The 72,089-nt window shown below is 43.5% G+C and overlaps 3 protein-coding genes across 12 annotated transcripts in view; all 3 read left to right on the forward strand.

The window, feature by feature from the left end:
- The first annotated feature begins 16,958 nt into the window (after positions 1-16,958).
- LOC110536563 (gamma-aminobutyric acid receptor subunit rho-3) lies at positions 16,959-29,072 on the forward strand. The gene is made up of 10 exons (XM_036936612.2): positions 16,959-17,865; positions 18,503-18,615; positions 20,788-20,855; positions 20,954-21,177; positions 21,271-21,353; positions 21,535-21,672; positions 26,967-27,119; positions 27,534-27,595; positions 27,787-27,918; positions 28,237-29,072. The coding sequence occupies exons 1-10, from the start codon at positions 17,717-17,719 to the stop codon at positions 28,540-28,542; spliced, it is 1,428 nt and encodes a 475-aa protein (XP_036792507.2). The 5' UTR covers positions 16,959-17,716; the 3' UTR covers positions 28,543-29,072.
- Positions 29,073-37,672: 8,600 nt separating this feature from the next.
- LOC110535391 (la-related protein 4B) lies at positions 37,673-64,368 on the forward strand. Of its 3 annotated transcripts, none has more exons than XM_021620370.3 (16): positions 37,673-41,898; positions 44,593-44,719; positions 44,862-44,990; positions 45,085-45,133; positions 45,641-45,777; positions 45,915-46,018; positions 57,447-57,557; positions 57,792-57,845; positions 58,040-58,243; positions 58,321-58,400; positions 58,546-58,773; positions 62,241-62,286; positions 62,418-62,546; positions 62,623-62,720; positions 62,896-62,995; positions 63,088-64,368. In XM_021620370.3, exons 1-16 carry the CDS (start codon positions 37,816-37,818, stop codon positions 63,238-63,240), a joined length of 5,832 nt encoding a protein of 1,943 aa, XP_021476045.3. In that variant the 5' UTR covers positions 37,673-37,815; the 3' UTR covers positions 63,241-64,368. The 3 variants fall into 3 exon arrangements, with proteins under 3 accessions (XP_021476045.3, XP_021476046.3, XP_090045226.1); XM_021620371.3 differs by having other exon boundaries at positions 58,324-58,400; XM_090189100.1 differs by lacking the exon at positions 37,673-41,898 and adding an exon at positions 43,131-43,199.
- A 394-nt stretch (positions 64,369-64,762) lies between these two features.
- Positions 64,763-72,089, forward strand: part of LOC110536564 (disco-interacting protein 2 homolog C) — a 35,956-nt gene continuing 28,629 nt past the window's right edge. For 2 of the 8 annotated variants that reach the window (XM_090189572.1, XM_090189573.1), the window contains exons 1-3: positions 64,771-64,915; positions 70,924-70,995; positions 71,589-71,690. In XM_090189572.1, the coding sequence (XP_090045698.1) occupies positions 71,591-71,690 (100 nt within the window). In that variant the 5' untranslated portion in view covers positions 64,771-64,915; positions 70,924-70,995; positions 71,589-71,590. Of the gene's footprint in view, positions 65,509-70,923; positions 70,996-71,588; positions 71,691-72,089 lie in introns of all 8 variants that reach the window. The other 6 variants (XM_036935054.2, XM_036935056.2, XM_036935055.2 and 3 more) reach the window with 4 other exon arrangements.

The following is a 72,089-nucleotide window of genomic DNA, read 5'->3' on the forward strand; positions in this document are numbered from 1 at the left end:
CTACCAAGGACTGTGGGCGCTCCTTCTCCGTGGCCAACGCGAGTAAGACATTTAAACGTGTTAATCCTTGCAAGGCTGCCGGCCCAGACGGCATCCCTAGCCGCATCCTCAGAGCATGCGCAGACCAGCTGACTGGTGTGTTTAAGGACATATTCAATCTCTCCCTATCCCAGTCTGCTGTCCCCACATGATTCAAGATGGCCACCATTGTTCCTGTTCACAAGAATGCAAAGGTAAGTAAACTAAATGACTATCGCCCAGTAGCACTCGCTTCTGTCATCATGAAGTGCTTTGAGAGACTTGTCAAGGATCATATCACCTCCACCTTACCTGTCACCCTAGGCCAACTCCAATTTGCTTACCACCCCAATAGGTCCACAGACGATGCAATCGCCATCACCATCACACTGCACACTGCCCTATCCCATCTGGACAAGAAGAATTCCTATGTAAGAATGCTGTTCATTGACTATAGCTCAGCATTCAACACCATAGTACCCTCCAAGCTCATTAAGCTCGGGGCCCTGGGTCTGAACCCCGCCCTGTGCAACTGGGTCCTGGACATCCTGACGGGCCGCCCCAGGTGGTGAAGGTAGGAAACAACACCTCCACTTTGTTGACCCTCAACACTAGGGCCCCGCAAGGGTGCGTGCTCAGCCCCCTCCTGTATTCCCTGTTCACCCATGACTGTCTGGCCATGCATGTCTCCAACTCAATCATCAAGTTTGCAGATGACACAACAGTAGTAGGCTTTGATTACCAACAACGACAAGACAGCCTACAGGGAGGAGGTGAGGGCTCTGGGAGTGTGGTGTCAGGAAAATATCATCTCAGTCAACGTCAACAAATCAAAGGAGATGATCGTGGACTTAAGGAAACAGCAGAGGGAGCACTCCCCGATCCACATTGACGGGACACCAGTGGAGAAGGTTGAAAGTTTTAAGCTCCTCGGCGTACATATCACCAACAAACTGAAATGGTCCACCCACACAGACAGTGTGGTGAAGAAGGTCCAACCTCAGGAGGTGGAAGAAATGTGGCTTTTGCAGATGCACAATTGAGAGCATCCTGTCGGGCTGTATCACCGCCTGGTACTGCAATTGCACCGCACACAACCGCAGGGCTATCTAGAGGGTGGTGCGGTCTGCACAACGCATCACTGGGGGCATACTACCTGCCCTCCAGGACACCTACAGCACCCAATGTCACAGGAAGGCCAAAAAGATCTTCAAGGACATCAACCACCTGAGCCACGGCCTGTTCACCCCACTATCATCCAGAAGGCGAGGTCAGTACAGGTGCATCAAAGCTGGGACCGAGAGACTGAAAAACTGCTTCTATCTCAAAGCCATCAGACTGTTAAATAGCAATCAATAGAACAGAGAGGCTGCAGCCTACATACACAGACTTGAAATCATCGAGACTTTAATAAATGAAACACTTGTCACTTTAATAATTACTCATCTCATAATTATATACTGTATTCTATCCTATCTACTGTATCTTTAGTCTATGCCGCTCTGACATTGCTCCTCCATATATTTATATATTCTTAATTGCATTCCTTTACTTAGATTTGTGTGTATTAGGTATTTGTTGTGAAATTATTAGATATTACTTGTTAGCTATTGCTGCACTGTCAGAACTAGGGATGGCAGGTAGCCTAGTGGTTAGAGCGTTGGACTAGTAACCGAAAGGTTGCATCCCTGAGCTGACAAGGTAAAAATCTGTCGTTCTGCCCCTGAACAAGGCCGTCATTGAAAATAAGAATTTGTTCTTAACTGACTTGCCTAGTTAAATAAAGGTAAAATAAATAAACTAGAAGCACAAGCATTTCACTACACCCGCAATAACATCTGCTAAACATGCGTATGTAACAAATAACATTTGATTTGATCATTAGTAGCCTACCAAACTTGCTAACTGCCTGGTACTCAGCACTCTGTTGTCCCTTTAATCATTCTGACATCAATGCAAATGTAATTGAAAATCTAATCTAACACACAGGTGCGACAGCGTTGGGCCAGTAACCGAAAGGTTGCTGGATTGAATCTCTGAGCTGACAAGGTAAAAATCTGTAACGAATCTCCTCTTCATCTGATGAGGAATAGGAAGGATCAGACCAAAACGCAGCGTGGTAAGTGTCCATGTTGATTTTAATAAATAAACGGAACACTGCAATAACCAAAAAAACAACAAAGCGAGAGCGTGAACGAAACGAAACAGTTCTGTAAGATGAAAACACACAAAACAACTACTCACAAACACAGGTGGGAACAGGCTACCTAAGTATGGTTCTCAATCAGAGACAACGATTGACAGCTGCCTCTGATTGGGAACCATACCAGGCCAAACACAGAAGTAAAAAACCTAGAACAAAACATAGAATGCCCACCTCAACTCACGCCCTGACCAAATCAAAATAGAAACATAAAAAAGGAACTAAGCTCAGGACGTGACAAAAATCTGTTGTTCTGTCCCAGAGCAAGGTAGTTCACCCACTGTTCCCTGGGTGCCGAAGATGTGGATGTTGATTAAGGCAGTCCCCCGCACCTCTCTGATTCAGAGGGGTTGGGTTAAACGCCGAAGACACGTTTCAGTTGAAGGCATTCAGTTGTACAACTGACCCTTCAAGGTGAGTAGGCCTAACATGTGAGCTGATGTTATCGTAACATTTCTATAGGCTATGCAATTGCGAGAGAAAACAGAATGATAGCCTCTATTAAAAAGAGGAGGATCCAATCAGCTTTCTATAGGCTAGGCCTACTAAATGTATCTATCAACTTTCCTAATATTAAGTACATTGCTTTACAACAGGAGTATAGCCTACCTGGCTGACATGAAAATGAACCACGAGAAAAGCATTCTCTGCTATTCCCCCCATCCCCTGTTTCGAGACAGGTCCATGATAATGGTCCATTCTACAAAAAACAAATGACACATATATTTGGGTCACAATATTAGCCTATCACTTGTGAATGATATATTATCACTTGTGAATGATGCCCAGCATAAGGCAAGAAACATTTCTGTGTATCAGTTGTCAGGAAGTCGCTTGATGATTCTAAAGAAACGTTAGCCCCCCATTTTTTAAAATTACACCTTGTTAGTTGCCAAGCCCATGACTGGTGAACCACTGATGCATTCACAGCTCTTTTTTGTCTGTTGGCAAGGTGACACGCACACAGTGCTTTTAACATGTTTTCAACTTACATATTTAACACAAGTGATTACATTGGGCATGTTAATTTATACAGAAATTATTATTCAATTTATTGTCGTCACCTGGGATTTGAACTCACAACCTTTTGGTTCACTGCATTCAGATATTCATTCTACATTACCATGTCTGTGGTAGTTATCAGTTACTTTGACTATTCTCTCATCATTGATTTGATAGTTGTCTAATGTTGGTGGGGTATATTTAACCTTTTTTAATGATACTCCTGAATCACTACGATCAATAAAGTTTTTCTTGTGTGTACTTTTACCAGAGCTGATAGTTACTTCAAAGTGCATTGACCCTATTGCTTACACCTATCAAGTTGTTTTAGATCTACACAAGTGCCTAGGGAGGAGGGGGTTAGGGTTTCTTCTGGACAGAGCCTAACTACACTGGTCAAATAAGAACAGGCACTAGAGATATCCCTTATTTGGACAGTGGTTAGGGTGTTCGTCATTGGTGGTGGTCTGGGTTTGAGACGTGCTAGTGGAGTCACCATGCTCTCACATTCCTACTCTCCCCTATCGGGTCTCAATCCCAGACCACCAGCACCAATGACTAACTCCCATATCGCTGTCCAATAAGGGATATCTCTAGGGCATGTGCTTATTGGACCAGTATAGTATAGGGTGAATGCAATTTGAACTAAATCTCAGCTCTGTTAAAGGTAGACTCTCATGGTGATTCAGGAGTATCATTAAAACAGGTTAATATGCCCCACCAACATTAGTCAACTATACAGAATGCCCTTAAATTGCTGAAATAGGTGAAGAATATCAATGAGAGAATAGTCAAATGAACTTATACCTGACATGGTGGCGAAACAGGAAGATTGCAGTACCGTGAACCAAGAGGTTGGACTTCAAAAATCCCAGATTAGGACATGTTGAATAAGAATTACTGCAACGTTCTCATTTAACGTGTGTATGTAACGGTTCTCTTGTTGTGAAGTAGAAGCGGACCAAAAAGCAGCGTGGTGGTTGTTCATTGTATTTTAATGAAGACACGATACATGAACAAACTAACGAAAACAAGAAACGTGAGAACTCAAAACAGCCCTATCTGGTGCAAACACAAAGACAGGAACAAACACACAGTGAAACCCAGGCTACCTAAGTATGATTCTCAATCAGAGACAACTAATGACACCTGCCTCTGATTGAGAACCATACTAGGCCGAAAACATAGAACTGCCCCAAAACATAGAAAAACAAACATAGACTGCCCACCCAACTCACGCCCTGACCATACTAAATAAATACAAAACAAAGGAAATCGAGGTCAGAACGTGACAGTGTAGAACATTAATAGTTTATATTCTGAGAACATGTCAACCATGTTCTGTGTGTTGTTGGTGGGACGTTGATGGAATATTCTCCTAAACCATAGAAAACTGGACACGAATGTTCCTGCACCATTCTCATTTAAAGTGTCTAGAACATTAATATTTTATGTTCTCAGAACATGGTAACCACATTCTGGGTATGTTTTATTTCACAGTTCGAGAATGGTCTCTTGGTGATGGGTTCTGACTTCTAAACTTGAAATATGAAATATCCTTGTTCATGGTACGGAGGGAGAGAGTTGAATGCGAGGGGAATGCGTTCTGTCAGAACACATTATTGTTAGACATCAGGTATCCTATGGAAATGAGAAGGGCCACAGTCTGGTTGCTACACGAGAAGTTAAGGATTATCTATATTGGAGGAATGTATATGGTGGAGTCAATCAAGGTTGCATATAAGCCATGGGATCGGAACGTTATTTAGTTACTTAATAAGACTCTTGGGTGGGGAATAGGCAGGGTATATGCTAATTAAATACTGTAGTATTTACTATAGTTAACAAAAATGACTTTTGTGCTTTTGCGGACATTACTGCAGTATTTACTACAGAGTTCTGTTATAGATAATACTATAGTATTTACTATATCATTCTACAGTATACTACAACATTCTATAGTAAGTACTGCACATGATCGAGGGATACTTCCTTGTGCAGTATAGTATTCTACAGTATACTACTGTTTAATATTAAATTCTATAGTATTATAGTATTCTATAGAAAAGTGTTGTATTTTTTCATGTGAGTGTAATATTTTTTTTTATTGGTATTATATTTTTTATTTTATTTTATTAGTTTTATTGGTATTTGTTCATGGCAATCCTTGATACTGTACATTACTCTGCCTTTACTCCTGACTCCTTTACTCCTGAGATTAGTCAAAAACTCAGTTATCCAGTCTGTATCATATACGGCCGTGATTGGGAGTCCTATAGGGCAGCGCACAATTGGCCCAGCGTCATCCTGGTTTCCGGGTTTGGCCTGGGTAGGCCGTCATTGTAAATAAGAATTTGTTATTAACTGACTTGCCTAGTTAAATAAAAGTTAAATAAAATATTTTTTTAAATACTGTAAGTTAAACTCTGACAGTCAACAGCAAAACTGTCTTGATTTGGGTACATGGCTCTTTAGACAAAGGCTTGGCATAGTACATGTAGATAGACACACCATGCTCCAGTCTGGTGTACGTTTGGTCAGTCAGGAGAAACCACTGCCACCTCACACAGGCCCAGCCACACTCTGATCTGAAGAAAGACTACTGCACCTTATTCCTCCCTCTTACTCATAGCACAGCATCACCTATTCCAGGAAACTCAGAGATTTATTTGTACTGTATATTAAATAACTGTGTCACGTTCCTTGGGTATGAAGAGAATGTGACCACTAAGTAGCTGTGCCAAGTTCCTTGGGTATGAAGAGAATGTGACCATTCAGGCTGTGCACTCATAAAATAATAACTTGTTCCTTTACCATGCTTCTTTTCTGAACATCAAACATTTTCACAATGATCATAATAATGCAGTCTCCACCACACTGTAAAAAAAATGATGTTGATTCAATGTACAATTATAAGGCAACCAGCTGCAATAGGATTGTGAGTTGGCTCAACAGAATTTTTACACAAACTTTTTGTTGTGAGTTTGCTCAACCACATTTCTGTTTGAGCACAATCCCATTGCAGCTGGTTGCCTAAGTTGAATTAACATACTTTTTTTCCAGTACAAAGTCTGTGCATAAATGGTTTTGCTTTGACAAATAAAACACTTATTCCTGAAGATCACATTAAGTTCTCTGTGCTGTGGGTGAGCTGCCTAAAGTAAACTATGATACGATGCAGTAATAATGACCAATTTAAAAAAACAGACAGACTGATGGTTATTGTTACTCACCTCCCCCGTCTGTGAGACAGACGCTTGACAGTAGAATCACCATGACTAGACCTTTTGACTTCATGGTGACCTGACTCCAGCACGGTGTCTCTGTGTTTTAAATTGTTGTAAATCCAAAACGCAACTCAGATGTTAACATCTCACCTGTCACTCCCTTATCAAGTCAGATTGTATCAGTAGTATCAGTAGTACCTGTTCAGGTTGGGCGTGGAAATTAGTCATGTTCTGAAAGTGATAGTTTAAAGAGTGAGTACACACGTACACACACACACACACAGTACCAGTCAAAAGTTTGGACACACCTACACATTCAGGTGTTTTTCTTTATTTTCACTATTGTCTACATCGTAGAATAATTGTGAAGACATCCAAACTATGAAATAACACATATGGAATCATGTAGTAACCAAAAAAAGTGTTAACTCTGTTTACCCTATTTGTTAAAAGACCAAGTCCATATTATGGCAAGAACAGCTCAAATAGGCAAAGAGAAACAACAGTCCACCATTACTTTAAGACATGAATGTCAGTCAATGTGGGAAATTTCAAGAACTTAAACATTCTCTTCAGGTGCATTCGCAAAAGCCATCGAGCGCTATGATGAAACTGGCTCTCATGAGGACCGCCACAGGAAAGGAAGACCCAGAGTTACCTCTGCTACAGAGGATAAGCTCATTAGAGTTACCAGCCTCAGAAATAATGCAGCCCAAATAAATGCTTCACAGAGTTCAAGTAAAAGACACATCTCAACATCAACTGTTCAGAAGAGACTGCGTGAATCAGGCCTTCATGGTTGAATTGCTGCAAAGAAACCACTACTAAAGGACAGCAATAAGATGAAGAGACTTACTTTGGCAAAGAAACACAAGCAATGGACATTAGAACGGTGGAAATCAGTCCTTTGGTCTGATGAGTCCAAATTTTAATCTCTTTGTGAGAGGCAAAGTAGGTGAACGGATGATCTCCGCATGTGTGGTTCCCACCGTGAAGCATGGAGGAGGAGGTGTGATATGGGGGTGCTTTGCTGGTGACACTTTCAGTGATTTATGTAGAATTCAAGGCACACTTAACCAGCATGGCTACCACAGCATTCTGCAGCGATACGCCATCCCATTTAGTTTTGTGCTTAGTGGGACTGTCATTTGTTTTAAACAGGACAATGACCCAACACACCTCCAGGCTGTGTAAGGGATATTTGACCAAGAAAGAGAGTGCTACATCAGATGACCTGGCCTCCACAATCCCCCGACTTCAACCCAATTGAGATGGTTTGGGATGACTTTGACCGCAGAGTGAAGGAAAAGCAGCCAACAAGTGCTCAGCATGTGTGAGAACTAATTTAAGACATTTGGAAAAGCATTTCAGGTGAAGCTGGTTGAGAGAATGCCAAGAGTGTGCAAAGCTCTCATTGAGGCAAAGGGTGGCTACTTTGAAGAATCTAAAATATATTTTGATTTGTTTAACACTTTTTTGGTTACTACTTGATTCCATATTTGTTATTTAATAGTTTTGATGTCTTCACTGTTATTCTGCAATTTAGAAAGTAGTACAAATAAAGAAAAAACATTGAATAATTAGGTGTGTCCAAACTTTTGAACGGTACTGTATATCCCTCATTGGCCTATCCCTCTGTTCTTTCACATGTCTACTATTCACAAAGAACCTGTCAGAATCCCTCAACCTTGATCCACCCTCCTCTACTGTCTTTAGTACCTGAGCATATGACATCTTCTGCACTACTCTAACCCTGGCCACCTCAACCTGCCTCTCTGACCCTGGCCACCTCAACCTGCCCTCTCGTACTGGACACCTCCGATCCCCAGCAACATGGGCAACCCTACAGTTGGCACACATACATTTTTGTTCCATGTCCTCCTGCACACTTTCCACATCTTGGATTCTCCCTCCCACACGCAGTTGCAACATGCCCATAAACGTGACACCTATAACACCTCAGTGGATTCAGCACAAGAGCTCTAACAGCATAACTCATATATACAAACATTAGTTTGTCAGGTAAAGACTCTACATCAAAGCTCAAAAGAACAGACTGTGTCACCTCTGTTCCACCATGCTCCCCACCAGGTCTGCTTCACACCAACTGCTTCACACAAACTGTGGGCGTCACAAACACCAGGAATCTTCTACTTAAATTGCTCCACCTCCACACTTAACGCTACCCCAGAAATGACTCACTTCAATGGTGCCATAAACCTAAGAGCAAAGCAAGATACAGGTCTTTCCCCAAGTTACGTCACACGGAGTGGAGTGCCTGCTCCCTCTGATCTGAGGAAACACAAACAAACATTACAAGTCCACTTCAAGTTGCCTTCACCAGCTCAACAGCACCCACCATCTTTTCCACCCAACCTGAAACCACTCATGGATCAGCCAAAAGGCCTGGTTCCATCCTCTCAAAAATCTCGATCCCATTGAACCAAATGTATTTTTACCATAACCATATCCATCAATGTAAGGCTCGGGCTCCGGGCTCCTCACAACAACTTCTACCCCTTCCATTTCACTTCCATAACTCGAACTGGCGTCCGGCTCACTCTGTTAGAACTTGATAGCAATCTTCCTCGACATACGCTCTCCTTTGTTATTGCTAGCTTCACAAGATTCAAACTCATTTTCTGCCTCACTCAGTCTTTTCAACCTCCTCTCTTTCCCTCTAATTCTCCTCCCTTAACCAATTATCTGACTCCTTCTGAAAATAGTCCTCACCTGGCAGCTTCAGTAGCTTCTTATGGCTGGGGGGCAGTATTGAGTAGCTTGGATGAATAAGGTGCCCAGAGTAAACTGCCTGCTACTCAGGCCCAGAGGCTAAGATATGCATATACTTAGTAAATTTGGATAGACAACACTCTGAAGTTTCTAAAACTGTTTGAATGATGTCTGTGACTATAACATAACTCATATGGCAGGCAAAAACCAGAGAAAAAATCCAATCAGGAAGTGGGAAATCTGAGGTTTGTAGTTTTTCACCTCTTTGCCTATCCAAGATACAGTGTAAATTTGGTCCGATTGTACTTCCTAAGCCTTCCACTCGATGTCAACAGTCTTCAGGAACTTGTTTGAGGCTTCTACTGTGAAGGAGGAGAGAATGAGAGCTGTTTCAACCAGAGGTCTGACTCTGAGGTCTGCCAGTGAGAGGTAGCTGCATTCCATTGCATTTCTAAATCAAATCAAATCAAAATCAAATTTATTTATACAGCCCTTCGTACATCAGCTGATATTTCAAAGTGCTGTACAGAAACCCAGCCTAAAACCACAAACAGCAAGCAATGCAGGTGTAGAAGCACGTGTCAGGTAGTTCTGAGGCATGGTCCTAGAGCTCAGGTCCTCCGAGAGAGAGAAAGAAAGAGAGAAAGAGAGAATTAGAGAGAGCATACCTAAATTCACACAGGACACCGGATAGGACAGGAGAAGTACTCCAGATATAACAAACTGATCCTAGCCCCCCGACACAAACTACTGCAGCATAAATACTGGAGGCTGAGACAGGAGGGGTCAGGAGACACTGTGGCTCCATCCGAGGACACCCCCGGACAGGGCCAAACAGGAAGGATATAACCCCACCCACTTTGCCAAAGCACAGCCCCCACACCACTAAAGACAAAGGAATTCTCCAGTTGGAACATTATTGAAGATTTATGTTAAAAACATCCTAAAGATTGATTCTATACATCGTTTGACATGTTTCTACAAACTGTAATGGAACTTTTTGACTTTTCGTCTGGACCTAGTGCTCGCTCCTCATGAATTTGGATTTGTGAACCAAACGTGCGAACAAAAAGGAGCTATTTGGACATAAATGATGGACTTTATCGAACAAAACAAACATTTATTGTGGAACTGGGATTCCTGGGAGTGCATTCTGATGAAGATCATCAAAGGTAAGTGAATATTTATAAGGCTATTTCTGACTTCTGTTACCTTCACAACATGGCGGGTATCTGTATGGCTTGTTTTTGTGTCTGAGCGCTGTACTCAGATTATTGCATGGTGTGGTTTATTCGTAAAGTTTTTTTGAAATCTGACACAGCGGTTGCATTAACTTCATATGGCTGCAGGGGCAGTATTGAGTAGCTTGGATGAAAAGGTGCCCATTGTAAATGGCCAGCTCCTCAGTCTCAGTTGCTAATATATGCATATTATTATTAGTATTGGATAGAAAACACTAAAGTTTCCAAAACTGTCAACATTTTGCCTTTAAGTATAACAGAACTGATATTGCAGGCAAAACCCTGAGGAAAATCAAAACAGGAAGTGGCTTCTATTTTGAAAACTCCATGCTTCATAGCCTCCATTTGCTGGATTTAAAGGGATATGAACCAGATTCCTTTTCCTATCGCTTTCTCAAGGTGTCAACAGTCTTCAGACATAGTTTCAGGCTTTTATTTTGAGAAATGAGCCAGAACAATAACATCGCGTCAAGTGGTCACATGAGTTTTGCTCATGAGTTTGGATAGGTGTTGCTTTTCCCTCTCCTACTGTGAAAGACATTTGCGGTTGATATATTATCGATTATATATTTTAAAAACAACCTCAGGATTGATTATAAAAAACGTTTGACATGTTTCTGTGGACATTATGGAAACTATTTGGAATTTGTCTGCATTGTCGTGACCGCTCTTTCCTGTGGATTTCTGAACATAACGCGACAAACAAACGGAGGTATTTTGGATATAAAAATAATCTTTATGGAACAAAAGGAACATTTGTTGTGTAACTGGGAGTCTCGTGAGTGAAAACATCCGAAGATCAAAGGTAAACGATTAATTTGATTGCTTTTCTGATTTTCGTGACCAAGCTTCCTGATGCTAAGTGTACTTAACGTTTTGTCGTGCGATCGATAAACTTACACAAACGCTTGGATTGCTTTCGCTGTAAAGCATAATTTAAAAACCTGACACGACAGGTGGATTAACAAAAGGCTAAGATGTGTTTTCCTATATTGCACTTGTGATTTCATGAATATAAATATTTGTAGTAATATTTATTGAATGTAGCGCTATGCTATTCAGCGGTTGTTGATGACACTTATCCCGATAGTGGGATTGCAGCCTTAAATAGTACCCTCAAAACACCATTCTCAATGTCAACAGTGAAGAGGTGACTCCAGGATGCTGGCTTTCTAGGCAGAGTTGCAAAGAAAAAGCCATATCTCAGACTGGCCAATAAAAATAAAAGATTAAGATGGGCAAAGAACAGAGACACTAGACAGAGGAACTCTGCTTAGAAGGCCAGCATCCCGGAGTCACTGTTGACATTGAGATTGGTGTTTTGCAGGTACTATTTATTGAAGCTGCCAGTTGAGGACTTGTGAGGCGTCTGTTTCTCAAACTAGACACTCTAATGTACTTGTCCTCTTGCTCAGTTGTGCACCGGGGCCTCCCACTCCTCTTTCTATTCTGGTTAGGGCCAGTTTGCGCTGTTCTGTGAAGGGAGTAGTACACAGCATTGTACCAGATCTTCAGTTTCTTGGCAATTTCTCGCATGGAATAACCTTAATTTCTCAGAACAAGAATAGACTGTCGAGCTTCAGGCGAAAGTTCTTTGCTTCTGGCCATTTTGAGCCTGTAATCATACTGACAAATGCTGATGCTCCAGATACTCAACTAGTCTAAAGAAGGACAGTTTTATTTTTTCTTTAACTTCTCTGGGATATGTGGGACGGTAGACAGCGTCCTACCTCGCCAACAGCCAGTGAAATTGCATGGCGCCAAATTCAAAACAACAGAAATCTCATAATTAAAATTCCTCAAACATACAAGTATTATACACCATTTTAAAGATAAACTTCTCGTTAATGTGTCTGATTTCAAAAAGGCTTTACAGTGAAAGCACACCTTGTGATTATGTTAGGTCAGCGCCTAGCCAAAGAAAAACATACAGCCATTTTCCAAAGAAGGAGAGGTGTCACAAAAGTCAGAAATAGCGTTAAAATTAATCACAAACCTTTGATGATCTTCACCGGATGCCACTCCCAGGACTCCATGTTAAACAATAAATGTTTGTTTTGTTCGATAAAGTCCATCATTTATGTTCAAATGCCTCCTTTTTGTTTGCGCATTTAGTTCACAAATCCAAATTCACAAGGTGCAGGCACTTAGTTCAGACAAAAAGTCAAAACAGTTCCATTACAGTTCGTAGAAACATGTCAAACGATGTATATAATCAATCTTTAGGATGTTTTTATCGTAAATCTTCAAAAATGTTCCAACCGGACAATTCCTTTGTCTTTAGAAATGAAAAGGAACGGAGCTCGCTCTCACGGCCGGGCGCGTGACCTAGCTCATGGCATTCTGCCAGACCCCTGGTTCAAACAGCTCTTATTCGCTCCCCCTTCATAGTAGAAGCCTGAAACAAGGTTCTAAAGACGGTTGACATCTAGTGGAAGCCTTAGGAAGTGCATTATGACCCCATAGACACTCTATATTGGATAGGCAATCAATTGAAAAACTACAAACTTCAGATTCCCCACTTCCTGGTTGGATTTTTTCTCAGGTTTTTGCCTGCTATATGAGTTCTGTTATACTCACAGACATCATTCAACATTTTTAGAAACTTCAGAGTGTTTTCTATCCAAATCCAATAATCATATGCATATTCTAGCTTTTGGGCCTGAATAGCAGGCAGTTTACTCTGGGCATCTTATTCATCCAAGCTACTCAATACTGCCCCCCAGTCCCAAAGAAGTTATTCAGCACAACAGTTTTCAGCTGTGCAAACATAATTGCAAAAGGATTTTCTAATGATCAATTAGCCTTTTAAAATGATAAACTTGTATTAGCTAACACAATGTGCCATTGGAACACAGGAGTGATGATTGCTGGTAGTGGGCCTCTGTACGCCTATGTAGATATTCCATTTTAAAAAATCTGCCGTTTCCAGCTACAATAGTAGTTTACAACATTAATAATGTCTACATTGTATTTCTGATCAATTTTATGTTATTTTAACGGACAAAAAAGTTATTTTCTTTCAAAAACAAGTCCATTTCTAAGTGACCTCAACCTTTTGAACAGTAGTGTAGGTGACAGCCACACGGTGGTACCACAGATAGAACAATGAGACAGATATTTCACTGGGTGTATGCTAAGCAAAAATATAAACGCAATATGTAAAGTGTTGATCCCACGTTTCATGAGCTGAAATAAAAGATCCCAGAATTTTTGATACACACAAAACCGGATTATTTGGGCACAAATTTGTTTACATCCCTGTTAGTGAGCATTTCTCCTTCGCCAAGATAATCAATCTACCTGATAAGTGTGGCATATAATTTATCCAATCAGATCAAAACATACACACACATACACAGAGAGCGGAATACATCAGAAAAGAGGGCAGAGAAATCACAGGACAGGATGGAGCAACACATGGAATCAGAACCAGGTTAGACATCGAACACATCTCCAGGATAATCACACACACTTGTTGAGTCATTATCCTCTGGTGCAGTGTTTCTCTTCTCTGTTCTAGCCTCCCACACGGGCACATGATTCAACTAATCAAGTGCTTGATGATTAATTGATTAACCAAATCAGGTGTGCTAGTGAAGGGCTAGAACAGAATTATGATCTGGTGTATACCCATGCAGAAATAACAATGTTTCTGTAACGATCGTCTGTTGAAGAAGTTGTGGACCAAAGCGCAGCGTAGTACAAGTGTTCATACTTTTAGTTGAACTGAACACTAAATGACAAAATTAACAAAGAGAATGCATGAAAACCAAAACAGTCCTGTCAGGTGCAGAAACACAAAACAGAAAATAACTACCCACAAAACCCCTGTGGGGAAAAGCTACCTAAGTATGGTTCTGTTGGTAAAATTATGATTAAATGACTGAACAAATCATTTTAAATGTAACTGTAACTAAGTAAACTTATACTCTGTTTTATTTGATCTGATTAACAATATGAGTTCATACGATGGGATTGTGTGACACAGACAAGGAGTAATTAAAGTTAATGAACACCATTCCAACTAGGAAGAAAGAAGTGGACTGTGTAAACAGATAAGGTCGTTAACCTATGGTTGAACCGACGAAACTTAGCTCTGGGGTTTTTAGATAAGACAGTGAGTGCATTCCTAGGTTTTCTGTTAATTAGAACTGTCAGCTAAGTGGTGATTGATAATATTGAGGGGTCAAAAGTTACCTGGGAGTGTGTTAGTAAGTTAGAATGAACTTTTCACCTCACTTTGTCCCTGTCGAGAGGAGGAGTTTCTGTTAAGCAATGAAATGACGTCATGTTTTGTATATAAACTGTTGCTCGTGGTGAAGTGGCAGCGCGCTCCGAGAATAAATTCTGTTACCTATTATTGAAAAGACTGATCTCCGTCTATTTTATGCAAACAAGAATCTTACAAATTCTCATAAAATAGATTAAGGGTTTCAATTAATGAAAACACATTGGCATCATTAAATTACAGTAACATGTTCCCAATCAGAGACAACGATAGAAAGCTGTCCCTGATTGAGAACCATATCCGGCCAAAACAAAGAAATACAAAACATAGAAAAAGAACATAGAATGCCCACCCCACTCACACCCTGACCAGACCAAAATAGAGCCATAAAAAGCTCTAAAGTCAGGGCGTGACAGTTTCCCAGTTTATAAAAGCAGAAACACTTAACATGATCACACTTAATGATACCAACAAGTATTCCGCTGTTCTTTACTTCTTTATAACTTTTATTTTAATTCCACCGTTATTTTAGCAAAGAGTCCCACTGAGACCAAGGTAGAGACCAAGGGAACCCTGCATGAGACCAAGGTAGAGACCAAGGTATGAGACCAAGGTAGAGACCAAGGGAACCCTGCATGAGACCAAGGTAGAGACCAAGGTATGAGACCAAGGTATGACCAAGGTAGAGACCAAGGTAGAGACCAAGGTAGAGACCAAGGGAACCCTGCATGACCAACCACAATTACTTCTACATATTAAATACTTCAATCAAAGTATAAAATGTTGATCAGAGTTATCTGGCTAACTTATGGATTCTGGTGTGTAAAAAACACCCTGGTGTTGGTTTGTGTTCTGGTTAGGATTTTTAGGGTTAGTGTTAGGAAGGAATGGACTAAATGACTTAATATTATTATTAAGTCTATAAAGTGTGTGTGTGTGTGTTCAGTGCTTTATTGTGTATAGCTCTGTAGTGACTAAGTCACTTCCTATAAAAAAGAGAGAAGGAGAGAATGAAAAGCAGACTTGCGTGAGATAGTTACTACCCTGGTCCATTTTAAGAGACCATTAGGGAGGAAGAGGGGAGAGAGGAGGCCAAAGAGAGAACTGCTCCCAACTTCTTTTGAGTGAGGAGATTGACTGGACTGAACCAACTGGTTACTTGGAGAACAAACACACAGAAAAATCACTGTGCTTTGAGGGAGAGTCAGGGGGGTAATTAGTTCGGGGGTGGGTATGACCAGTGGTGGAAAAAGTACACAATTGTCATACTTGAATAAAAGTAAAGATACATTCATAGAAAACGACTCAAGTAAAAGTCAAAGTCACCCAGTAAAGTTCTACTTGAGTATAAGTCTAAAAGTATTTGGTTTCAAATATACTTAAGTATCAAAAGTAAATGTAATTGCTAAAACATACGTTTCAAAAGTTAAAGTTAAAGTATAAATAATTTCAAATTCCTTGTATTAAGCAAACAAGATGATACCATTTTCTTGTTTTTTACATTTACGGAATACCAGGGGCACGCTCCCACACTCATAATTTACAAACAAAGCATGTGTTTAGTGAGTCCGCCAGATCAGAGGCAGTAGGGATGACCAGGGATGTTCTCTGTCTAGTGAGTTCTCCAGATCAGAGGCAGTGGGGGTGACCAGGGATGTTCTCTGTCTAGTGAGTTCTCCAGATCAGAGGCAGTGGGGGTGACCAGGGATGTTCTCTGTCTAGTGAGTCCTCCAGATCAGAGGCAGTGGGGGTGACCAGGGATGTTCTCTTGATAAGCATGTGAATCAGACCATTTTCCTGTCCTGCTAAGCATTCAAAATGTAACAAGTACTTTTGGGTGTCAGGGAAAATGTATGGAGTAAAAAGAACATTGTTTTCTTTAGGAATGTAGTGAAGTAAAAGTAAAAGATGTCAAAAATATAAGTAGTAAAGTAAAGTACAGATACCCCCAAAAAGTAGTACTTTTTAAGTATTTTTACTTAAGTACTTTATACCACTGGGTATGACAACACACAAACACACACACACACACACACACACACACACACACACACACACACACAAGAGAGAACTCAAATACTGATAGATATGTGGACGTTCAAAGACACACACTAATGCGCACACGCCTGGACGTAGATGTTAATCCTGTGTAATTACAGTATATGCCATATTTGTATTAATTCGCAAGTGGAGTACAGCCTGATTACTGAAGGGAGTGTGTGTGTGTATATGTGTATGTGTGTGTATGTGCTTGTGCATGTGTGTGTGTGTGTGTGTGTGTGCCCTCCCTCAGTTAGTAGGTTAGTGAGAGATTGCCAGGGCTGCAGATAAGAGGATTTGAGTGGAATTTGTGTCATTCTATCGGCGGAGGAATAGATTTATATTGATTTTAATCAGAGAGAGACAGATTCACTGAACCACAGATAATATAGATGGGGAGAGATAGAGAGAGGCAGAGAAGGTGTCAGAGGTAAACACAGAAAGAGAGAGCAAGCAACTGATGAGAGTAGAGAGAATATTGGAGAATATAGAGGTTCTCCAAAACAAAAACACATGACACGCTGGCCGGGTGTTTCTCCACTTGGCGAGAGAGTGAAAGATCAACGGAACATCAGGACACTTTTATGAGGAGGAAGAGCTAACAACACACTCATCACATCACATCTTGGAGTATTTGAAGAAATGCAGCTGTGTGGTGAGTGATCATCGACCACAACCATCAACACTGCAACCACAACCACAACCATCAACACTGCAACCACAACCACAACCATCAACACTGCAACCACAACCACAACCATCAACAGTGCAACAAGGACCACAACCATCAACAGTGCAACAAGGGCCACAACCATCAACCCCAACCCCTGACTGTGATCGGAGCGATCATAGTTCTATTGGAGTCCCTGCTTTAAGTGACTGTCATTTATTTTTATAATATGCTTTTATTGGTCAATGTTTCCCTGGAAAAACAGTGACACATGTTATTGCTCTGTGGACTATACTGGCTACATAAAGATGAACTGAACTCCTGACCTTTAACTCCAACCCTGACCACATCATGAACGCTGTCCTTCTGGCCGTGAAGTGGCTGTGCTTGATCTGGGCCGTGACGTGGCCTGTAACCATGGTGACAGGGATCCGTAACCCAGGACGACGGAGGCACAAAGACGTTTACGTGGGGGAGCACAGCAAAAACAAACACAGAGGGTAGGAGGACACATACTATAGGCACACATGCATCAGGGTTGGGGTCAATTCCTTTTGAATTCCAGTCGATTCAGAAAGTACACTGAAATTCAAATTCTCTCCAATGTTTGGAATTGTAATTTGGTTTACTTTCTGAATTGACTGGAATTGACCCCAACCCTGGCATGCACACACATAACTCCGTAAGCCTGTAAACCACATACCTCCATAACCCTATACATCCTGTAATTCAGTGGTTCTCAAACCTCTCCTGGGGACACACAACAGTTCCATGTATTTGATCTATTCAGTGCTACAACAAAATTGTGAAATGTCTGGCAGTCCCAAGGAGAGGTTTGAGAACCATTGCTGTTATTTTTTCCTTGCTCTTACTCCCCGACCTGGGGTCCACCTTGGCTTCCAGCTATATCAGTCTTCATCAAGTTACGGAGTGCCGGCCCGGAAGAAGTCTGGAGTGATTCCAGGGAGTAGCTAATTACCAAATTTGGCAGTGTGTGTATGTGGGAGGGCTGTTGTGAAAACCGCAGGCTGTGTTTCTTCAATCAAACCTTACAATTAGTCTTATTAAAGAAACATATTGCTCAACTATTGCAGGGTGTTGGGGTGTGTGGGTTTATAATGTGTGTTGTCTTTCCAGGCGTATAGACCATAAACTGATGCGGCAGGACAGCACCAAGTCTCTACTCATTAAGACTGAACAGCTGCTGAGGATCGAGGAGCACGACTTCGCCATGAGACCTGGCTTTGGAGGTGAGAAACACGCATGTCCACCATACACAGGAAACACTAAAACTAATCCAATCAGTCACTCTCTGTCCCCCTTTAATGATGCATACGATGGCCGTGCTATGAGAGGACCTGCAGGCCACTGGGTTTCCCTGGACATATCGCTCCCAAACCAACACTGACCCACATTACACTGTGTGTGTGTGTGTGTGTGTGTGTGTGTGTGTGTGTGTGTGTGTGTGTGTGTGTGTGTGTGTTGGGGGGGATTCATAAACAGTAATCTGGATTATAATCCAGGACTGTTGAAACAGATAGAGGGGTGGGAAATAGGGTTGGAAACAGCCCAGTTCAACCAAGGGTGGACAACAGGCCTTCATACTACCCAAACAGGTCACTGACAGTGAGAGAGAGACTGGTTTGACTGGTTAATAAGGCTTTAAATGTAATATAGAGATGTTTATTCTGTTGGTTTATGAGTCACTCTGTGCAACTGGAGGAAGCAGAGGCTTAATTACAAGATGTGGTGTGTGTGTGTGGTTTGTTTAATTGTGAGGGAGGTTAATTTAAAACTATGTTTATTGGGCTGAAAGGCTGCTAACATTCAGAGAACATCAACATACTTCACAACCATAAAAAAATTATCAATTAAAACACACACATAAAATAATCGCACCACCGTTGATGGCTGCTGTTTTACAGGCTCCTAACCAACTGTGCGATTATGTTTATTTTTTTGCATTGTTTGTAACTCATTTTAAACATAATGTTGCAGCTACCGTCTCTTATGACTGAAAATAGTTTCTGGTCACCACAACAGCGATTACTGACCTCAAACTGGACTAAGATTTTTTATTTAATGAGTCTAATGTGAAGGATATACTGGTTTATCAAGACAAGGCCCAAATTCCCGTCATCAGCGTGAAGAAAAGACGGAGAAAAAGGGGGTGGAGTGCCTTGTAAGAATTCGCCGATGAGTAGGTAAACCACCACTACCCTCCGTATTATTGGCCTGAAGTGCAATCATTGGAAAACAAACTGGACGATCTACGATTAAGACTATCATACCAACAGGACATTAACATCTGTAATATTTTATGTTTCACGAGACGTGGCCGAACGATGACACGGATAATATAGAGCTGGCTGGCTTCTCTGTGCATCGGCAGGACAGAGCTGCTGCGTCTGGTAAGAAGAAGGACGAGGGTGTGTCTATTTGTCAATAACTGCTGGTGCGCAATGTCTAATATTAAAGAGGTATTGTTCACCTGAGATAGAATACCTCATGATAAGCTGTAGACTACACACATCAAGAGAGTTCTCATCTACATTTTTCATAGCCGTCTATTTACCACCACAAACCGATGCTGGCACTAAGACTGCACTCAACCAGCTGTATAAGACAATAAGCAAACAAGGAAATGCTCATCCAGAAGCGGCACTCCTAGTGGCCGGGGACTTTAATTCAGGCAAACTTATATCTATTTTACCTAATTTCTACCAGCATGTCACGTGCAACCAGAGGAAAAAAATACAAGATCCCCTTTACACCACACACAGATACGCATACAATGCTCTCCCTCGCCCTCCATTTGGCAAATCTGACTATAACTCTATCCTCCTGATTCCTGCATACAAGCAAAAACTAATGCAGTAAGTACCAGTGACTCGCGCAATAAGGAAGTGTTCAGATGACGCGAATGCTACACTACAGGACTGTTTTGCTAGAACAGACTGGAATATGTTCCGGGATCCATCCAATGGATTTGAGGGGTTTACCACCTGTCACCGGCTTCATCAATAAGTGCATCAATGACGTCGTCACCACATTGACCCTATGTACATTTCCCAACCAAAAGTCGAGCTAAAGGCTAGAGCTGCCGCTTTCAAAGAGCGGGACACTAATCGGGACGCTTATAAGAAATCCCACTATGCCCTCAGGCAAACCATCAAACAGGTAAAGCGTCAATACGCTTTGATGCTTGTCAGATGTGACAGGGCTTGAAAAATATTACGGACTACAAAGGGAAACCCAGCCGTGAGCTCCCCAGGCGAGCTAAATGCATTTTATGCTCGCTACGAGGCAAGAAACACTGAAGCATGCATGAGGGTGTTGGTGTTTGTTTCTCTGTTTTTGGTGTTTTGGGTGAGGAGCTCTGCCAGTCCTGACGAGATGTGTGTGTGTGTGTCTGTTCTCAGGTGCAGCCATCCCTGTAGGCATTGATGTTCAGGTGGAGAGCATCGACAGCATTTCAGAGGTCAACATGGTATGAGCCTGTGTACCCTTTGTGTATAATCTATACACGTGTGTGTATAATCCACACACGTGTGAGTGTGTTTAATTATGAGTGTTTGTTCTGCTCAGGACTTCACCATGACTCTGTACCTGCGCCACTACTGGAAGGATGAGCGGCTGGCGTTTCCATCTCGTAGCAACGTGAGCAGGACATTTGATGGGCGTCTGGTGAAGAAGATGTGGGTTCCTGACGTGTTCTTCGTCCACTCCAAGAGGTCCTTCATCCATGACACCACCATGGAGAACATCATGATCAGGGTCTATCCTGACGGAAGCATACTCTACAGCGTCAGGTAGAGCATCAGTATGTGTGTGTGTGTGTGTTACTATATGTAGGTTTACTGTATCTTATCTATTGGCATATGATTATTATGTGGGTGTTATAGGATCACAGTGACTGCTCTCTGCTCCATGGACTTCAGCAGCTTCCCTCTGGACACACAGAACTGTTCACTGGAACTAGAGAGCTGTGAGTCACACTGACTTACACACATCACACAGCAGCACACATGCACACACACATATTTCCCTAAAAATAAACCTGCACCCACACTAACAATCTGATTGCTGATTGATTGGTTAGACAAATACACACCAAACTCTCTCTCTCCCCCGCCTCCCTCTCTCCCTCTCTCCATCCCCCTTTCTAGATGCGTATAATGAGAATGATCTGATGTTGTATTGGAAGAATGGCAACGACTCTCTGAGGACAGATGAGATGGTTCTCTCTCAGTTCTTCATCAAGAAGTTCCACCCTTCCAGTGGGCTCGCCTTCTACAGCAGCACAGGTCTGTCTGGACATTTGTGTATGTGTGCTGTGTTCCATGTGTCTCATCTCTCAAACCATTTAGACCAGGGGTACTCAACTACTATTTGAGAAGGTCCGGTCACACAAATTTCCTAGGTGGCAAAGGGTCCGGATAGATATTTATCGGCATAGTAACAAACCCCCACCCAGTTTTAAAGCAAATTTCTTGCAATACTACACATTTTGCCATGTCTTATGTGTTTTCATACCAAATCAAATGTATTTATACAGCCCTTCGTACATCAGCTGATATCTCAAAGTGCTGTACAGAAACCCAGCCTAAAACCCCTAGGAAAAACTCCCTAGAAAGGCCAAAACCTAGGAAGAAACCCAGACAGGAAGATCACATCAGTGACTCAACCCACTCAAGTGACGCACCCCTCCTAGGGACGGCATGAAAGAGCACAAGTAAGCCAGTGACTCAGCCCCTGTAATACGGTTAGAGGCAGGGAATCCCAGTGGAAAGAGGGGAACCGGCCAGGCAGAGACATCAAGGGCGGTTCGTTGCTCCAGAGCCTTTCCGTTCACCTTCACACTCCTGGGCCAGACTACACTCAATCATATGACCCACTGAATAGATGAGTCTTCAGTAAAGAGTTAAAGGTTGAGACCGAGTCTGCGTCTCTCACATGGGTAGGCAGACCATTCCATAAAAATGGAGCTCTATAGGAGAAAGCCATGCCTCCATCTGTTTGCTTAGAAATTCTAGGGACAATTAGGAGGCCTGCGTCTTGTGACCGTAGCGTACGTGTAGGTACAGTGGGGCAAAAAAGTATTTAGTCAGCCACCAATTGTGCAAGTTCTCCCACTTAAAAAGATGAGAGAGGCCTGTAATTTTCATCATAGGTACACTTCAACTATGACAGACAAAAGAAACAAAAATCCAGAAAATCACATTGTAGGATTTTTAATGAATTTATTTGCAAATTATGGTGGAAAATAAGTATTTGGTCAATAACAAAAGTTTATCTCAGTACTTTGTTAAAATACCCTTTGTTGGCAATGACAGAGGTCAAACGTTTTCTGTAAGTCTTCACAAGGTTTTCACACACTGTTGCTGGTATTTTGGCCCATTCCTCCATGCAGATCTCCTCTAGAGCAGTGATGTTTTGGGACTGTTGCTGGGCAACACGGACTTTCAACTCCCTCCAAAGATTTTCTATGGGGTTGAGATCTGGAGACTGGCTAGGCCACTCCAGGACCTTGAAATGCTTCTTACGAAGCCACCCCTTCGTTGCCCGGCCGTGTGTTTGGGATCATTGTCATGCTGAAAGACCCAGCCACGTTTCATCTTCAATGCCCTTGCTGATGGAAGGAGGTTTTCACTCAAAATCTTACGATACATGGCCCCATTCATTCTTTCCTTTACACTGATCAGTCGTCCTGGTCCCTTTGCAGAAAAACAGCTCCAAAACATGATGTTTCCACCCCTATGCTTCACAGTAGGTATGGTGTTCTTTGGATGCAACTCAGCATTCTTTGTCCTCCAAACACGACGAGTTGAGTTTTTACCAAAAAGTTATATTTTGGTTTCATCTGACTATACGACATTCTCCCAACCTTCTTCTGGATCATCCAAATGCTCTCTAGCAAACTTCAGACGGGCCTGGACATGTACTGGCTTAAGCAGGGGGACACATCTGGCACTGCAGGATTTGAGTCCCTGGCAGCGTAGTGTGTTACTGATGGTAGGCTTAGTTACTTTGGTCCTAGCTCTCTGCAGGTCATTCACTAGGTCCCCCCGTGTGGTTCTGGGATTTTTGCTCACCGTTCTTGTGATCATTTTGACCCCACGGGGTGAGATCTTGCGTGCAGCCCCAGATCGAGGGAGATTATCATTGGTCTTGTATGTCTTCCATTTCCTAATGATTGCTCCCACAGTTGATTTCTTCAAACCAAGCTGCTTACCTATTGCAGATTCAGTCCTCCCAGCCTTGTGCAGGTCTACAATTTTGTTTCTGGTGTCCTTTGACAGCTCTTTGGTCTTGGCCATTTCCGTTCCAATTTTCTGTAAGCTTGCTTCAGAGCTTGGGTATTTTCTGTATACCAAGGAGCTAGTTTCTTATGAGAAATATTTTTAGTTTTTAGGGGTGCAACTGCATCTAGGGTATTGCGCAAGGTTAAATTGAGTTCCTCAGTTAGGTGGTTAACTGATTTTTGTCCTCTGACGTCCTTGGGTAGGCAGAGGGAGTCTGGAAGGGCATCAAGGAATCTTTGTGTTGTCTGTGAATTTATAGCACGACCTTTGATGCTCCTTGGTTGGGGTCTGAGCAGATTATTTGTTGCAATTGCAAACGTAATAAAATGGTGGTCCGATAGTCCAGGATTATGAGGAAAAACATTAAGATCCACAACATTTATTCCATGGGACAAAACTAGGTCCAGAGTATGACTGTGACAGTGAGTAGGTCCAGAGACATGTCGGACAAAACCCACTGAGTCGATGAAAGCCATATGATACCTGAGTGACTCAACAAAATCAATAGGGGCCACCTGGGGGTCAGGGCCCCTGGGCACGTAATCTGGCCATGAAAAATACAAGATTTAGATTGGTACATTAGGCTAACCAGCTATCTAGCTAACATGGGTTAGTTGATCAACTGGACATTTCTGACAGGTTATAAATAGCTCTCTGACGTCTACCAGTGAATTACATAACAAGAGGAAACTGCTGATGCACAACCAAATTTCGAAATTGCACCTTGGGCATTACAGTGCCCTCAGAAAGTGTTCACACCCCTTGGCTTTTTCCAAATTTTGTTGTGTTACAGCCTGAGTTTAAAATTGATTACATTGAGATTTTATGTCACTGGCCTACACACAATACACCATAATGTATAATGGAATGATGTTTACAAATTAATAAAAAACGAAAAGCTGAAATATATTGAGTCAATAAGTATTCAACCCCTTTGTTTAGGTAAGACTAAATAAGTTTAGGAGTAAAATGTGCTTAACAAGTCACATAATAAGTTGCATGGACATATTGTATTAGTAGTTTAACTTGATTTTTGAACGACTGCCTTGTAAATCTGCCCTCAAACTGGACAGTATTTATCTCAATCTCTTCATTCAAAGACTCAATCATGGACCCTCGTACTGACAGTTGTGGCTACTTTGCGTGATGTATTGTTGTGGCTGCTTTGCGTGATGTATTGTTGTGGCTACTTTGCGTGATGTATTGTTGTGGCTGCTTTGCGTGATGTATTGTTGTGGCTGCTTTGCGTGATGTATTGTTGTGGCTGCTTTGCATGATGTATTGTTGTGGCTGCTTTGTGTGATGTATTGTTGTGGCTGCTTTGTGTGATGTATTGTTGTGGCTACTTTGCGTGATGTATTGTTGTGGCTGCTTTGCGTGATGTATTGTTGTGGCTGCTTTGTGTGATGTATTGTTGTGGCTGCTTTGCGTGATGTATTGTTGTGGCTACTTTGCGTGATGTATTGTTGTGGCTACTTTGCGTGATGTATTGTTGTGGCTACTTTGCGTGATGTATTGTTGTGGCTGCTTTGCGTGATGTATTGTTGTCTCTACATACTTGCCCTTTGTGCTGTTGTGCCCAATAATGTTTGTGCTGCTACCATGTTGTGTTGCTACCATGTTGTTGTCATGCTGTGTTGCTACCATGCTGTGCTGTCATGTATTGCTGCCTTGCTGTGTTCTTGTCTAGGTCTCTCTTTATGTAATGTTGTGTTGTCTCTCATTGTGATGTTTTGTCCTATATTTAAATGTTCTTAAAAAAAAAAATGTATCCCTGCCCCCGTCCCCGCAGGAGGTCTTTTGCCTTTTGGTAGGCTGTCATTGTAAATAATAATTTGTTCTTAACTGATTTCCTAGTTTAAATAAAGGTTAAATAAAATAAAAAAATTAAAAATATATCTGTACCCCACACATAAAATTATCTGTAAGGTCGCTCAGTCGAGCAGGCAATTTCAAACACAGATTCAACCACAAAGACCAAGTTTTCCAATGCCTTGTGAAGAAGGGCACCTATTGGTAGATGGATAAAAAAAAAAGCATACACTGAATATCCCTTTGAGTATGGTGAAGTTATTCATTTCACTTTGGATGGTGTATCAAGCCTACAAAGATACAGGCGTCCTTCTTGACTTAGTTGTCGGAGATAAAGGAAACTGCTCAGGGATTTATTTCACCATGAGGCCAATGGTGACTTTAAAACAGTTACAGAGTTTAATGGCTGTGAGTTTAATGGCTGTGAAAACTGAGGATGGATCAACAACATTGTAGTTACTACACAATACTAACCCAAATGACCGAGTGAAAAGAAGGAAGCCTGTACAGAATAAATAATATTCCAAAACCTGCATCCTGTTTAGAAATAAGGCAGTAAAGTAAAATTGCAAAAATGTGGAAAGAATTTAACTTCATGTCATGAATACAAAGCGTTATGTTTGGGGCAAATTTAACAGAACACATCCCTGAGTACCACTCTTCATATTTTCAAGCATGGTGGTGGCTTCATCATGTTATGGGTATGCTTGTCATCGGCAAGGACTAGGGATTTTTTGGTGGATAAAAATAAATGGAATAGAGCTGAGCACAGGCAGAATCCTAGAGGAAAACATGGTTCAATCTGCTTTCCAACAGACACTGGGAGATGAATTCACCTTTCAGTAGGACAACAACCTAAAACAGTAGTGCAAATATACACTGGAGTTCCTTACCAAGATGACATTGAATGTTTCTGAGTGTCCTAGTTAGAGTTTTGACTTAAATTGGCTTGAAAATGGCAAGACTAAAAAATGGCTGTCTAACAATGATAACAATCAATTCGACGTAGCTTGAAGAATTTTTAAAAGTATAATGAGCAAATATTGTACAATCCCGGTGTGTAAAGCTCTTAGAGACTTACCCAGAAAGACTTAAAGCTGTAATCGCTGCCAAAGGTGATTCTAACATGTATTGACTCAGGAGTGTGAATACTGATCTAAATTAGATATGTCTGTATTTCATTTTCAATCAATTTGCAAACATTTCTAAAAACAGGCTTTTGCTTTGTCATTATGGGGTTTTGTGTGTAGATCGGTGAGAAAACAATATATTTATTCAATTTTGAGTTCAGGCTGTAACACATCAAAATGTGGAATAAGGGTATGTATGTAAGGGGTTTAGTCTCTTTGTCTCAATCTCTCACGCTGTCCCTTTCTTTCTCTCTTTTTCTCTCCCCCTCTCTCACCCCATCACCTATCTTCTCTCTCTCTCTCTCTCTCTCTCTCTCTCTCTCTCTCTCTCTCTCGCTCTCTCTCTCTATCTAGGTTGGTATAACAGGTTGTATATAAACTTCATCCTGAGGAGACATATCTTCTTCTTCATGCTACAGACATATTTCCCCACCATGCTGATGGTTCTGCTGTCCTGGGTCTCCTTCTGGATTGACAGGAGGGCTGTGCCTGCACGTGTCTCCCTAGGTAAACACAAACACACACACCAGGAAACACACCACTGAAAACACCTGGCTACACACCCAAGTTCACATGATTATACTTCTACATAAAATACCTACCATAGGTTATACGCACACTCCTCCCCCTTCAGAGCTCTACAGCCCTAACACGCCTGCCGTCCTCTCCGTTTAGAGCTCTACAGCCCTAACTCGCCTGCCGTCCTCTCCGTTTAGAGCTCTACAGCCCTAACACGCCTGCCGTCCTCTCCGTTTAGAGCTCTACAGCCCTAACATGCCTGCCGTCCTCTCCGTTTAGAGCTCTACAGCCCTAACATGCCTGCCGTCCTCTCCGTTTAGAGCTCTACAGACCTAACACGCCTGCCGTCCTCTCCGTTTAGAGCTCTACAGACCTAACACTCCTGCCGTCCTCTCCCTTCAGGTATCACTACAGTACTGACCATGTCAACCATCATCACTGGTGTGTCCTCCTCCATGCCACAGGTAAGTGACCGAGTGTGTGTGTGTGTGTGTGTGGGTGGGTGAGGAACTAGCGAGTTTTAATTCTTACTCTGTGTGTGTGTGTGTGTGTGTGTGTGTGTGTGTGTGTGTGTGTGTGTGTGTGTGTGTGTGTGTGTGTGTGTGTGTGTGTGTGTGTGTGTGTGTGTGTGTGTGTGTGTGTGTGTGTTTTCCAGGTGTCCTATGTGAAGGCAGTGGACATCTACCTGTGGACCAGCTTCCTGTTTGTGTTCCTGTCAGTGATAGAATATGCTGCTGTCAACTACTGCTCTACGCTGGAGGAGATGAGACGACTGAAGAGAGGAAAGGTCAGAGGTCATCCATATTATACCTGGAGCAGAGAGAGCCTGTCCCTGACAGGATATTTGTGGAGTATTCTCTCTGCACAACACTGCTCTCTACTGGTTAGATAGAGAAAGGACGCCAAGAAATCATCACTCCCAGAAATCATCACAAGTTTCTCTCTAACTTTGTCCCCAGGTTGGAGACGATATTAGTTTATCTCCTAGTCTCCATAGTCTATGTGTATACATCTATAGATACACAGTATATCTATATGGAGATGTATCTGTATGTGTATATGGAGATGTATATCTGTATGTGTGTCTGTCTGTCCCCCCATTCAGCTCCCAACCTCGTACAACACCAGCAAAGCCATGGCCTTTGACGGCTGTTTCCATGACAGTGACATTGAGCTGACCCCGTTCCCCCGTCTGCCAACCTCCATGACCTCCAGCCATCACAGAACTCCACTCCAGAACCCTGAGGACCCACCCATCGAGGGGACACGTCTCCGCCGGCAACGGTCGGTGCAGGAGAACGTGGATCTGCTACTTAGCAACAGCTACTTGATCGACTCGTACTCCCGCATGGCCTTCCCTCTGTCCTACCTCCTATTCAATACCATCTACTGGAGTATGTACTCCTCCTGAGGGACCCTACTGAGTATAGTGCTGGGACCCTACTGACTATAACTCCTTCCGAGGGACGGTCCTACTGAGTACTGGGACCCTACTGAGTATGTACTCCTCCTGAGGGACCCTGCTAAGTATAGGGACCTTACGGAGTATTGACCACCTGAGGGAGGGACCTTACATGGACTTCTCCTGTCGGAATCTACTGAGGATACTATTGGCACCCTATGGAGTATGGACTCCTACTCTGGGGAAGTGTATAATACTGGAACCCTACCAAATTCTAAAGGGCACTTTTCTGTGTGTAATCCAATAATAATGTATGTAGCCCTTAATCTGCCCAGACTAAAACAATAAATGGTGGTCACTGCCAATTAAGGAATATTAACAGAGGGGAACCTTTACTATAGCTAATTGTTGAGTGATTTATGATTTTCTTCTTATGTCCTTTATCCACATATCCAGTCATATAAACTTAACATGTGTAAATATTTGTATGAACATAACAAGATTCAACAACTGAGACATAAACTGAACAAGTTCCACAGACATGTGACTAACATAAATTTAATAATGTGTCCCTGAACAAAGGGGGGGAGGGGTCAAAATTAAAAGTAACAGTCAGTATCTGGTGTGACCACCAGCTGCATTAAGTACTGCAGTGCATCTCCTCCTCATGGACTGCACCAGATTTGCCAGTTCTTGCTGTGAGATGTTACCCCACTCTTCCACCAAGGCACCTGCAAGTTCCCAGACATTTCTGGAGGGAATAGCCCTAGACCTCACCCTCCGATCCAACTGGCCCCAGACGTGCTCAATGCGATTGAGATCCGGGCTCTTCGCTGGCCATGGCAGAACACTGACATTCCTGTCTTGCAGGAAATCACGCACAGAACGATCAGTATGGCTGGTGGCGTTGTCATGCTGGAGGGTCATGTCAGAATGAGCCTGCAGAAAGGGTACCACATGAGGGAGGAGGATATCTTCCCTGTAACTCACAGCGTTGAGATTGCCTGCAATGACAACAAGCTCAGTCCGATGATGCTGTGACACACCGCCCCAGACCATGACGGACCCTTCATCTCCAAATCGATCCCGCTCCAGAGTACAGGCCTCGGTGTAATGCTTATTCCTTCGAAGATAAACGTGAATCCGATCATCACTCCTGGTGAGACAAAACTGCGACTCGTCAGTGAAGAGCACTATTTGCCAGTCCTGTCTGTTCCAGCAACAGTGGGTTTGTGCCTATAGGCAAAGTTGTTGCCGGTGATGTCTGGTGAGGACCTGCCTACAACAGGCCTGCAAGCCCTCAGTCCAGCCTCTCTCAGCCTATTGCAGACAGTCTGAGCACTGATAGAGGGATTGTGCGTTCCTGGTGTAACTCGGGCAGTTGTTGTTGCCATCCTGTACCTGTCCCGCAGGTGTGATGTTCGGATGTACCGATCCTGTGCAGGTATTGTTACACGTGATCTGCCGCTGCGAGGACGATCAGCTGTCCGTCCTGTCTCCCTTTTGCACTGTTGTCTTAGGTGTCTCACAGTACGGACATTGCAATTTATTGCCCTGGCCACATCTGCAGTCCTCATGCCTCCTTTCAGCATGCCTAAGGGACGTTCACGCAGATGAGCAGGGACCCTGGCCATCTTTCTTTTGATGTTTTTCAGAGTCAGTAGAAAGGCCTCTTTAGTGACCTAAGTTTTCATAACTGTGACCTTCATAACTGTGACCAGCCTAGCGTCTGTAAGCTGTTAGTGTCTTAATGACCGTTTCACAGGTGCATGTTTATTAATTGTTTATGGTTCATTGAATATGCATGGGAAACATTGTTTAAATCTTTTACAATGAAGATCTGTGTAGTTATTTGGATTTTTATGAATTATCTTTGAAAGACAGGGTCCTGAAAAAGGGACGTTTCCTTTTTTGCTGAGTTTATCATATCCAAGGAGCCTGAAAGCTAACATTTTCATTCATCATTCAAATCAGTTGCCATGTAGTTGAGACATTTTTTGAATAATAATTGGATTTAAACATAAACATTTTTAAATGTCTATAATTTTTTGTTAATTACAAATTAGCTATATATATATATACACACACACTACCAGTCAAAAGAACAACTACTCATTCAAGGTTTTTTTTTTTTTTTTTACTATTTCCTACATTGTATAATGATAGTGAATACATCAAAACTATGAAATAGCACATATGGAATCATGTAGAAACCAAAAAAGTTATATATAAAGTAAATAAAAACTAAATATATTTTATATTTGAGATTCTACAAATAGCCACCCTTTGACTTGATGACAGCTTAGCAACCTCTTGGCATTCTCTCAACCAGCTTCACCTGGAATGCTTTTCCAACAGTCTTGAGGGAGTTCCCACATATGCTGAGCACTTGTTGGCTGCTTTTCCTTCACTCTGCGGTCCAGCTCATCCCAAACCATCTCAATTGGGTTGAGGTCGGGGGACTGTGGAGGCCAGGTCATCTGATGCAGCACTCCATCACTCTTCTTCTTGGTTAAATAGCCCTTACACAGCCTGGAAGTGTGTTGGGTCATTGTCCTGTTGAAAAATAAATCATAGTCCCACTAAGCACATCGCTGCAGAATGCTGTGGTAGCCATGCTGGTTAAGTGTGCCTTGAATTCTAAATAAATCAAAAACAGTGTTACCAGCAAAGCACCCCCACACCATAACACCTCCTCCTCCATGCTTTACGGTGGGAAATACACATATGCTGAGATCATCCGTTCACCCACACCGCATCTCACAAAGAAATGACAGTTGAAACAAACAAAAAAACTATTTGGACTCCAGATAAAAGGACAAATTTCCATCCACCGGTCTAATGTCCATTGCTCGTGTTTCTTGGCCCGAGCAAGTCTCTTCTTCTTATTTGTGTATTTTAGTAGTGGTTTCTGTGAAGCAATTCAACCATGAAGGCCTGATTCATACAGTCTCCTCTGAAAAGTTGATGTTGACATGTGTGTGTTGAATTCTGTAAATAATTTATTTTGGCTGCAATTTCTGAGGCTGATACCTATAATGAACTTTTCCTCTGCAGCAGAGATAACTCTGGGTCTTCCCTTCCTGTGGTGGTCCTCATGAGAACCAGTTTCATCATAGCACTTGATGGTTTTTGCAACTACACTTGAAGAAACTGTAAAAGTTCTTGACATTTTCTGTATTGACTGACCATGTCTTAAAGTAATGATGGACTGTCGTTTCTCTTTGCTTATTTGAGCTGTTCTTGACATAATATGGACTTGCTATATTACCAAATAGGGCCATCTTCTGTATACCCCCCTACCTTGTCACAACACAACTGATTGGGGCGGCAAGGTAGCCTAGTGGTTAGAGCATTGGACTAGTAACCGGAAGGTTGCAAGTCTTGTTAGTCGTATTGCTAACGTTAGCTAGTTAACTATGTCTAGCTTGATGGATGCTTATCTTCCTAGCTAGCTGACTTTTCCAGATTTAGCAACGGCCACTGGCACTTGGAACGGACTTCAGTCAGCTAAATTTGGCTAGCTAACGCGTTAGCTGTTTTACTTTGAATGAAGGCGAATCAGGTAATTGAGTCAGGTGGCTGGCAAGTGGCAACTCACCAATTTACAGCTGGCCAGTTCTCGACATGCACATTTTCAAAGTTATTAAGTTGACTAGCTAGCTAACTTAAGTTATGTATGCTCGCTAAAAAAACATCCCAAAATGACTAACTTTATTAGTTAAGCTAAGCTCGTCTAAAATTGACATGAATGCTCTCACAAAGCCAGCTGACTGATCTTTTAAACTCTTGTCTGCCAATGTGGTGCAACAACCCACATTCTGGACAGAGGTGATAGTCAGCTGTCATGGTCTCTCTGGTAAGTTGCTGTCAGATGTCCAGAGTCTGAAGCAGTAGATTGTGTCTGCGTCCTGCACCAGTTAAGCATGCACATTCTATTCTCTATCTAAATATGTCTTGCTATATATACACATACATTACATAACCAAAAGTATGTGGACATGTGCTCGTCGAAAAACATGTAATTCCAAAATCATGGGTATTAATATGGAGTTGGTCCCCCCACTTTGCTGCTATAACAGCCTACACTTTCTGGAAAGGCTTTCCACTAGATGTTGGAACATTGCTGCTGGGACTTGCTTCCATTCAGCCACAAGAGCATTAGTGATGTTGGTCGATTAGGCCTGGCTCGTAGTCTGCGTTCCAATTCATCCCAAAGGTGTTCGATGGTGTTGAGGTCAGGGCTCTGTGCAGGCCCATCAAGTTCTTCCACACCGACCTCAACAAACCATTCCTGTATGGATCTCGCTTTGTGCACGGGGGCATTGTCATGCTGAAACAGGAAAGGGCCTTCCCCAAACTGTTACCACAGAGTTGGAAACACAGAATCATCTAGAATGTCATTGTGTGCTGTAGCATTATGATTTCCATTCACTTGAACTAAGGGGCCTAGCCTGAACCATGAAAAACAGCCCCAGACCATTATTCCTCCTCCACCAAACTTTACATTGGCACTATGTATTGGGCCAGGAAGTCTTCTCCTGGGACCTGCCAAACCCAAATTTGTCCGTCGGACTGCCAGATGGTGAAGTGTGATTCATCACTCCAGAGAACGCGTTTCCACTGCTCCAGAGTGGAAACGCCTCCAACCAACGCTTGACATTGCGTATGGTGACCTTAGTCTTGTGTGCGGCTGCTCGACTATGGAAACTCATTTCATGAAGCTCCTGACAAACAATTCTTGCTGACAAACATTGCTTCCAGAGGCCGTTTGGAACTCTGTAGTGAGTGTTGCAACCAACAACATAATTTTTACATGCTACGCGCTTCAGCACTCGGCGGTCCCGTTTTGTGAACTTGTGTGGCCTATCGCTTTGCAGCTAAGCTCTTGTTGCTCCTAGATGTTTCCACTTCATAATAACTGAACTTACATTTGACCGGGGCAGCTTTAGCAGAGCAGACATTTTTTAGAAAGGGGGCATTCTATGACGGTGCCCCGTTGATAGTCACTGAGTTCTTCAGTAAGGCCATTCTACTGCCAATGTTTTCTCTATGGAGATTGAATGGCTGTGTGCTCCATGTTATACACCTGTCAGCAATGGGTGTGACTCAAATAGCCAAATCCACTTCTGTGTGTATGTACATATACACACACACACACACACATACATACATACATACATACATACATACATACATACATACATACATACATACATACATACATACATACATACATACACAGCTGAAGTCGGAAGTTGACCTACACTAGTTTTTCAAACCCTCCACTTCTTGTTAACAAACTATAGTTTTGTTTACAGACAGATTATTTCACTTATAATTCACTGTATCACAATTCCAGTGGGTCAGAAGTTTACATACACTAAGTTGACTGTGCCTTTAAACAGCTTGCAATATTCCAGAAAATAATGTCATGGCTTTAGAAGCTTCTGTACCTTCTGTACCTGTGGATGTATATCAAGGCCTACCTTTCAAACGCAGTGCCTTTTTGCTTGACATCATGGGAAAATCTAAAGAAATCAACCAAGACCTCAGAAAAAGAATGGTAGACCTCCACAAGTCTGGTTCATCCTTGGGAGCAATTTCCAAACACCTGAAGTTACCACGTTCACCTGTAAAAACAATAGTATGCAAGTACAGTGCCCTGCGAAAGTATTCGGCCCCCTTGAACTTTGCGACCTTTTGCCACATTTCAGGCTTCAAACATAAAGATATAAAACTGTATTTTTTGTGAAGAATCAACAACAAGTGGGACACAATCATGAAGTGGAACGACATTTATTGGATATTTCAAACTTTTTTAACAAATCAAAAACTGAAAAATTGGGCGTGCAAAATTATTCAGCCCCTTTACTTTCAGTGCAGCAAACTCTCTCCAGAAGTTCAGTGAGGATCTCTGAATGATCCAATGTTGACCTAAATGACTGATGATGAATACAATCCACCTGTGTGTAATCAAGTCTCCGTATAAATGCACCTGCACTGTGATAGTCTCAGAGGTCTGTTAAAAGCGCAGAGAGCATCATGAAGAACAGGGAACACACCAGGCAGGTCCGAGATACTGTTGTGAAGAAGTTTAAAGCCGGATTTGGATACAAAAAGATTTCCCAAGCTTTAAACATCCCAAGGAGCACTGTGCAAGCGATAATATTGAAATGGAAGGAGTATCAGACCACTGCAAATCTACCAAGACCTGGCCGTCCCTCTAAACTTTCAGCTCACACAAGGAGAAGACTGATCAGAGATGCAGCCAAGAGGCCCATGATCACTCTGGATGAACTGCAGAGATCTACAGCTGAGGTGGGAGACTCTGTCCATAGGACAACAATCAGTCGTATATTGCACAAATCTGGCCTTTATGGAAGACTGGCAAGAAGAAAGCCATTTCTTAAAGATATCCATAAAAAGTGTCGTTTAAAGTTTGCCACAAGCCACCTGGGAGACACACCAAACATGTGGAAGAAGGTGCTCTGGTCAGATGAAACCAAAATGGAACTTTTTGGCAACAATGCAAAACGTTATGTTTGGCGTAAAGGCAACACAGCTCATCACCCTGAACACACCATCCCCACTGTCAAACATGGTGGTGGCAGCATCATGGTTTGGGCCTGCTTTTCTTCAGCAGGGACAGGGAAGATGGTTAAAATTGATGGGAAGATGGATGGAGCCAAATACAGGACCATTCTGGAAGAACCTGATGGAGTCTGCAAAAGACCTGAGACTGGAACGGAGATTTGTCTTCCAACAAGACAATGATCCAAAACATAAAGCAAAATCTACAATGGAATGGTTCAAAAATGAACATATCCAGGTGTTAGAATGGCCAAGTCAAAGTCCAGACCTGAATCCAATCGAGAATCTGTGGAAAGAACTGAAAACTGCTGTTCACAAATGCTCTCCATCCAACCTCACTGAGCTCGAGCTGTTTTGCAAGGAGGAATGGGAAAAAATGTCAGTCTCTCGATGTGCAAAACTGATAGAGACATACCCCAAGCAACTTACAGCTGTAATCGCAGCAAAAGGTGGCGCTACAAAGTATTAACTTAAGGGGGCTGAATAATTTTGCACGCCCAATTTTTCAGTTTTTGATTTGTTAAAAAAGTTTGAAATATCCAATAAATGTCGTTCCACTTCATGATTGTGTCCCACTTGTTGTTGATTCTTCACAAAAAAATACAGTTTTATATCTTTATGTTTGAAGCCTGAAATGTGGCAAAAGGTCGCAAAGTTCAAGGGGGCCGAATACTTTCGCAAGGCACTGTATAAACACCATGGGACCACGCAGCCGTCATACCACTCAGGAAGGAGATGTCTCCTAGAGATGAACGCACTTTGGTGCGAAAAGTGCAAATCAATCCCAGAACAACAGCAAAGGATCTTGTGTAGATGCTGGAAGAAACAGGTACAAAAGTATCTATATCCACAGTAAAACGAGTCCTGTATCGACATAACCTGAAAGGCCGCTCAGCAGGGAAGAAGCCACTCCTCCAAAACCGCAATAAAAAAGCCAGAATACGGTTTGCAACTGCACATGGGGACAAAGATCGTACTTTTTGTAGAAATATACTCTGGTCTGATGAAACAAAAATAGAACTGTTTGGCCATAATGACCATTGTTATGTTTGGATGAAAAAGGGGGAGGTTTGCAAGCCGAAGTATACCATCCCAACCGTGAAGCATGTGGTTGGCAGCATCATGTTGTGGGGGTGCTTTGCTGCAGGAGGGACTGGTGCACTTCACAAAATAGATGGCATTATGAGGGAGGAAAATTATGTGGATATATTGAAGCAACCTCTCAAGACATCAGTCAGGAAGTTAAAGCTTGGTCGCAAATGGGTCTTCCAAATGAACAATGAACACAAGCATACTTCTAAAGTTGTGGAAAAATGGCTTAAGGACAACAATCCTATAGAAAATTTGTGGGCTGAACTGAAAAAGCGTGTGCGAGCAAGGAGACCTTCAAACCTGACTCCGTTGCACCAGCTCTGTCAGGAAGAATGGGTCAAAATTCACCCAACTTATTGTGGGAAGCTTGTGGAAGGCTACCTGAAACATTTGACCGAAGTTAAACAATTTAAAGGCAATGCCTCCAAATACTAATTGAGTGTATGTAAACTTCTGACTCACTGGGAATGTGATGAAAGAAATAAAAGCTGAAATAAATCATTATCTTTACTATCATTCTAACATTTCACATTCTCAAAATAAAGTGGTGATCCTAACTGACCTAAGACGGGGGAATTTTTACTTGGATTAAATGTCAGGAATTGTGAAAAACTGAGTTTAATGTATTTGGCTAAGGTGTATGTAAACTTCTGACTTCAACTGTATACACACACATCCGTGTCTATGAATATCCTATCTTTACCCAACCAGCTTCCCTGGTGAGCAGTAGCACCCATCCCTGAGAGGAGTCCAGACATCACATGACATCAGATCAGGAGTTGGCCGTCCCAGCTAAGCCTCAGGTGCTGCTAACGCGGGAGACATGGTCACATGACCTCGGCCCGGAGCATCAACACCTGGTACCACAGCTCTCTGCTCACACGGGTCTGGTAAAATAGATAACACGTAGGGCCAGGAGTTTTTCTCAGTAATGTGACCTGACCAATCAAACCTAGTACCTAACTAGAACCCAGAGTTTTTGTCAGGAAAACCTACTAGCTCTAAGTCATACACTGCGGATAGCCACAAGGAGGAATGTGCAGTTGTTCGTAACTTGTAACACCCATAATGATTTTATCCCTCCTGCTGCTCAGAGCTTCAGTTGTTATTTAGCCATAGAGTCACAGTCTAGGCATGCCTTCTGTAGTGGCCTTGCAGGGAGGGAGAGAGATGGTGAGAGTGTGAGTCAGTCAAATAGGGAAGAGTCAAAGAAAACAAGAGAAACAGAGGTCAAGAGGGGATAGAGTAAGTAAAGAGGGAGAGATAGAAAAAGGGGGATGGCTTACTCTATACTCTTGCATTGGTGCTCTTCTGGCCATGTGCCAGAGTACTGCCATGTGCCAGAGTACTAATCATATTCAAACTATAACCACACACACACACACACACACACACACTGGGAGGCTTTCTTGAGTGGCAGGGCCATGTGAGCTCCTAAACATGTGCTATTCTGGGCAGGGGAGGAGTAAAGCAGAGAGGAGGGGAAAGCAAGGGTTAGTTTGGGGTCTTTTCTCTTTGTGTGTGAGTGAGAGGAACTGTGTCTGAGTGTTGGTGAAGTGCTGCTTTGCTGTTTAAGAAGCTGGTAGCGTAGTGAAAATGGGGTGCTGCTGCAGTAAGGAACTGAGCCCAGGCCTGCTAAGTGAGAGGACCAGGCTGCTTCAGGCATCAAGCCCAGAGGCGCTGGGGATCAAACACCAGGACAGACTACACACTAAAGCTTTGGCTCAACATGTGTCTGACGAAATGGCTCAACACACGTGTGTACCGGACGGACCGGCCAAACGGAAACTTCAGGAACAGGAGAAGAAGAACAATGTCATCCCGGACAACGTGTCGACAGGCCCCAAGGCGAGGCATAGCAGTGTCAGTGGCATGCGGAGTGGGGGGCTACTCACTCCGCAACACTCACACGAGGAGGAACTGGCTATTATTAACGCCTCCACAGGCCCCAGCATGGTCACACAGACAAACACGGACACACACACACACATGGACTCGACGGAGGCAGGCGTGCCACACACAAATGCTGCCAAGGCCAGGACCAGCTGTGGGAATGTTCCATATTTGGAGGGGAGTGTGAAGAGCCCATTAAAACAAAAGATAGCAGAGTACACTATGGATAATTCCGTTAGACAAAGGATACAGAGCACCATGGAGAACCCACCCAAACAGAAGATGGAGAAGACAATGGAGAACCTAGCGAAACAGATAGAGAATACCATTCAGAACCCAGACAGACAGAGGATAGAGAACACTGTGGAGAGCCCAGTGAGACAGAGGATAGCGGAAAACGCCCTGCTCAGGTCTACTTGGTTCAACCAGACCCCGGAGCCCGGCCAGGAAGAGACAGAGGGCTGGAGGACCCCCCTGGTCGGAACATCCCCAACCCACCAGCTGTATAATATCAGAGCTGGGGGGGATTCCACTAGAGTAGGAGCAGAGGAAGATGAGGAGGAAGACTGTGTCATCAGGGCAACCCTGGGGCGGGGTTTCAGGGCCAGAGCTCAGAGCTTCTACAGCATCTGTTCCATCGATGCTGACGACCTCGACACTGACCAATCCAACACAGAGGAACAGACAACCTTCATCCAATCACACACAGAGGAACCTACAGCAATCCAATCACACATAGCCAAAACTACATCCTCTATTCAATCACACGTAGCCGAACATACAGCTTCTATCCAGTCACACATAGCCGAACCTACAGCTTTCCAATCACATTTAGAGGAACATACAGCCTCTATCCAATCACAAGCAGAAAAACCTAAAGCCAATGACCAATCACACAGAGTGGAATCTGCAAAGGCTGACCTATCGCACATAACGGAACCCAAGGCTTCTGAACCCATGGCTTCTGACCAATCAAAAACAGTTGAATTTACAGCCATCGACCAATCACAAACATTGGAACCAACAGCCTTTGACAAATCCCACGGTGAGCCCCCCGAGGAACCTGTTCTGCCGGACCTTCTCTGGAGAAGCTATGAGGACCCTCAGACTTCACAACAGGACAGCTCCATCACCCCCGGAGACACCAGGACCCCACCACTAACTGGAGACATTACAGATCCCGACATACTTGAGCTGACGTCACGCCAGGAGGAGAGTGTGTGTGTGAAGGACGAGAATGTGTGTGTTAAGAAGACAGGTCTTTTGTCCACAGTGAAGACTGTTGATAGCAGCCAGGAAGGAGAAAACACAAAGAGGGATTTGAACCTTCATGATACTCAAAACAATATTCCCACCACCACATACCCCTGCCCTCCTAACCCTACCCTTACAGAGGAGCAGCTCACACACAGCCCCAGCCTTAGCTCTAGCCCCAACTCCAGCCCCCTGCTTGGGGCAGTGGATGGGGCCACATGTGTAGAGGAGATGGAGAGGATTGAGGTATACCAAGCTGTCTCAGTGAGGATGATCAGTGAGGGGCTGAAAGGAGAGACAGAGGATGAGGAGGAGGAGGAGGAGACCATACTCAGCAGCACAGTGGAAACCACACTAACAGAGGTATCACCAGTCTCCACACTCTCTTCACTATCCACAGTCTATCCAGTCTACGCAGTGTCTCTACCCATGGACTTTACTGTCCACTCATTCAAATCTGACCTTAGACCAGTGGATATGGAACATGAAGTTGGAACAAAACCTGATCAGTATGATATTACTTCTGACAGCAACGCCAAGCCTGATCAAAACACAACACATGTGTATGCTGGGAGACCTGATAGGGATGATGTAAAACCTACTGGAAATAACAGAAGCCCTGTTGATGACTCAGAACTCACTGATTGGCCAGTCCAGGCTGAGGATATAGTGGGAAGGTCTGCAGCAACAGAGAAGGAGCCGGAAACCAGTGTGGAACAGAAACACTGGCAGGAAATGGCTGCCATCACCAGTCACCCCACAAGAGAGAGCAGCTATCCTCAGAATTGTAGAGAGGACAGAGAGAGCAGCAATCCTTCTCAGGGTTGGGAGGACAGAGAGAGCAGCAATCTTTCTCAGGGTTGTGAGTACATAGAGAGCAGCCATATTTCGCAGGGTTGTGAGGACATAGAGAGCAGCCATATTTCTCAGGGTTGTGAGGACAGCGAGAGCGGCCATCTCTCTGAGAAAAGAGGAGGCTCTACTCCTGTCCCTCAGGACCTGCCTAGTGGGGACATTCACTTACAGCCCTGCAAAGGTCCTCCATCCTCCTTGTCCCATTTCCTTTCAATAGGTTCAGAATGGAGAGATGGGAGGTTGAGTTCAGAGGGAGGAACTGAACCCACTGACTGCATAAACCTGTCTGAGAAGAACACAGGAGACGGAACACACACGGAGGACAGAACACACGCGGAGGACGGAACGCACGCGGAGGACGGAACACACACGGAGGACAGAACACACGCGGAAGACAGAACACACGCGGAGGACGGAACACACGCGGAGGACGGAACGCACGCGGAGGACAGAACGCACGCGGAGGACGGAACGCACGCGGAGGACGGAACGCACGCGGAGGACGGAACGCACGCGGAGGACGGAACGCACGCGGAGGACGGAACGCACGCGGAGGACGGAACGCACGCGGAGGACGGAACGCACGCGGAGGACGGAACACACGCGGAGGACGGAACACACGCGGAGGACAAAACACACGCGGAGGACGGAACACACGCGGAGGACGGAACACACGCGGAGGACGGAACACACGCGGAGGACGGAACACACGCGGAGGACGGAACACACGCGGAGGACGGAACACACGCGGAGGACGGAACACACGCGGAGGACGGAACACACGCGGAGGACGGAACACACGCGGAGGACGGAACACACGCGGAGGACGGAACACACGCGGAGGACGGAACACACGCGGAGGACGGAACACACGCGGAGGACGGAACACACGCGGAGGACGGAACACACGCGGAGGACGGAACACACGCGGACAAAAGGGCAGAGATACACACTGAGAATAGAATATCCCTCCTAGAGGAATGTGTTGCAACAGACAGCCTCAGTAGCGTGTGTAGTGTAAGAATACAGTCTGACAGTAGTTTAGGGACACTCCCTGAGGACACTGAGTGTAGTAATATAGCAACAAATGACAGTGTGTTTGTCACCCCTGTTTTCCCACCTGTGACATTTGAATTCAGCCCATTTGATGAACCCCTGAAGTTTGTTTCCCACGGCGATGACTGCTCAGATGTGAACTACCCTGTAGACGATGCAACGACGGCAGATTCCTATTTGTTGGTGGGAGTGCTGGGGGTGGAGCCTGATCAGATTGACGTTTACGCCTCGACCCCCTCTTACCAGATACAGTTCCTGGGTCAGGGGTCACTGGCTGTCACCACGGACATGGACACCATGGGGGTGAGAGGACAGGTCGAGGAAGGGGGCATGATAGACATGGTGTCAGAACTGCTGGGAGAGGAAGGGGACCCCACCCTCTCTGGCCTCTATCCCTCTCCCTGGACGCATTTAGGGCCAGGGCTGGTAGAGGAAGAGGTATGTGGAGGATGGGCCCAGGGGCTAGCCCAGGGTATGGTCCCCAGCCAGGGTGAGGGTGAGGAGGGCTGCGAGGAGGAGCAGCCCTCTAGCTCCATGGCCCTGCTGGGAGTCTACCCCACCTACAGCACTCTTCTGCCTCAGGACTCTTGTCTCTGGGAATGGCACCATCAGTACCAGCCTGTGAGTACTTCAGTGGTGTGTGTGTGAGCTGTAGGGGTGAGAAAATACACGTACAGTGCATTCGGAAAGTATTCAGACCCCTTCACCTTTTCCACATTTTGTTACTTTACAGCCTCATTCTAAGATTGATTTAAAAAATATTTTCCCCTCATCAATCTATACACAATACCCCATAATGACAAAGCAAAAACAGGTTTTTAGAAACGTATAAAAATGTATAAATGTATAAAAAAAAAAGAAATATCACATTTACTTAAGTATTCAGACCCTTTACTCAGTACATTGTTGAAACACCTTTGCCAGTGATTACAGCTTCGAGTCTTCTTGGGTATGACGTTAACAAGCTTGGCCTTCAATGCTGCAGACATTTTTTGGTACCCTTCCCTAGATCTGTGCCTCGACACAATTCAGTGTCGGAGCTCTACGGACAATTCCTTCGACCTCATGACTTGGTTTTTGCTCTGACATTCACTGTCAACTGTGGCACCTTATACAGGTGTGTGCCTTTCCAAATCATGTCCAATCAATTGAATTTACCACAGGTGGACTCCAATCATGTTGTAGAAACATCAAGGGTGATCAATGGAAACAGGATTCACCTAATCTCAACTTCATTGCAAAGGGTCTGAATACTTATGTAAATAAGGTATTTCAGTTTTTTATTTTCAAAGAATTTGCACAATTTTTTTAGACATTATTCAAAAAATTTGCTTTATCATTGCGTAGATTTTAATTTAATATATTTAAGAATAAGGCTGTGAGGAAAAAGTCAAGGGGTCTGAATACTTTCCGAATGCACTGACAGTGGTGGCCAAAAATATTGGCACCCTTGCACTTAAGTAACTCACAATTTTCCCTAAAAATATGTTGAAATTGAACAACGTCTCCACACTTCTTTATTTCACTGTTAATATTACAGAACCTTTGTTTTTGATTCAGAACTTAATATATCCATTAAAATCAGAAAATAAACAGAAATGGCATTGACAAAATTGACACCCTACTTAATATTTGATAGTACAGCCTTTGGTCAAAATAACTGCAATCATGTGCTTCCTATAACCAGCAATCAACTTCCTGCACCTCTTTACTAGCAGTTTGGCCCACTCTTGTACAAACTGCTCCAGTTCTCCCAGATTGGAAGGGTGCCTTCTCCTAACTGCTGTTTTCAGATCTCTCCACAAGTTTTCAATGGGATTTAGATCTGGACTCATTGTTGGCCACTTCAGAACAGTCCAGCATTTTGTCTTGAACCATTGAACCATGTACACGTCTAGCATGGCTGGCTGTTAACCAGGAAGGTAAGCATGTGGAAGTAGACAGAGTATGGAACAGCGCCTAGCCATTCGTCCAGAGGTGGAAAGAGCTACTGGGTGTACAGGCTTTTTGAAGTGTGTTTGGGGTCATTGTCCTGTTGGAAGACCCATGAACTTTGATCGTGACTCAGCTTTTTGATACTGGGTTTAATATTGCATTCCAAAATACCTTGGTATTCAGCTGATTTCATGATGCCATGCACACATTCAAGGCACCCAACGCCAGAGGCAGCAAAGCAACTCCAAAACATCACTGAACCACCATGTTTGACTGTAGTGAAGGTGTTATTTTCTTTGAAAGCTTCCTTTTGTTTTCTGTAAACATAGAAACCTCTCATTTGGTCTCATCTGTCCACAGGACATTCTCCTAGAAGGATTTGGGCATGCTCAGGTGTGTTTTATCAAATTGCAGTCTGGCTTTCTTATGTCTGTCTCTCAGAAGTGGGGTCCTCCTGGGTCTCCTACCGTATAACCCCCTTTCATTGAGTTGGCGACGGATGGTGCAAGTTGAAACTGTCATACCTTGTGTCTGAAGTTCAGCTTGAATCTGTGTGGCAGTTGACCGCAGTGCTTTCTCCACCATTCAAACAATCCTTCACTGCAATCTTCCATCAAGGTCTCTCTTGCGGACACATCCAGTGTGGTTGGCTACAGTGGCATGGGCCTTAAATGTCTTGATAACATTACGTACGGTGGAAACAGGAACATCAAGGTCTCTGGAGATGGACTTGTAGCCTAGAGATTGTCCATGCTTGGCTACAATGTTGTGTCTGACCTCAGGTAATACTCCGGTTTTCTTTCTTTTCTCCATGCTCATTACGGTACACACAGTGGCACAACAGGAAAATGAGTCCTTTTCTCTATTCAATCTGGTTGAATACATGAGGTTTATACTGCAGGAACCTTCAACTCACCACAGCTGAGTTCAATTCCAATATATATGAGAATCACCTGCTTGAAATCTAATTATTTCTAACCCCTTCTAGAAGGTGCCAATAATATTGTCCCGGTCATTGTAGAATTTCGTTGTGGAATTAGCTAAGATTTAGTAAATAAATTCAGATTTTTTTTTTCTTGTTCAACTGCACACCGAAGACATACATATGTGGATACCAAAATATGTTTTAGTTTCAACAGTTTTCTGGAAGAAATGGTGCATTATTTGAAAAAGTGCAAGGGTGCAAATATTTTTTGGCCACGACTGTGTATGTCAATTTGCTGACGTTTAAAGACACTGAGGTTGTGTGTGTGTGTGTGTGTGTGTGTGTGTGTGTGTGTGTGTGTGTGTGTGTGTGTGTGTGTGTGTGTGTGTGTGTGTGTGTGTGTGTGTGTGTGTGTGTGTGTGTGTGTGTGTGTGTGTGTGTGTGTTCTCTTGCAGAAATCCACCCTGGTCTCTGAGCTCAACCCCAACGCTCAGGTATGGGCCAATCACATGCTTAGTCTGGACCACTCAGGCCCCATCTACACTGACTCCCGTCTACCATGGCTAGCCGTTAACCAGGAAGGTAAGCATGTGGAAGTAGACAGAGTATGGAACAGCGCCTAGCCATTCGTCCAGAGGTGGAAAGAGCTACTGGGTGTGCAGGCCTTTTCTTTGGCTTTTATTTCGGTCAGTCTTGTAAATGCCGCTACCTGATTGGTCCTCAGGGTATGACCAGGGATATGACCTGGAGGAAGTGGGCGAGGCTCAGCTGGAACCGAGCGTCGTAGAATTCACAACGGTCACTATGGGAAACCTATCAACCAATGGCCTGGTCCAGGACAGCTGTATATCAGGTACTAACGTTGCTGGCTGATGGAGCTTAGAGCAAACAGGACTGTTTATCAGATGACATCTGATACAAATATTATATGTTATTGATGTTTTCAGAGGAGCTCATCGATCAACTGAAGACCTCACTGGAGTCCTGTCTGTCACGGTACGTATGTGTCACAGGCGGCTGATGGCACCTAAAAGAGCAACTGCCCCTAAAAACTTCTCATTTTGAAAATGGTCTATGTGGCATCAATATGAGTCAGAAACATTTATTATAGAATACAAAGTGTAAATAGGATCAGTTTGGTCATAAAGTCAGTCTCGTCCAACTGAGATTTGCGAGATGATAAGAGAAAATGGTATGTCACGGAATGAAGAGTACCGTAAGAGTGGTCAAATTTGGTTTGGCATTCGATATCCCTATGGGGCTAGTTAAGGACCATCAGTAAATTAAACAATGTACATTTAACAATATTTTTAAAAGTCAGTAGCTCAAAATTTCAATGACTTAAAAACCAACTATAAATTGTAGAAAGTCATATACAAATATTGAAAACAATTGACGAAGACAACTAAAAGATGTGCAACATGAAAATACGGTCCCATTTACATTGTGTACATTTAGTAGGCAGTGAGTTTTTAAAAAACTGATTGGCTGATGTCCCCTCAGGGAGAACCTTGCCAACGACCTCTACCTCGTCTCCCAGATGGACAGCGACCAGTTTGTTCCCATAACAACGCTAGCCAACCTCGACCACATCAAGAAGCTCAGCACGGACTTGGAACTCATCTCTGACGTCCTCAAGTGTGAGTAAACTTGTTTTGTGTGTATGTATGTATGTATGGACGTATGTGGGTTATTGTTGTATTGTATTACATGATTGGGTAAGATGTTTACTGGAGGGAAGGCTCTGACCGTGTCCTGTCTCCTGATTGGCTCGTAGCCTTGCCGCTGGTGGAGGTGGCAGAATGTGGGCAAAAGGTACGGCCCAATCAGGGACGCTGTATCGTCATCCTCCGAGAGGTCCCGGAGACCACACCCCCAGAGGTAAGAACCCGCCTGTTAGAAACCTGTCTTAGTCCATGGGCCAGCTGAAAAAGGTCCACTTTGTGGTGGCAAAGGTTTGATGGAATTAAATTGTTCCCCACAAGCTCCTGATCAAATTGATATATGATAGCCTCTCCAAAAAAAATGCTTTCTATGTTTTTCACACAATTATACATCTTGTTGTAAGGGAGTCTATGCAATAGAATGTTTGCACACTGATAAAGGTCACATGCTCATTCAAAATGACTGTCAAAGGTTTTTATCAATAAAATGTCACAATACTCTGCAGAGTGTTCGATTTGCAAGGAGACCCCCAGCCCCGCTAAAACCATAGACAACTACGTGCTGTTTTCAAGGGATTGTTAAATAAACTATTTGTTTTTAATATAATCTCTTCTTGAAGAGCATAGTCAGAACTACTCATTTCAGATTATTCCACATCTAGCTCTATCATCAGAGTTGTACAGCAAGTAACTGCATGCTTTCATGATCAGCCAAAATCAATAGATCATGTCATTTCAGATACATGTATCCCTTTGGCATGTAGCTAGCTAAGCAAACATGTCAATCTTGCGTCATCAGAGATTAGGCTTTTGGAAAGAGCTTGACATCAGTCCTTGTCCTGGTAAAATTGTCTGTCGGACTTCTGTCATCAACCCTATAGATGGCAAGCAAATCAAACAATATTTGGATATACAGTGCCTTGCGAAAGTATTCGGCCCCCTTGAACTTTGCGACCTTTTGCCACATTTCAGGCTTCAAACATAAAGATATAAAACTGTATTTTTTTGTGAAGAATCAACAACAAGTGGGACACAATCATGAAGTGGAACGACATTTATTGGATATTTCAAACTTTTTTAACAAATCAAAAACTGAAAAATTATTATATATCAAAATTATTCCAAAATATAAACACAACATGTAAAGTGTTGGTCTCATGTTTCATGAACTGAAATAAAAGATCCACAAACTGTTCCACAAAAAGCTTATTTCTCTTTCATTTTTTGCACAAATTTGTTTACATCCCTGTTAGTGAGCATTTCTCCCTTGTCAAGATAATCCATCAACCTGACAGGTGTGGCATATCAAGAGGCTGATTAAACAGCAAGATCAGTACACAGGTGCACCTTGCGTTGGGGACAATAAAAGGCCACTGTAAAATGTGTAGTTCTGTCACACAACACAATGCCACAGATGGCTTGACTGCAGGAATGTCCACCAGAGTTGTTGCCAGAGAATTTAATGTTAATTTTACTACCATAAGCTGCATCCGACATCGTTTTAGAGAATTTGGCAGTACGTCCAACAGGACTAAATACCGCAGACCACATGTAACCACCCCAGTGGGTGCAAGGCGCATTCATTTCTGCCCCTCTGCCCAGTCATGTGAAATCAGGGCCTATCAGGGCCTAATGAATTTATGTCAATTGACTGATTTCCTTATGTCAATTGTAACTCAGTAAAATCTTTGAAATTGTTGCGTTTATATTTTATTTTATTATAGTTCATCCCCTGAAAGTTAGCTTGTTAACTGGCCATATTGACGTAATTTGTTATTAGCTAGGTAGCCAATTTGACGTGGCCCATCAATCACTGTAACCTATCATGTCTATCAGCAGCAATCGTGATTAAACACACTTGAAAATAATGTTGAAAAGGGTATCATGTTAGCTAACTTTGCTAGGTAGGCCTATATTGGTTGGAGAGAAAAGTACATTAGGTCTACTTACCACTATGTTTAGCCAACTGTACAATGTTTCTACCTGTAGCTTGCAAAGTAAACCTTATCAGCTCATGTTGTCAATGTCAGTACATTGGCAAATGCGCCCTACTAGTGCTTGACAGAGCCCACAAAGGATGGGAAATAACCTAAACCACTCATACTTGTCAGGTATAGTTCACTTTATTTGTAAAAAAATATCAAATTAATGGTGGCCAATATTGACAGATACCATGATGCTAACCTGAAATTGCATGATCAATTGATGTTTTACTGAACATGAAAAGCATACAGGTACTTGCTGTATAACTCTGATGATAGAACTAAATGTGTGCAATTGTTTTGCATAGAATAATCGGAAATGTCTAGTTCTTAACTATGCTCTTCAATGTTTACATACTGTTTTCCCTACTTGATATGCATATACTGTATTCTAGTCAAGGCCTATCCTTAACTATTGCTGGACACGTACTATTCTATCCTAAATATTCAGATATACTACATATTCTATCCATACATTTCTGTCCATAATGTCTATGCATCCCATCATATACATATCTATTTATGTTCTGGACTCTGTTGGGAGCTAGGAATTTGTGTTTATGTCTCCCTGGCCATCATCATCTTAAAATGATGCTCTCTAACCTTCAAAGGAACAAGTTATTTAATGAAACCTAATCATTTCGTATACATTAGTTCAGTGGCTAGTTGACACGTTATAGAAATCATGTCATCGTGATTAGACAAAATCCAGCAATTGGACCATTGCTGATGCCATCGACAACCCTTAGCAGCCACTAACCAATACATATTTCAGTAGACCCTATACTACATTGTACTATTTTTCCACAAAAAAAGTGTAACTACTCACCATCTATGAAGGCTGTAAAGCTAAGGCTTTAATACTTCACCAGCTATGTAAGTTGATGCCCTCATCATCAGGTGGCTTGTTAAAATGTCATATTTGGAATGCAGTGTATATGACAGGATTCAAGACATATTTACAATTTAAACAATATGGCATAATATTGTATATCAATATAGTCACTACAAACCAGGGAAAGATCCCTTTAGAAATATTATAGATACATTTTTAAATGTTTGAAAATAAAATATAGATATCAGTGATGCAAATACAAATACAAAACCATTGATATGAGTAGTGTTTTTGGTACATTTTTGGAACAGTTTTGCTAATGTTTTACAAAGATTATATATCTTGCAAACCTGGCTAAATTGGTTGTGTTATTTGCATAACTATAATCCATTTTTTTATTGCCATTAGGTATATTCCACCTATTAATGAAAGAGCTGTGACAATGTCAGACCAATCAAATGTAAACCAATGGAGCTGGTTTGCAGCCATATTGGAAAATGTTAAATCAACAATATATTGGCGTCATTGTTTAGATTTTTTTTTGCTTTATGTGTACTTGGTGTACTCATTATTAAGGCATTTTGCAAAAATGATTAACTGTACCTCTTTGCTGGACATAATGCATTCCTATGGGATTTCAAATAGTGTGCAATGTATGGGAAGGTTTCAGATTACATTCCTTGATGTTAACATAATTAATAAAATCACATTGAATATAATGTTGATTAATAAAAAAGCAGTGAATGCTTCTAGAACAAAGTGTTTTAATGTAATATTTTTGGGAAACGGCAACAAAACAGCAGTTTGGACAGCTTTTTTGGCATATATTTGGCATACCACTCTTCTGGTAATATTTTGGTGAATACATATAACTGACATACTTGGGCCATCATTAACACAATGCTTAGCATATTTATGTTTTCCCGACCTTTATGTAATTCACATGATTTCAAGTGTTCTGTTTGTGTCAAGGGTTAATGGTTACGAGACTCGATGCTGTACGTTATGTATTAAACTCATATCTGTTTATAGTAACTGAAACCAGACTGGATGTACAAGGACTGAGGACACTGATATGTTATTGTATTGAGGACCTTATGAACACTGTGTGACTCTGCAGCAGCTGGCAAAGTATTTTGTTGCGACTCCGTACAAGCCTCCCAGGCTGATGTTTATGGAACATTGGTGCTGTGAGATTGGGATTTAAGGCCCTGCTTAGAGAATGCCAGTTAGACATTTTCTCTGCTTCTGTGCTGTAGGTGTGTCCCTGTCTCCCTTGTAATAAACCAGATTGATTTATGATTGGCTATATTCCAAGAGTGCTCTTCTTTAATTCACCCCTTTACAGTTACCATACAGTGCTTTCAGAAAGTATTCAGACCCCTTCACTTTTTCCACATTTTGTTATTTTACAGCCTTATTCTAAAATTGATTATTAAATTGTTTTTTGACCCCTCAATCTACAATCTGCCAACAATTACAAATGTTTGCAAATTTATTTATTTTTAATTAAAAGTTGAATATCACATTTACTTAAGTATTCAGACCCTTTACTCAGTATTTTGTTGAAGCACCTTTGGCAGCGATTACAGCCTTAAGTCTTCTTGGGAATGACGCTACAAGCTTAGCACACCTGTAATTGGTGAGATTCTCCCATTCTGTTCTGCAGATCCTCTCAAGCTCTGTCACGTTGGATAGGGAGCATCGCTGCACAGCTATTTTCAGGTCTCTCCAGAGATGTTCGTTCGGGTTCAAGTCCGGGCTCTGGTTGGGCCACTCAAGGACATTCAGAGACTTGTCCCCAAGCCACTCCTGCGTTGTCTTTGCTATGTGCTTTGGGTCGTGGTCCTAATGGAAGGTGAACCTTCGCCCCCAGTCTGAGGTCCTGGGTGCTCTGGAGCAGGTTTTCATCAAGAATTTCTGTATACTTTGCTCCGTTCACCTTTCCCTCGATCCTGACTAGTCTCCCGCTGAAAAACACCCTCACAGCATGATGCTGCCACCATGCTTCACAGTAGGGATGATGCCAGGGTTCCTCCAAACGTGACGGTTGGCATTCACGCCAAAAAGTTCAACCATCAAATCAGAGTTTCTTGTTTCTCATGGTCTGAGACTCCTTTAGGTGCCTTTTGGCAAACTCCAAGCGGTATGTCATGTGCCTTTTTCAGAGGAGTGGCTTCCATCTGGCCACTCTACAAGAAATGAATACAATTTTATTTGTCACATGCGCTGAATACAAGAACACCTTACAATGAAATGCTTACTTACAAGTCCTTAACCAACAATGCGAGGCTATATACAGGGGGTACCGGTACAGAGTCAATGTGCGGGGGCACCGGTTAGTCAAGGTAATTGAGGTAATATGTACGTGTAGGTAGAGTTATTAATGTGACTATGCATGGATAATCGATAATAAACAGTGAGTAGCAGCATCGTAAAAGAGGGGGGGGGGGGGTGCAAATAGTCTGAGTGGCCATTTGATTAGATGTTCAGGAGTCTTATGGCTTTGGGGTAGAAGCTGTTTAGAAGCCTCTTGGACCTAGACTTGGCGCTCCGGTACCGCTTGCCGTGCGGTAGCATAGAGAACAGTCTATAACCAGGGTGGCTGGAGTCATTGACAATTTTTAGAGCCTTCCTCTGACAGAGGTCCTGGATGGGAGGAAGCTTGGCCCAGTGGTGTGCTGGGCCGTACACACTACCCTTTGTAGTGCCTTGCGGTCGGAGGCCGAGCAGTTGCCATAGCAGACAGTGATGCAACCAGTCAGGATGCTCTTGATGGTGCAGCTGTAGAACCTTTTAAGGATCTAAGGACCCATGCCAAATCTTTTCAGTCTCCTGAGGGGGAATAGGCTTTGTCGTGCCCTCTTTATGACTGTCTTGGTGTTCTTAGACCATGTTAGTTTGTTGGTGATGTGGACACCAAGGAACTTGAAGCTCTCAACCTGCTCCACTACAGCCCTGTCGATGAGAAGGGGGGCGTGCTCGATCCTCCTTTTCTTGTAGTCCACAATTATCTCCTTTTGTCTTGATCACGTTGAGGGAGAGGTTGTTGTCCTGGCACCACATGGCCAAGTCTCTGACCTCCTCCCTATAGACTGTCTCATCATTGTCGGTGATCAGGCCTACCACTGTTGTGTCACTGGCAAATTTAATGATGGTGTTGGAGTCGTGTCTGGCCATGTAGTCATGAGTGAACAGGGAGTACAGGAGGGGACTGAGCACGCACCCCTGAGGGGCCCCCGTGTTGAGGATCAGCGTGGCGGATGTGTTGTTACCTACCCTTACCACCTGGGGGCGGCCCGTCAGGATGTCCACAATCCAGTTACAGAGGGGGGTGTTTAGTCCCAGGGTCATTAGCTTAGTGATGAGCGTTGAGGGCACTATGGTGTTGAATGCTGAGCTGTAATCAATGAATAGCATTTTCACATAGCTGTTCCTTTTGTCCAGGTGTGAAAGGGCAGTGTGGAGTGCAATAGAGATTGCATCATCTGTGAATCTGTTAGGGTGGTATGCAAATTGAAATGGGTCTGGGGTTTCTGGGATAATGGTGTTGATGTGAGCCATGACCAGCCTTTCAAAGCACTTCATGGCTAAAGACGCGAGTGCTACGGATCGGTAGTCATTTAGGCAGGTAACTTTAGTGTTCTTGGGCACAGGGACTATCGTGGTCTGCATGAAACATGTTGGTATTACAGACTCAGACAGTGAGAGGTTGAAAATGTCAGTGAAGTCACTTGCCAGTTGGTCAGCGCATGCTTGGAGTACACGTCCTGATAAACCGTCTGACCCTGCGGCCTTGTGAATGTTGACCTGTTTAGGTCTTACTCACATCGGCTACGGAGAACGTGATCACACAGTCGTCTGGAACAGCTGATGCTTTCATGCATGTTTCAGTGTTACTTGCCTCTAAGCGAGCACAGAGGTAATTTAGCTCATGTCACTGGGCAGCTCGTGGCTGTGCTTCCCTTTTGTGTTCTGTAAGAGTTTGCAAGCCCTGACACATCCAACGTGCATCGGAGCCGGTGTTGTACGGTTCGATCTTAGTTCTGTATTGACGCTTTGCCTGTTTGATGGTTCGTCGGCAGGCATAGCGGGATTTCTTCCGGGTTAGTGTCCCGCTCCTTGAAAGCGGCAGCTCTTTTAAAAATATATATATATTTCATCTTCACCAGTTGAGAACAAGTTCTCATTTACAACTGCGACCTGGCCAAGATAAAGCAAGGCAGTGTGACAAAAACAACACAGAGTTACACATGGGATAAACAAACGTATAGTCAATAACGCAATAGAAAAATCTGTATACACTGTGTGCAAATGAAGTAAGGAGGTAAGGCAATAAATAGGCCAATGGTGGCAAAGTAATTACAATTTAGCAATTTATACTGAAGTGATATATGTGCAGATGAAGATGTGCAAGTAGAAATACTGGTGTGCAAAAAAGCAGAAATACAAAAACATGTATGGGGATGAGGTAAGTAGTTGGATTCGGATGGGCTATTCACAGATGGGCTGTGTGTAGCTGCAGCGATCAGTAAGCTGCTCTGACAGCTGACGCTTAAAGTTAGTGAGGGAGATATGTCTCCAACTTCAGTGATTTTTTTTTGCAATTCGTTCCAGTCATAGGCAGCAGAGAACTGGAAGTAAAGGCAGCCAAAGGAGGTGTTGGCTTGGGGATAACCAGTGAAATATACCTGCTGGAGCATGTGCTACGGGTGGGTGTTGCTATGGTGACCAGTGAGCTGAGATAAGGCGGGGCTTTACCTAGCATAGACTTATAGATGACCTCGAGCCGATGGGATTGGCGACAAATATGTAGTGGAGGGCCAGCCAACAAGTGCATACTACCCGGTGGGTAGTTTATGGGGCTTTGGTGACAAAAATGGATGGCACTGACAGCATGAGTGAAGGAGGCTTTGTTGCGAAATAGGAAGTCGATTCTAGATTTCATTTTGGATTGGAGATGCTTAATGTGATTCTGGAAGGAGAGTTTACAGTCTAACCAGACACCTAGGTATTTGTAAATGCCCACATATTCTAGATCAGAACCCTCCAGAGTTTTGATGCTAGTCGGGCGGGAGGGTGCGGGCAGCAATCAGTTAAAGAGCATGCACTTAGTTTTACTAGCATTTAAAAGCAGTTGGAGGCCACGGAAGGAGTGTTGTATGGCATTGAAGTTCATTTGGAGGTTTGTGAGCACAGTGTCCAAAGAAGGTCCAGATGTATACCGAATGGCGTCCTCTGCATAGAGGTGGATCAGAGAATCACCAGCAGCAAGAGCGACATTATTGATATATACAGAAAAAAGAGTTGACCCGAGAATTGAACCCTGTGGCACCCCCATAGAGACTGCTAGAGGTCCGGACAACAGGCCCTCCGATTTGACACACTGAACTCTATCTGAGAAGTAGTTGGTGAAACAGGCAAGGCAGTCATTTGAGAAGCCAAGGCTATTGAGTCTCCCGATAAGAATGCGGTCGAAAGCCTTGGCCAGGTCGATGAAGATGGCTGCACAGTACTGTCCTTTATCGATGGCGGTTATGATATCGTTTAGGACCTTGAGCGTGGCTGAGGTGCACCCATGACCAGCTCGGAAACCAGATTGCATAGTGGAGAAGGTATGGTGGGATTCGAAATGGTCAGTGATCTGTTTGTTAACTTGGCTTTCGAAGATTTTAGAAAGGCAGGGCAGGATGGATGTAGGTCTATAACAGTTTGGGTCTAGAGTGTCTCCCCCTTTGAAGAGGGGGATGACCGCAGCAGCTTTCCAATCTTTGGGGATCTCAGACGATACGAAAGAGAGTTTGAATAGGCTAGTAATAGGGGTCCAGCTGATTTGTAGGGATCCAGATTTTGCAGCTCTTTCCGAACATCAGCTGTCTGGATTTGGGTGAAGGAGAGGGGGGGGGGGGGGGGCTTGGGCATGTTGCTGCAGGAGGTGCTGAGATGTTGGCCGGGGTAGGGGTAGCCAAGTAAAAAGCATGGCCAGACGTAGAAAAATTCTTATTGAAATGATCGATTATCGTAGATTTAACGGTGGTGACAGTGTTTCCTGTCCTCAGTACAGTGGGCAGCTGGGAGGAGGTGCTCTTATTCTCCATGGACTTTACAGTGTCCAAAAAATTATTGGAATTAGTGCTACAGTATGCAAATTTCTGTTTGAAAAAGCTAGCCTTAGCTTTCCTAACTGACTGAGTATATTGGTTCCTGACTTCCCTGAAAAGTTGCATATCGCGAGGGCTATTCGATGCAAATGCAGAACACCACAGGATGTTTTTGTGCTGGTCAAGGGCAGTCAAGTCTGGAGTGAATCAAGGGCTGTATATGTTCTTAGTTCCACATTTTTTGAATGGGGCATGGTTATTTAAGATGGTGAGGAAAGCACTTTTCAAGGGCAACCAGGCATCCTCTACTGACGGGATGAGGTCAATATCCTTCCAGGATACCCGGGCCAGGTCGATTAGAAAGGCCTGCTCACTGAAGTGTTTTAGGGAGCGTTTGACAGTGATGAGGGATGGTCGTTTGACCGCGGACCCATTAGGCACACAGGCAATGAGGCAGTGATCGCTGAGATCTTGGTTGAAGACAGCAGAGGTGTATTTAGAGGGCAAGTTGGTCAGGATGATATCTGGTTACGGATTTGGTTACGGAGTTGAGGTTATACCTGGTAGGTTCCTTGATCATTTGTGTGAGAACAGCAACTTGTGAGCTAAAGCTCTACCCTTTAGCTCAGTGCTGATGTTGCCTGTAATCCATGGCTTTTTGTTGGGGTATGTACGCACAGTCACTGTGGGGCTGACGTCATCTACACACTTAGTGATTAGAGCGTTGGACTAGTAACCGGAAGGTTGCAAGATCGAATCCCCGAGCTGACAAGGTAAAAATCTGTTGTTCTGCCCCTGAACAAGGCATTTAACCCACTGTTCCTAGGCCGTCATTGAAAATAAGAATTTGTTCTTAACTGACTTGCCTAGTTAAATAAAGGTCAAATAAAAAATTGATCAAGCCAGTGACTGTTGTGGTGTACTGAATGCCATCGGAATATATTCCAGCCTGTGCTAGCAAAACAGTCCTGTAGTTTAGCATCTGCTTCATCTGACCACTTTTTTATTGACCGAGTCACTGGCACTTCCTGCTTTAGTTATTGCTTGTAAGCAGGAATCAGGGGGATAGAATTATAGTCAGATTTGCCAAATGGAGTGCGAGGGAGAGCTTTGTACGCGTCTCTGTGTGTGAAGTTTTTTTTTTCCCCTCTGGTTGCACATTTAACATGCTGGTAGAAATTAGGTAAAATAGATTTAAGTTTCCCTGCATTAAAGTCCCCTGCCGCCTCTGGATGAGAGTTTTTCTGTTTGCTTATGGCCGTATGCAACTCATTCAGTGCAGTCTGAATGCCAGCATCGGTTTGTGGTGGTAAATAGACAGCTACGAAGAATATAGATGAAAACTCTTTTGGTAGATCGTGTGGTCTACAGCTTTTCATGAGATACTCTACCTCAGGCGAGCAAAACCTCAAGACTTTCTTAGATATCGTGCACCAGCTGTTGTTTACAAATATACATAGACTGTCACCCCTTGTCTTAAGAGAGGCTGCTGTTCTATCCTGCCGATACAGTGTGTAACCTACCAGCTGTATGTTGTTCATGTCATATGATGTTACAGTTTTTAATATCCTGTTGGTAGGATATACGTGCTTGCAGTTCGTCCACTTTACTATCCAGCAATTGTACGTTGACCGATAGTACCGTTGGCAAAGGCAGATTAGCCACTCATCGCCGGATCCTTACAAAGCACCCCGATTACCTTCCGCGATATCTCCGTCTTTTTCTCCTGCGATTGACAGGGATGAGGGCCTCGTCGGGTGTCTGGAGTAAATCCCTCTCGTCCAACTCATTAAAGAAAAATTATTTGTCCAGTTTAAGGTCAGTAATCGCTGTTCTGATGTCCAGAAGCTCTTTTCGGTCATAAGAGACGGTAGCAGCAACATTATGTCCAAATAAGTTAAACACAATGCAAATAAAACAACAAAAGAGCATGGTTGTTTAAGAGCCCATAAAACGGCAGCAGTCCCCTCCGGTGCCATTATACATAATAAAGGCCTGATTGGTGGAGTGCTGCAGAGACAGTTGTCCTTCTGGAAGTTTCACCCATCTCCACAGAGGAACTCTGGAGCTCTGTCAGAGTTACTATTGGGTTCTTGGTCACCTCCCCGACCAAGGCCCTTCTCCCCCAATTGCTCAGTTTGGCGTGCAATTGGCATGTTGACTGCAGGAATGTCCTCCAGAGCTGTTGCCAGAGAATTTAATGTTGATTTCTCTACCATAAGCCACCTCCAATGTCATTTTAGATAATTTGGTAGTATGTCCAACCGGCCTCACAACCGCAGACCAAGTGTGTGGCGTTGTGTGGGCGAGTGGTTTGTTGATGTTGTGAACAGAGTGCCCCATGGTAGTTTTTGGGTTATGGTATGGGCAGGCATAAGCTACGGACAATGAACAGAATTGCATTTTAAAGTTGTCAATTTGAATGCACAAAAATACTGTAACGAGATCCTGAGGCCCATTGTGAAGCCTATTTTTTTTAGGGTATCTATGACCAACAGATGCATATCTGTATTCCCAGTCATGTGAAATCCATAGATTAGGTTCTAATGAATGTATTTAAATTGACTGATTTCCTCATATGAACTGTAGCGCAGTAAAATCTTTGAAATTGTTGCATATTGCGTTAATATTTTTGTTCAATTTATGTTAAATTTGTCCTGTTGGCCCATGGATTATGTGTGTGTTTCAGTGCTGATGTTGTGCGTGTTTATTTTGTTAAACCACCAGGACGTAAAGGCTCTGTTTGCGTGTGAGAGCCTCCCCAGGATCCAGAGCTGTGAGTTTGCCCAGAACGACAACTGGTTCATCACCTTTAAAACTGAGGCTGACGCTCAACAGGTACAGCTGGGAGAGACAGAGACTGGGGTTACGGAGGTTAACAACAGCTGGGAGAAGGATTGATTCTCTAGACATTCATGCACATTTCATTCAGCTGCAAATTTCATTCACGTGTGTGTGTGTGTGTGTGTGTGTGTGTGTGTGTGTGTGTGTGTGTGTGTGTGTGTGTGTGTGTGTGTGTGTGTGTGTGTGTTTGTGCTTGTGTGTGTGTGTGTGTGTGTGTGTGTGCTCCAGGCATTTCAGTACCTGAGAGAGGAGGTGAGGACATTCCAGGGAAATCCCATCAAGGTGAGTTGAGACGTTTTATTTATTTAACCTTTTATTCAACTAGGCAAGTCAGTTAAGAACAAATTCTTATTTACAATGATGGCCTACCCCTGCCAAAATCTAACCTGATCTAAATATTTTTCTATACATGATGCAAGTGCCAGTCACATGATCAAAGATTGATTGATTGCTTTGTTGAATAATAAATTGATCAGGCACGGATCAAGGCCAATGTGATGGCAGTCACATCTTACACTCCAAAGAATGGCTACAGGCCCCGCACAATGGACTCCTGCACAAATCAGCAGCCTTACAACCCATACTACACCCCTCCCACTTTCCAGCAGCCCCTCCCACAGCTTTACCCAATGACCAATCAAAGCTTGGATGCCATGGCCGGATACACGGACCCTGACCTGGTGAGATGGACACACACACATACAGATGCAGGTACAAGCATTTTCTCTCACACTGGTGTCATTGGTGTTGTGTACAGCAGATGGCGTCATTATCTGGCTTCATGAACGGCTTCCCAGGAGGCCCCAGCTTCAAAATATCCCCCTCATACAGACACAGGTACTACACTCCTCACTCTTTCTCATTCTGGAGAGACGTCTCTCTCCTTCTCCCAAGCTATCATTCTCTCTCTATTTCTTGATGTTGGAACCATGGTTGTAGTTAGGTTGTTGTGATGTTACATGTGTTTCTCTCTCTCCTCCAGTAGGGGGCACCGTGGGCAGCGGGACCAGAGGCGGCGGTCTGGCGACAGGGAGCCAGGCCTTCTGGATGACCCCCCCTTCTTCCCAGAGCATGTACCAATAGGACGCCCCCCTGGCCCCCACAGGCAGGGCCCGCCACGGTTACCAGGCAACAGGCGTATGGAGGGAGAAGGGGGTCGACGTGGAGGGAGAAGGGAGTCAGGGTCCTCCCCAAGAACTGGCATAGGAAGGTAATGACCTCTAACCTCCAGCCCTTAGAGACAGGACACTTCCTGATAACTTATGTTCAGGAGAGACTAAACAGAAGATAAAAATGTTTTTGAGGTACCACGTGAACTGAAGGAAGATAATAGCTATGTTTTCATTAACTTGTCCAGTGATTTTATTTTTTTACATTTAAAAAGTTTACATAGATGCTAAACTTGAATGCTATGCTACAGTGCGTTTCCATTGAACTATATTATCAATAAAATGAGCTGGATGTAATAATTTCACACCTAAAAACCTACAATGTCGAATAGAAATGAATTGTTTGAAGTTTTTCCAATACCTACAGTATTTAGGCAAATTGCGCTTTAGGCCTAATAACTTGGCGACAGCTTGTAGCCTGCAAAGCCAGCATGGATAGAATGCAATAATTGACTAATATTTACCATATTCGAATAATTCTTATGTGCCAACGTATCGCCAAGGTCCATGGTACCATTTTGAAACTTTCACTCCTGTAGATCTGAAATAATTGGATGATGAAACTTGCCAGACAACCAGAACAGCAAGGCAAAGCAATTCAGGCATTCAGAAAGTAAGGACAATAATATATTTTGCAAGCAGTGGGCATTAGAATGAAATGTGGAGTGGAGCTTTATAGTCACGAGCACGGCCGACCAGCTCATTAGACAGAATTAGGCGGCCACCTATGGCATCAGATTGACGAGGGCAGTATTTTCTGAGCTAAACTGACCAAGACGCACCTCCAACAACAACACATGAAACCCCACATAATTCTGCCCAAAAGCAATGACAATTTCTCACAACTAGTGGCATAAGGGCTTTTTAGCTGAGTGCGATAAGTGATAAGCAGCGCAAAATATTTTGCTCGTCCATTCACAGGGCGCCTCTCCATGGTACTGTTGGAGAGACGCATCGCTGTGGCGCGACACCAACGCAACGTTCCATAAATCATGTACAGTAACAGATATAGGATATGGTGAAAAGAGTATGTGGCCTTTTCTGTAGCCTACAGGCTGGAGATGAAATGTATGACAATGTACTGAGACACTTTTTACATCATGTAGGTTTCTCCGATCAAATAGCCTTACCTAAATGGTGCCCCATTCCACTAAAAACACACTGACATGTTAACAAACAACATATCCTAAAAACAGGACAAGTCAAAGGAGAATGAACAACCACAAGTGTTTCACCCCATTGTCATGATCAGTGATTTCATGTTAGTATCCGTCAATTGTTTTGACAAGCTGATCATAGCGAAAAATAAAATACTTCTGCATTTCCAGCTTTGTAAACACATTGTAAAATAGGCTCACAATAACTCCTGATAAAGTTGGGTAGCTGATATTCAGAGCTTAAATAGCCTAATTTATTAGTCACAGGAATCAGGATTAATAAAGCCAATGCTACGGCCAACCACATGGAATGACACTCATAAAATTCTGTTGCTGGCCACATGGTGACCCCAGTAAGCACGAGCCAAAGACTTTTTGATGTTTTATAAACTGTAGTCTTACCATATACAGTGCATTCGGAAAGTATTTAGAACCCTTGACCTTTTCCAAGTGTTGTTAAGTTACAGCCTTATTCTAAAATGGTTTGAATTGTTATTTTTCCTCATCAATCTACACAAAATACCTCATAAACTGGTTTACATAAGTATTCAGACTCAGTGCATTGTTGAAGCGCCTTTGGCAGTGACTTACATACTTGAGTCTTCTTGGGTATGATGCTACAAGCTTGGCACGCCTGTATTTGAGAAGTTTCTCCCATTATTCTCTGGAGATTCTCTCAAGCTCTGTCAGGTTGGATGGGGAGCGTCGCTTCACAGCTATTTTCTGGTCTCTCCAGAGATGTTTGATCGAGTTCAAGTCTGGGCTCTGTCTGGAACTCTCAAGGACATTCAGAGACGTGTCCTTCGTTGTGTTGGCTGTGTGCTTAGGGTCGTTGTCCTATTGGAAGGTGAAACTTTGCCCCAGTCTGGGGCAAGTTTTCATCAAGGATCTCTCTGCACTTTGCATTCATCTTTCCCTCGATCGTGACTAGTTTCCCAGTCCCTGTCGCTGAAAAACATCCCTACAGCATGATGCTGCCACCCATGCTTCACCGTATGGATGGTGCCAGGTTTTCTCCAGACGTGATGCTTGGCATTCAGGCCAAAGAGTTCAATCTTGATTTCATCAGACCAGAGAATCTTTAGGTGCCTTTTTTCAAACTCCAAGCGGGCTGTCATGTGCCTTCTACTGAGGAGTAGCTTCCGTCTGGCCACTCTACCATAAAGGCCTGATTGGTGGAGCGCTGCAGAGATGGTTATCCTTCTGGAAGTTTCTCCCATCTCCACAGAGGAACTATGGAGCTTTATCAGAGTGACCATTGGGTTCTTGGTCACCTCCCCGACCAAGGCCCTTCTCCCCCGATTGCTCATTTTGGCCGGGCGGTCAGCTCTAGTCTTGGTGGTTCCAAACTTATTCCATTTAAGAATGATGGAGGCCACTGTGTTCTTGGGGATCTTCAATGCTGCACAATTTTTTTGGTACACTTCCCCAGATCTGTGCCTTGACACAATCCTGTCTCGAAGCTCTACGGACAATTCCTTCGACCTCATGGCTTGGTTTTCACAAGCACTGTCAACTGTGGGATCTCATATAGACAGGTGTTTGCCTTTCCAAAGCATGTCCAATCAATTGAATTTATCACAGGTGGACTCCAATGAAGTTGTAGAAACATCTCAAGGATGATCAATGGAAACAGGGCACACCTGAGCTCAATTTTGAGTCTCATAGCAAAGGGTCTGAATACTTATGTAAATAAGGTATTTTGGCTTTTTATTTTTAATATATTTGCAAAAATTTCAAAAAACGGTTCCTGCTTTGTCATTATGAGGTATTGTGTGTAGATTGATGAGATTTAAAAAATATCTATATAATCCATTTTAGAATAAGGCTGTAACGTAACACAATGTGGAAAAAGTGAAGGGGTCTGAATACTTTCCGAATGCACCGTAGATGGGCATTCATAAAATGATATTTCAGGCAACACTGTAGGCTACACCTCAGTAAGCATGGACTGGCACTGATGCCTTTTGCACGTCATTTTTTGGTGCAGTCCGGACCGACCTTGATTTCCACATCCACTGATATTCGTTTTTGGTCCGGTCCAGACATTGGTTTTTGGTCTCGCCTAGAATGGCAGAACGGCATCCGTTACGCGATGACATCATGGGCCCTGCATACTTTCAACATTTTTCAGCAATCAATATTTTTTTGAAAAATACTTTAAAAATGTTTGATTGTCTTAGTAAAGCTTGACAAAAGAAAAATCCACCTGTCGAACGGATAGAAATTTTGACGATCTTTAGAAAAGTTATCCAATATCTGTTCTTTCCATTACACGTGCCGCAGTAATATTTTTGTTGAATAAAGCTGGGTCAATGAGAAACCTGCCTATTGATTCTCTCTCTCTGAAGGAGAGGCCCCATTGGTCAGAGGAGGAGAAGAGATGAGAAGTACACTGTAAGTACTTAACATGTGGATGGCTTTGGGAAAATGTTAAGGAGAAGCTCTTACTTGTGTTGTTTTTGTGTGTCTGTGGATATGTATGTTTGTATATAACAATATGTGTATATAAACGTATGTACGTTTAGAGAGAGCCCCCCAAGTCGCCCCCCCGCTCCTTGTCTCCCAGTCTGGAGCTTGGCCCTAATAGCTTCCCCCCGCTGCCCCCAGCAACAGCCTCCAGAGAAACACTTACCATAGCAACCTGCAACCACAAGGTAAGCAAGAGTCACACACACATACACACTCACACATGCCGTCTACTTTCTTGTAAGGTTGTTTTTCTTGTTACAGTGTGCAGTTACATACAGCAGTACCAGCCAACCAACCACTGTGACATTACAAGACCTCCAGCCTATCACAGCATTGCCTCAGAAAAACCTCCCCCCAGAGTAAGTTTATTCTCCTTCCTTTGAATCATCATTGCTGTGGAATGGGTCCCTTTCACAATGTGTTTTGTATGATTACTTCAAGGAAGAAGAATACATGCAGACTCATGTCTGTGTTATGGTTGTGTTGTGTTATGGTTGAGGGTTGTGGTTGATGGTGGTTGTTGTTGTACCACAGGAAGCTGAAGGAAACCATGTCATCTCTCAAGAGGACCACAGCAGCTCCTCCGACCGTGAAAGAACCTATCCAGACCACGAAGGAAAACAGACTAGCAGTGGTGAGACACCTCACAGACTACAGAGACAAACTGGTTATTAGTGAATGTAGTGTATGCTGGGTACTGACCTGTCCTGTGTTGTGATTGGTTAGGAGTCCAAGAAGCCAAGCTACGCTGAGATCTGCCAAAGGATACGAGCCAATCAAACGCTTTGCGCAAACCCCATTGACCACACCCCATCCGGGGCGGAGCTTGCCCCAGCCTATCCTGCACAGGAGTCTGACCAGGCTCAGTTACCACGGTGACCAGAGTGAGCTGGTTACTTTTGGTTGGGGAGGGCAAGAGGGGAGGAGGAGAGAAGAGGAGGACGTTTTTCAAGCCAAAGGAAAAAAATCTATAGCCCTTTAATGTTGAGGTTTTCATTTATTTTATTTATAAAGTTTAGTTAGTTTTAGAAGCCAAGTTGTAGAACTCTTGTTTTTCTCTGCTGTCTGTCTGTCCGTCTTGTGTCTGTCTGTCTGTCTGACTGACGGAAGTCTCTGAATTCTTTACGGTTTAATATTGATTAATTTATTTTTATGAATATAGATTAGTATTTAGACCATCAGACATACTTCTGTATTAATTCCTAAGTCTAAATAACTTCCGCGGAACAGTTACAGTAACTACACGGGAACACACTGAAACAGTTACAGTAACTACACTGGAACACACTGGAACAGTTACAGTAACTACACTGGAACATACTGGAACAGTTACAGTAACTACACTGGAACACACTGGAACAGTTACAGTAACTACACTAGAACATGCTGGAACAGTTACAGTAACTACACTGGAACATACTGGAACAGTTACAGTAACTACACTGAACACACTGGAACAGTTACCGTAACTACACTGGAATTCACTGGAACAGTTACAGTAACTACACTGGAATTCACTGGAACAGTTACAGTAACTACACAGGAACACACTGGAACAGTTACACTAAGTACAAACAGCCAGACACTGAGTGCCAAGAAGCTAAAAAGCAATGATTTCATATCAAAATTTGTTTCTGCATGAGTTTTAGATGTATTTATTTACTGTTTTATTTAGATGGGATGTCTTGTGTGTTTATTGGTTTGTGTTGTTTTGAGTTTGGAGGGTGGGTGTCTGTTTAGAAGAGAAACATCTGAGGTGGATATTGATATGTGTACATACAACACTGTTAGCATTAACAACTTGAATTTGATTTGGAATCTGGGGTAGCTGGAGGGAGAGGGTGGGGGATGTAGATAAAACTTCCAGTTCGCATGTCCTATGTTTGAGAGAGATTAACTGTGTAAATGTGGTTAATCGATACAGAATATTCTATTTTTTTCTGTACAGATGTAAATAATTTGACTATTATTAAATAAGTGCCTTTAATAATAAACAATTGAAAACTCTATGCTCGCTTATTTATTGTAAGGGAGCCTTCCCTTTAGTCGTAGGCTGTGGTCAGATTGGCAAAGTGGCTAGTGGGTACACCTGGAGACGGTCGCTTTCCACGGTCATGTGGTGCTGTGCTGAACTTCAGAGTTCTGTCGCTGTCTGCTTCTGTGGTGCTGAATCTCTGATCGCCGCTATTACAGCTTGTTTGTTTAGCATACTTCGGACCTTTTCAATCATGTGACAAATTCGACACATGCTGCTGTTTTGTGTTGTGACATGCCTTGGAGCCTGCTGCTGTGCCTAGGGCTGATTCTTAGTATGACATTGGTTGTGGTTTCACCGTGTGACCAGCAGGTGGCAACATCACTTCATAGTCACAAAAGCCATCTGTGTAGAATACAATATCTTACAAAATCAGATGATGACGAGTAACCTTGCCTGAGACTTGACGACTTGAGCTGAGCTCCCAGAGCTAAGCCAAGTGGTGGGCAGACAACCCGGCTAGTGTGCTCCTTGGCTAGTCCTGGGGATTCATATGAAGATCAAAGATCCACCAGCACGGTATTGTTGCTATAATTCAATGATATTAGATATATGCTATAATTTCCAATATGCGTGCGTGCGTGTGTGTGTGTTTGTGTGTGGAGAGGGTGTGGTGGTTGGGTAATAATACCCCCGCCTCCCACGCTGCGACCCCTATCGGTAATTCCCGGTACTGCGCCTCTCCTATCTGCGTCACGTGACATCAGTAGGAGCTGTGAAACAGCGCGAGTCTCATCATCAGCACCGCATCGCCAGGCAAGCAGCCTCGAGACCCACCGACCAACGGACCCTCAGTGGTCCCTCATCACAAATACTATAATAACGAAGAGGAGGTAGACTCCTCACGAGACCATGTCAGGGCCCCGGTGAACAGACAAACAGATTTATTCTCTTTGTTCGCGTCGACGCACCGCTCGCGGCCGAGGAGGGGCCGCAGAATAGTGCTCTCTCTCTCTCTCTGGCGGAGGAGTGGGGGAAGAGGAGAAGAGAAAGCAACAGAGAGAACCGAGGTATTTTTCTACCGGATAACCTAATGGCAGAGCGCGAGGCGTCGCCGTTACCACTGGAGGTTCGCGCCCGGCTGGCGGAGCTGGAGCTCGAGCTGTCAGAGGGTAAGAACGAACCCCGTGCGCCCCGTTTTTCCGTTAACGTAGAGGAATCTCTACAGTAATGGCTCGTTCCACCCTATACCCCCCTCCCTCTCCCCTGCTCCGCCCCTCCAGATGTTTGTCAGAGCCGCCCTCACAGTCTGCTCTAGCCGGGACGGGGTGAGGGAAGAGTGGGAGCCCACTGCGGGATTCACCCGCCTTTCTTTGTCTCTCTGGTCGTGACACATACACAGACATATGGCCCTGTGCTCGGTTCAGGTCTGAAAACTGTCTATTTGACCTTGAGAAGTACGTTTTGTCCGTGCGTCCACGGACCTGAGTGCGTGTGGTGTGTGTAGGCCTACGTGTGTGTGTCACGCTCAACCGAATGGATGTAATAATAGCGATACCGATGCAACACTGCGTGACAGGAGACGGTTCGGTGGTGTGTGTGTGTGCTCAGGCTCGGTGTTTTGGCCTGCACGCTCAGCAGCTGATGATGATTTCGGTTAATTTTTATGCTGACAATTGAATCTAAAATAAAATAGCCGACACCGAATCTGTTAAATCACAACCAAGCGTATCCCACCAATTGAGTGCGGATATTATTTTGCCGCATATTATATTGTCAGATAAATTACGCATTTGTGTCTGCATTATATAATGTTTACATTTTTAATCAATATACATTGTCTGCTCTATAGATTGCTGTCAACGCTCCTGGTGTATGTTGTGTGAAGCGTCTAGCGGCCTGTGTATATGTGGTTTACATGGACTAGCGTGTTAGGGACACCCTGTTGAACGCCTATAACCTTGATGTGTTGTTGTTAACGTTTTCTATTGCAGCCAGATTTACAGTATCTTATGATTGCTAGAGTGTTGGTTCCCAACCCAGCTGTCCCTCCATATGCTGTTCAATCAGAGCAGAACCAGGACATGGCAGATACCGGTGGACAGTGTTTCCCCTAGGGTTTTTTCAGCAAGGGTGGGGGCATTGCTAGTAGTGTAGCAATGCAATGACATGCTAGCTGTTCCCATTAACTTCCAGTTGTTGAGCCAACTACTTATCATTTTAAATCATGTCTCGTGGGCCACCGCTGCCAAATGACTAAGAGGAAACGCTGAGATAGACAGGTCCTGTATGTGGACATGGATGGATGATGACAGACACCATTGTATTAGGACAGATAGATCATGGTCTTTATCAGGTGCCACTCTGTAAAAACGTTGTTGATGTAGGTGTATCACTAAAAGCTTTATTTAAAAGATGTCTTGTGGGAGCAGCCAAAAGTGAGCGGGCAGTGCCTTTCTCTATAGGGGTATTGTTTTTATCCAGCTCCTTTGGCAAGCTGCTCTCTTGTCAAATCAAATGACATTTTGTTGTCACATGCAGATGTTATTGCGGGCGTAGTGAAATGCTTGTGTTCCTAGCTCCAACAGTGCAGTAGTATCTAACAATTCACAACAATACACACATCTAAAAGTAAAATAATGGAATTAAGAAATATATAAATATTAGATTGAGCAATGTCGGTGTGGCGTTGACTAAAATACAGTAGAATATAATAAAGTTTGACCGGTAGTGTATATACTATATTTACATTCTACTGAAGCTAGTAGAGAGAATGCCAAGAGTGTGCAAAGCTGTCATCAAGGCAAAAGGTGGCTACTTTGAAGAATCTCAAATATAAAATATATTTTGATTTAAAAAAATATTGGTTACTACATGATTCCATATGTGTTATTTCATAGTTTTGATATCTTCACTATTATTCTACAATGTAGAAAATAGTTTAAAAAAATAGAAAAAGCCTTGAATGAGTAGGTGTTGTAAAAACTTGACCGGTAGTGTACATAGATGAGTAAAGCAGTATGTAAACAATGTTTAAACATTATTAAAGTGGCCAGTGATTCCAAGTCTATGTACATAGGGCAGCAGCCTCTAAGGTGCAGGGTTGCGCAACTGGGTGGAAGCCGGCTAGTGATGGCTATTTAACAGTCTGATGGCCTTGCAGTCTCGGTCCCAGCTTTGATGCACATGTACTGACCTCGCTTTCTGGATGATATCAAATCAAATCAAATGTATTTATATAGCCCTTCGTACATCAGCTGATATCTCAAAGTGCTGTACAGAAACCCAGCCTAAAACCCCAAACAGCAAGCAATGCAGGTGTAGAATCACGGTGGCTAGGAAAAACTCCCTAGAAAGGCCAAAACTTAGGAAGAAACCTAGAGAGGAACCAGGCTATGTGGGGTGGCCTCTTCTGGCTGTGCCGGGTGGAGATTATAACAGAACATGGCCAAGATGTTCAAATGTTCATAAATGACCAGCATGGTCAAATAATAATAATCACAGGCAGAACAGTTGAAACTGGAGCAGCAGCACGGCCAGGTGGACTGGGGACAGCAAGAAGTCATCATGTCAGGTAGTCCTGAGGCATGGTCCTAGGGCTCAGGTCCTCCGAGAGAAAGAGAGAATTAGAGAGGGCATACTTAAATTCACACAGGACAGCGGATAGGACAGGAGAAGTACTCCAGATATAACAAACTGACCCTAGCCCCCCGACACATAAACTACTGCAGCATAAATACTGGAGGCTGAGACAGGAGGGGTCAGGAGACACTGTGGCCCCATCCGAGGACACCCCCGGACAGGGCCAAACAGGAAGGATATAACCTCACCCACTTTGCCAAAGCACAGCCCCCACATCACTAGAGGGATATCTTCAACCACCAACTTAGCGGGGTGAACAGGCCAAGGCCCGGGTGGTTGATGTCCTTGATCTTTTTGGCCTTCCTGTGACATTGGGTGTTGTAGGTGTCCTGGAGGGCAGGTAGTTTGCGCCCTGTGATGCGTTGGGCAGACCGCACCACCCTCTGGAGAGCCCTGCGGTTGCAGGCGGTGCAGTTGCCGTACCAGGCGGTGATATAGCCTGACAGGATGCTCTCAATTATGCATCTGTAAAAGTTTGTGAGGGTTTTAGGGGCCAAGCCAAGTTTTTTTCAACCTCATAAGGTTGAAGAGGCACAGTTGTGCCTTCTTCACCACACTATCTGGACCATTTCAGATCGTCAGTGATGTGTACGCCGTGGAACATTTCACCTTCTCCCTGTATGCTGTCATGTCATTGTTGGTAATCAGACCTACTACTGTTGTGCAAACATGATGATTGAGTTGGAGGCGTGCATAGACACACAGTCATGGGTGAACAGGAGGTACAGAAGGGGTCTGAGCACACATCCTTGTGGGGCCCCTTTGTTAAGGATCAGCGAAGTGGAGGTGTTGTTTCTCACCTTCACCACCTGAGGCAGCCCGTCAGGAAGTCCAGGACCCAGTTGCACAGGGCGGGGTTCAGACCCAGGGCCTCGAGCTTAATGATGAGCTTGGAGGATACTATGGTGTTGAATGCTGAGCTATAGTCAATGAACGCGCTGGCGATTGCATCGTCTGTGCATCTATTGGGGCGGTAAGAAAATTGAAGTGGGTCTTCATGATGACAGAGGTGAGTGCTATGGGGCGATAGTCATTTAGTTCAGTTACCTTTGCTTTCTTGGGTACAGGAACAATGGTGGACATCTTGAAACAAGTGGGGACTGTAGACAGTAGACAGACCAGCTGGCTGCGCAGACCATGCTCTGAGGATGCGGCTAGGGATGCCGTCTGGGCCAGCAGCCTTGCGAGGGTTAACACACTTAAATGTCTTAGTCACGTCGGCCATGGAGAAGGAGCCAAAAAGTATTGTGCTACACAGTATATTATTCTCCCACCTTCCTCTCTTTCTTTCTATGGCCCATCGAGTGACCATTCTGTGTGTATGAGCCCTCTGGCCCACCTCTGGACACGTGTGTGTGCGTGTGTGTGTGTGTGTGTGTGTGTGTGAGAGAGAGAGAGATGAAAGGAGATTGTAATGGATACAAAGATAAAAGGAGAAACCAGAGAGTGAAAGAGAGGGAGGGGGGGTACACAGAGTGATTGGCATGGCATCTCTCTCCCACTGTCTATCTGTGTGATTTTAATTTGTTCACAATGACCAATAGGAAAGGAATGCTGCTTAGACTGTAACCAATCACAGCTGGGTGTAGATGTGATTCTGAAGATCAATGTGAGTCACACAAAAACACACTTTCCAAAGGTTCTATGTTGGTTAGCAATTTTCAGCCACTTGAAGGAAAATAGAATTTTCAGTTTTATTACACATTTTCTAAATAGGAAAATGAGACATTGCTTTAGTGGTTGTGACATGGACTATAGATTCCCTCTCAGCTGTATTCATAGGTTGCACCTCCGTCACTCGGTCGTGTCATGCCATTGTTATGAATGTTCTCAAGCCTCCCTCTGCCGGCGATGCCGGTGCCAAAAAGTAATGATAAGCCCAATCATTCTGGACGGAGGCTAACGGCTGTTTCTTCTAAATTACACTATAGTGTCTTGGAAATACGATGACATTGCTAAAGTAGGCAGATATTTTGTAGGAAACAACTTTTCCATCATTATCATGTCATCAAATTTACTTTAAACAGATGGCAATGTTGTCATTAGCTAGCAAAGTTTGTCAAAAATAGCTAGCAATGTTAATGTTAGCTAGCTAAAATTCTTAACTAGCTAGCTAACTTTATACTCCATCTAAAGTCAACCTGGCGACATCAAAATCATGACACACGGTTTTTCTACAAATGATTTGCCTCCTTTTGAAATGTCCAAGCCACAGTAATGCACTTTTGAGAGTCTAAAACATCCAAACGAATGTTCAAAACTATATTAAGACGAAATGTGCAAACCATGAATAGTATGAAACTGAGAGACCGAGAGAAAAATATAATTTGAAGAACAAGAGAATAGGAGAGAGAGAGAGAACGGGCATAGGGTTGTTATGAACTCTGATAATTCAGTGTGGTGTTCTCTCTCTCACACACACACACACACACATGCAGGGATCATTAGCCCAGTTTTCACATCTGGAAATCCAAGATGGCCACCAGGCCTTCTCCAGGAGAACGGTTGCTAGGCAACTCCCTCCCTGCTCCGCTGCGATAAGATTGGAAGATGGTGTCTCCCTGTGGACAGTGTGTGTGTGTGTGTGTGAGTGAGTGCAGAAACAGGAATGCTGTATCTGATCTGCAGAAAAGCCTCAGACACACACACAAACACATGCCTGAATATCATAGCAAGGAACAGATGAGCAGATTGGACCCAGATGTTCTGGCCACTCTCCACGGTCAGATTGTGAAACACATGCTCTCGCTCTTATTCGCTTGTCATTCACTCTAAAAAAATAGAATGTTCTCTCACACACACTAAAGGAGTGGGTTCTGAGGCCTTGTCAAAAAACTGGGTTAACTGATACTCTTACACTCAAAACAACCTCTTTCTCTTTCCCTCTCCCTATCCCCCCCTCTTTCTCTCTCCCTTTCTCTATCCCCCCTCTCTCTCTATGCCAGGTGACATCACACAGAAGGGTTATGAGAAGAAGCGGTCTAAGCTGATCAGGGCCTACTTCCCTCATCCTGGAGGTACATAAAAACACAGTCTCTGTCCTCTAGTAGAACACCAGTCTGCAGCACATCTATTCTAGTCCCACTGGGTTTGACCCTCCTCGTTTAACCCCTCTCTCTCTCTCTCTCTCTCTCTCTCTCTCTCTCTCTCTCCCTCTCCATCTCCCTCTCTCTCTCTCTCTCTCTCTCTCTCTCTCTCTCTCTCTCTCTCTCTCTCCCTCTCCCTCTCCCTCTCCCTCTCCCTCTCCCTCTCCCTCTCCCTCTCCTCTCCCTCTCCCTCTCCCTCTCCCTCTCCCTCTCCCTCTCCATCTCTCTCTCTCTCTCTCTCTCTCTCTCTCTCTCTCTCTCTCTCTCTCTCTCTCTCTCTCTCTCTCTCTCTGTCTCTCTCTCTCTCTCTCTCTCTCTCTCTCTCTCTCTCTCTGGGTCACACACTTTGTATTACTCCAATGCGCTGAATGTAGCAGCATAATGAATATGCTGAAAGCTCCTTCCACACTGAGAATTTTGGGGGATTTTTGTATCTCTCTCCGTCTGTGACTTTGACTGTATCTTTTTGACTCGCTCATTCTTTTTCTATCTGACTTTCCCTGTGTGTGTGTGTGTGTGTGTAGGTATGGAGGGTATGTCTCACCGCCCCCCCTTTGCCCCCCCATCTGCTGCTCGCTTCCACAGACGGCGCTCTTCTGGAACACGTGATGAACGCTACCGTTCAGGTAAACACACACACCTTTACTACAGATGAACCTGACCTTAGACCAGAGTTATTCAAACTGTTGGTCAATAGACACGCCTTTAGTCAGTCCTTTCACTATAAGCATATAATATACAGTGCCTTGCGAAAGTATTCGGCCCCCTTGAACTTTGCGACCTTTTGCCACATTTCAGGCTTCAAACATAAAGATATAAAACTGTATTTTTTTGTGAAGAATCAACAACAAGTGGGACATAATCATGAAGTGGAACGACATTTATTGGATATTTCAAACCTTTTTAACAAATCAAAAACTGAAAAATTGGGCGTGCAAAATGATTCAGCCCCTTTACTTTCAGTGCAGCAAACTCTCTCCAGAAGTTCAGTGAGGATCTCTGAATGATCCAATGTTGACCTAAAT

This window comes from Oncorhynchus mykiss, chromosome 11, assembly GCF_057628025.1.
Source record: "Oncorhynchus mykiss isolate SJ-2025 chromosome 11, ASM5762802v1, whole genome shotgun sequence".
NCBI classification, from domain to species: Eukaryota; Metazoa; Chordata; class Actinopteri; order Salmoniformes; family Salmonidae; genus Oncorhynchus; species Oncorhynchus mykiss.

Excerpts from the sequence above, each read along its gene's own strand:
- LOC110536563 (XM_036936612.2), top strand. The coding sequence starts at position 17,717 with ATGAACGCTGTCCTTCTGGCCGTGAAGTGGCTGTGCTTGATCTGGGCC. Across the intron at positions 17,866-18,502 it reads AGCAAAAACAAACACAGAGG|GCGTATAGACCATAAACTGA; the intron begins GTAGGAGGACAC and ends TTGTCTTTCCAG. Across the intron at positions 21,354-21,534 it reads TTCACTGGAACTAGAGAGCT|ATGCGTATAATGAGAATGAT; the intron begins GTGAGTCACACT and ends CCCCCTTTCTAG.
- LOC110535391 (XM_021620370.3), top strand. The coding sequence starts at position 37,816 with ATGGGGTGCTGCTGCAGTAAGGAACTGAGCCCAGGCCTGCTAAGTGAG. Across the intron at positions 45,134-45,640 it reads CTGGAGTCCTGTCTGTCACG|GGAGAACCTTGCCAACGACC; the intron begins GTACGTATGTGT and ends ATGTCCCCTCAG. Across the intron at positions 58,244-58,320 it reads GATACACGGACCCTGACCTG|CAGATGGCGTCATTATCTGG; the intron begins GTGAGATGGACA and ends TGTTGTGTACAG.